Here is a 62955-nt window from a genome sequence, read left to right as displayed (position 1 = left end):
CATCCATTCATTCAGCAAATATTTGTTGACTGTCATCCTGCTGTCATCCAGTCTATATTGGCACTGAGGATATAGCAGTGAACAAAGAGAGTAAGGTCCCTGACTTCAACGAGCTTACATTCTAGTGGGAGTAGAGGGGAGGTGGAGGAGAGACAGCCAGCACAAATATCTTCCCACCAGAACAAGGAAAGCAGTGGATCAGAAAGAGTCTCTCCAAATAACGATCTTGAGGCCTCCAGCCTTATATTTCCACAGGGCACATTCAGAAAAGCATTTCCAAAAACTCTGCTAAGGGATATAGATAAAAACCATCAATGGAATTAAACCCGTGTGTTCTATATTCAACAAATTCAACAGACACCAACTGAGCACCAGCCACTGCCCTCACAATGACAAAGTAGAAACTGAGCCCAGGGAGACCCAAGCTCAGTCAGATAGCACGAAGTGGGGCCAGGGCTCTGATAGGATTTCCACTCTGCCACAGATGCCTAGGAAGGTTTACCAGGGGATGCTGAGCCCAGAAGCTAAGAGTCTAATAGGACCCGAACATCCTTGCCTTCCCTCTTTCTCCAAAGGCTTCCAGTCCCACATGCACAGCCTAGGATGCAACTCAGACCACTTATCTCCCTGAAACAAGGCAATCATTTTGCATCAGCGAGGTGGCCTTCACAGGCAGATACACAGACTCCAGAGCAAAGTTCCAGACAGATCGCTAAGCAGTCCCAGACCCACCTGAGCTTGAGTGTGTATTGTCCAATGTATAGATGACGCCAAGCCATGGAATGCAGAAACCTTGGCAGACGGCCTTTTCTGGTGCAAGAAGTGTGAGTTTCTTTTGTATAACAGAAAGTTTGACACAATGCCAGCTGTAGAATATGTGCTCAATAAAGTCTCATGGGTACGTTGACCACTGATCCTTTCTTCTTTTTCAGAGGGTGAGACAACCATGTAGACATTAGCGGCTGCACCTGAAGTTGGAAAGCAAGTTCCCCAGTCCATCAAGGTTAACTGCAGTCTCTAAGCCCCAGGGATCTTGTTCAGGCTGCTGATTGATGAGTACAATGGCTCCAGTTGCCACAATAGACTCAAACTCTGCCATTGAGAGTCTTGAGTCTTGTGCCAACACATCCGTTTTCTGTTGCTCCGAATGTTTAATAGGTTTTGAAATGCAGGCAGGAAATTTAACCAGGTCTGTCTAGAGAAATGTCATGTCAGGCCCAAGGAAGAGCAGAGCTTTGCCAAATGCTGCACGAGAATCTTACAGTTTCTTTTCTTCTTTCAGCTGCTGGACTCATGTTCTGTAGAACCTAGGACCTATGCTAGCCAGGACTCCTTCCTCCTAACCATCCTATAGGCCAGTGTGTCCTGAGCAGAGTTGTGTCTGAGGCTCTGCCATTTCCAAGGATCACAAGCAGCCTGATCCTTCATCATGATCCATTTGGAAAGCACAGATAATAGGGAGCCGTTGGAGGTTTTTAACTGAGGAACAATAGAATCAGAGTCATGCTCCCTTGAAATGTGGTTTTGGCAACAGTATGGAGACGTACTGGAGTTTGGAGAAAGGGGAGGTAGAGAAAGAGTCTTTCTAACAATAGTTACAGCAAGAATTAGCTAGGATTGAACCTAGAGTGGTGACCACAGATGACCCAAAGCCTCCTGAGTGTCGTTGTGTTCCATTCTGAAGGCATAGTATTTCTGTATTCTCAGAATCTGTCACATGGTCGTCATTCAAGAAATGTTTGTTGGATTAATGAAAAGTGAATGAATCTGGAGTAAGCCTCCTATTTTAAAGATGAGGAAAGCAGGATCAGATAGGTGAAATTACCTGCCACGTGTCATAGCTGGGCAAGGGCAGAGACGGGCCTAGAATGTAGCCTCCTGACTCCCTATTCCAGAGATTTTCAAACTTTACCATGCATCAGAATCATGACTCCCAGAGTTTCTGATTTGGTAGGTCCAAGACTTGGCCAGAGAATCTGCATTTCTACCAAGTTCCGAGGGGCGATGCTGATGCTGCTGGTGCCTGGATCACATGTGAGAACCCCTGTCTTATCCAGTTCTCCCTCTACAATACCTAGCTGTCTTTTTCAGAAAACAAGGCCTGGCCTGGCTCTTTCATCCCTCATTGCTTGGCTCTGAGCTTTTGGCAGAATAGGCATTTCAACCTGTACAGTGGTAACATAGCTTGGTGTTTGAGAGCCCAGACTCACAAGCCTGAGTTTGATCCTTCCTCCACCAACCCTGGCTAAGTTACTTATCTTCTCTGGGCACATATATTATAAAATTTTTGTAAGGATTGGATTAGTTATATGTAAAACACTAAACAGTGCCTGGCAAATAGTAAGCATCTAAAAGGAATAGCTGTTAGTATTACAATACATGGATGGGCTTGAGCCTGGGCCCAAGGGGAGTCCTGTGGTACTGCCTGGACCACAGAGAGGTGTGAGAACATGTAACAGAGTGATGATAGATTACATGATATAGTCACCTAGATTCATAAACATACATACCACTGAGTACAAAGACAGCTAGAAGAACAGAGAGATAGCCATGGACTGATGCTATCCAGATCTTCTCCAGGCCTCCTCCAAGTCCACTGTTATCACGGAGCTCTCCTGTTATTTCTCTGAGTTAAGGAACCAAGTTACTAAATTACAGTTTATAAATGACAATGAGTCACATAATCTAATCTAGACAGCCATTTGCTCCCATCTTTCAGAAGCCGTGCTGCCAGCTTGGACTGATTAGATCGACTTGAGCAAATGGCAGGCATCAAACATTTGAACATCTGCTCCTGTCCAGCCCTCCAAATGCCCTCAGGCCGCACCAGCAGCTGACTATGGATCTCAGTCCCCGTGGATGCCTGAGCAGTACATGCTAAACCCAGGCACTAGCTGAGTGTGGGTCCCTGGGATGCTGGCCATCCAGAGAACTGTACATTCTGTTAGCCCTGAATTTTGGATGCACCATCAGACTCTTAAGAGAACGTCTTCATTAGCCACTCCCATCTTTGGGGAACAGCTGGGCATAGGTTACAGAAAGAAGCCATGGGAGATGGCTCCCAAATTACTAAAGTAAAACCAGAGTATCTAAGGTCTAGCATGGGAAGGAAACGTTCTAGGAAGGAAGGATGACTGACCAAGTGACATGACTTGTCCCACAAATTCCACCTCACACGGTAACTCTGTCCTCCCAGGGAGCTCTGCCACCCCTTGAAAAGCTTCCTCCAAGCCTGAACTTGAACACTCCCCTTAGTAACACACAACACAGTCAAGACAGGCTAATACTTTCTAAAAGACTCCACAGCAAAAAGCAGGTAAGAATTTGATCTCTGGAATTAGATAGATCCTGGCTCTACTACGTAAAACTGTGTTATCTTGAGCAGCTCACTTAACGCTCTGTGTCTCAATTTCCACATCTGTAATATACAGATAACAATTTCTCTCCAGACTGTTGTAAGGATCAACTCAAATACTGCATGAAAAGGAGCACCACAATGCCAGCAAAAGGAAATGCCTGATAAATGTTGGCCATTACATTACTAAACCCTGAGCGAGACAGACCACATGGGAATCAGCCCAGAGAACATCAGGAGTGGTGAAGAAGGTAAGCCAACAAAGTCCAGCTTTCAGAACTTGCCATAACCAGCTCATTCTGACAGCTCACAGGTCCTGCCTTTTCCATACACGATGCTCAAATTCATGCAGAAGTGTGGCCCACCTCCACGGCCTCCTCATTTCTACTGTTTATCTCCACGTGGGCCCACCCTGACCCCCTCCTCAGACACTTGTGCCCAGCCCTATGCCCGGTTTGAGAGGCGGACCCTAGGTGACTGACACTAGGAATGGTGTGGTCTCACAACTACTCCCACCCACTAAGATATGGTCATACCTGTGTTGGCCCAACAATCTGAACACAGTGGAAGAGCTCTGGCACACTCATAAAATCATTCATCCCACGTATGTTGATGAGAGCCTATGAAGTGTCCTGTCCCCATCGGACTATTCCCCCTTAGAGGCTGTTTCATAAGATTTTAGTGATTCCCCCCTCCCTTACCCCAGCTTAGGGAATGTCTCCCAGAGAGTGAGGCTATAAGGTGACTAAGGGAGAAGGCTGAGCAACCTGAGCACAGTGGAGAATCCTTCCTGAAGCAGGAGGGCAGTCCTCAAGCACAACCAGGAAATAAGGAAGAAACTGGCCCGGCCACGTGGGCTGGGGCAGGCTTCCCAGCAACGGCTCCTGCCATCCTCAAGGTGCCCACAGGCTCCGCTGCAGGTGGGGTCAGGAGATGTGCCAGGGGAGCCTGGCTCCTGGTCTCCTGTGGCTTGCTGCCTGGACAAACACGCCCCCGCAGCCCCGGTGGACTGTCACCTCCGCTGGGCCCCTCAGGCAGCACTCACACTAGCCCATTGTTCTCTCGCCTGCTGGCAGCTCCCCGGCTCTTGCTCCCCATCTTTGCCCCCAGCAACGCCAGCAGAGCCTCGCCTGGTCTGGACACACTGAGCAGGTCCTGGGGCTCAGGGCTGCCACCTCAGTGGATGTCACAGAGTCGGGGTGCTCAACAAGTACCATCCCTATTTGGGGACATACCGTCAATCCTGGTAGCAGGGCCCAGAATAGCGTGTTGGGAAAAGGCCATTTGATTGACAAAGATTTTCAACTGATTTCTTTTCTTTTTTATTTATTTATTTTTTTAATTTTTTAAAGAGTGAGTAACAGAGTTTTGCCCCAGGCAGTCTGCTCCAATGTCCATGCTCTTTTTTCACAGCAGACCCAACAATCTTGTCCCAAATCCTTAAAAAGTTCCTCTATAAATCTTTAATGGCTTGTTCATTGTATAGTACCGAAAACTCTGAGTAGTCTGTATAGTTGGATGGTAAAACTTGTTTTAAAAATAGTTTTATTTTCTAACCTTCATGTTGTGTATAAAAATGCTGTCAAAAATAATTTGACAAAGTCTCTTAAAGAGGATTATAGGGGGCTGGAAATTGGTAGGGTAATTAAAATGTATTTTATGCAAACTAATTTTACAATTAGGCAAAGCAGAGTGGAGGAAGCAAGGAAGCGCAACAAGAAAGGTGATTCAGAGTGAAAACAACAATAACCAGCAGGGGTAATAATAATGACAGCAGTGACAGTGGGTTGAGAATTTAATGTGTGTCTAGCACTGTGTGAATACTTGTTTATATATTTAAATTCTCCCAACAACCCTTTGAGGTATTTTTCATCATTCTAATTTTACAGGTGAGGAAACAGAGATTCAGAGAGGTTACATCACGTGTCCCTGTGACCCAGCTGGTGGTAGCAGAGCCACGGTTTGGACCCAGGTCCAGTCTTCACATTTCCCCTCTTTCTATTCCTGGAAGCTCATAGAGCATCTCTGCCATGTGACACCTTATTCTCTGGTTCTGTTTTTGGTTTGAGTCATGAGAGAAGAAAATTCTGAAAATTTTTCCTGCTTGGATGAGTAGGTGAACCTCTAGTCCCCAAGTTAGTTAGCAAAGTTAAGGAGGCCTTTGGGGTCCTCTTAGCAAGAATTGCTTTTAGAAATCTCCCAAATGACTCAATCTCGAGTTTATAGTACCACCTTCATTTTGATTTTGACAGTCTGGTTCCTCAAAAGTGTCATCCAGCTCCATTAGTCACTTTATTCATGAGAGAGATATGGGTCTGGATACTGTTTGACCAATTTAGAAATCAAATATTGAGGATTCGCCATTGCAGAGGCATTTCAGGAGAAAATGGTCCACAGGCTCGAAGGGGTGTTCCAACACTCTCCTGGTCAAGGGTAGCCTCTCTGAAATAACGTTGGAACCTTCCAGGGTGACAATTTTGAAAGCAACATATTCAATTGAGTGTCTGATTCATTTGGTATCAACTGATTTCTATCATCAGAATCCTTTTTTTTTTTCCCCAAATGAATTATTAAGCAGATCCCCAAAATATAAAACCGATAGAAAATGACCAACTCCAGTGAAAAAAGGGTGGTGTCCATAAGCTATCTTTGGGGTCTCCCCCCTCTTTTGGCTTCCCAGCCCTCAGTCCAGGCAGCCCCACAAGCATCTCCAGAGAACACACATGGTTGGAAGTGTTCTGCCCCATGACATTGTCCTTTGAACTCACCTGGCAGGCTAATGTCTTCCGGCCAGACTATGCCTGTCTTCTCTGAGCCTGGCCCAGACCTGACTCTACTGTTGCAGGGTCCAGTCTCAGTTCCTCTGCCCTTTAACCTCCTCTCCACTCTTTGCCCGGGATGGTGGCAGGTGGCCATCAAGTGGCAACTTGTACCTGGGACTTGAGGACTATTCAGAGTCAAATCTGCCCTTCAGAACAGTTGAACTCCTGCACAAGAGCAGACTGTCTCAGTGCTAAGAGGCAAAGATTTGGGCTTCTGGTGGATGTGACTTTGAAATGGCCCCCTCTGTTATGTGTAACTTCTACACTGCCTTGGCACTAGGTAAGGTTCTGAAAAACAGAGCAGGCTGATTTTTGGGGTGACCAGTCAGAGTTATGGAAGGCCCACTGTGCTCTTCTGCGGCAGTACCTGGGCTCCCACTGCCCTTCTCAGTCAGCCTCACATGCCTTTCCAGCCAAGTCCACCCACACCCCCTGAGTCTGCCGCAGTTCCAACAGGAGCAGCAGAAAAGAGACCACTAATTAAGATGGGAACATTTACTACTTCCTTATTCTTTGCCAAAAGCTAGTGCGCTTTTCTATTACGTCTGAGGTGGACTTTTCCTGAAAATCAAGACAAGGAGAAACCACACATGTGGATCTAACCACAATGCCCACTGCTCAGACCACTCCCCCACCTGCATTGTCCTCTCCTTGCTTGTCCGTCTACCCACCTCCCAAGATCCTTCAAAGCCTTGCCCAAGACCTACATCTTCCATGAAACTACTTCCCTACTACTACTTTTAGAGTGTTCATGATTCCATCCTCACTTTTTGATAATTAATCACATACTGCTTGTATTCTCAATCAACATTTAAGTGTTTTTATTTATTTCCACAACTCAATTCTTAGTTTCTTGTGGGCAAGGACAAGGCCTTCTTGGAATTCCTCCATGGTGTCCAGCACTGTGTTTTATTTTGTGATTTGCAAATGGCTGCTGTTCAGGTAGCAGTAATTGACTTACTTGGGCCGCTGGCTAAGTAGTCCACACGTCGAATACACATCCACTCTTTGAAGATGGTTACCATAGATCTATTTCATTCCAAGAAACCAAACAAGGGCTGAAAAAGATCATAAGAGGAAACACACATTCTAATCTCGTAATTTTTCAGTTCATTTCATGTTTTTCCTAAGCAAACATTCTTAAGTTTAGTCTGTATAACACACCTCCTGTCTCCCAATATGCGTTCTTCACCCCCCAATCCACTTTCCAAAATGCAGCCAAGAGATTTATTTTTCATGCAAATATGTCATCTTGTTCCACTACTTAAACCCCTCAGTGTCTTCCAGTTGCCCTTAGGCCCTGGTCCAAATCCTTCATCTAACTTCCTAGGCCCTCGGGGATCCGGACTTGCTGCCTTTCTAACCTCATCTTCTATCACGTGCCCCTGTGCTCTCTCGGATCCCGCACATTCAGCTTGCAGTTCCTCAAACTTCCAGACCAGGCTTTCTCTCCACTCTAGGCCTCACACAAGCCCTTCTTCTGTCTAGACTGATCTTTTCCCCACTCCTTTCTTCCCTCCCCTGCATCTCCTCACCTGCCTGATTCAAGTTTCACCTTCAGTTTTCAAATTAAACATCACTTACCCAGAGAGGACTTACCTGAGCCCCAGAATTAAGATCAGAGAAAACTGCAAGATGCTCACACAGCATCCTTCCTATGTCTCCTCTCCATTAGCGGCCTTCTCACCTGTTTGTTTTCCCTCCTAGATCCTAAGGTTAGGGACAATGCCTCTCTTATTCATTGATATATCCCTTGTACCCAGAATAGTGCTGGTTGAATAGAATTGAAATGTTCCCATATTTCAGCCAAGTGTTCAGGACATCTTTCCCATGTACAATGCCTCAGGCCATGAAGATATTACTCTCCAAGTGAGTGCTTTGGGATCATAGTTTTTGAGATAAAGTCTATAATTAAAGAAGTTCTTACTGTACAGAAGAGTTCCATGGCCTCTAATTCAGTCCAATTCAGCTTAACGAATCAATCATTTACTTCCCCTACCACAACTTTATTCTCTGCCTCTGCTCTGTCCACCGGCCTCGCTTGTGGTCTGTGGCTTGTGGGGCATGAGAGGAAGGAAGGCGGGTAGTTGTGACCACCAACATAACCGCCACCAATTGATACTACTCCCCACTATGTTGTTGCCACTTTAAGTAAAACTCTCCTTCCTACTGGAAGAAAAGGTTCTAACACGCTGATGGTCTGGGAATCTGAAACAGCTTCATTGGATCAACAAGTAACCAGAGCTGGCTTTATGTGTACACAGGCTAGCCAATCATTTACAGAGTGTGGGTTCAGAGGGCACCCCTGCCCTCCATCCACATTTCCCCCACTCCTGACCAAAATATACCAGTAAGATCTTGGTCCTTTCGCTTAAAGCCCTGGTTCTCAAACTTCAGCGTGCATCAGAATCACCTGGAAGACTTAATAAAACACAGATTGCTGCCCGCCTCCCCCACAGTTTCTGATTCAGGAGGTCTGATTCGGGCCCCAAAATTTTCATTCCTAAGTTCCCAGGCAATGCTGATGCTGCTGGTCCAGGGACCACACACCTAGATCCTCTCACTTAAACCAGGAATGGTTTTCAGCTCTGCTTGTGCATGAGAATCACCTGCAGAGTTTTTTAATTTGAGTGGGGCTCAGGCTTCCATATTTATCAATGTACCACCAGTGATGCTGATGCATGGCCAAGGCTGAGAACTCCCCGTGTTTATCCCTGTTTAGAGGCGATGGTCCTTCAAAAGGGCTAACACTTTGAAGTGGAATCAGCGATTCACATGCTAGTATGAATGAGTTCCTGAGCTTTCCCAAGAAATTTTAACGAAGGGAAAGAGACTCAGTACTGAAGACCCTAGACCAAAGGGCACATGTGGATGAGGCACACGAAGCAGAGGGAAATTAAGGCAGCCAAAAACTGTCTTTACTCACTAAGAGGGACACCCCTCTTAGTGAAAGCCCTTTGCAGTAGGAGCCGTTGGTGCTACAATTTCAGCCACTTCCTTGGACACTCTCACTACCTTTGGCCACTTCTCAGGCTCACCAACTGTGGCCAAGGCTGTCAAAATGGGCAACGTAAAAAAGCCAGCTGCCCAGACACTCTCACTGAACCCCTGGATACCACTCAGTCTCTGTCCATGGGACAGCCCTGCCCCTGACCTCTCGTGCACTTCCTTGTCCGGGGAGACACCGGACAGCACTTCCATACGGATTTAGTCACTGGTACTCCCCTTGTGCGTAGGAGTGGGGCTTTAAGCTTTATTTCGTTTACTAGGAGAAATTGCACATCTCTTTAGCTGAGCATGTTCCGTCAGATGTTTACTTCATTGCCTTTAACCCCAGCTGAAGTGGGTGGTGGGGGGAAAGGGACAATATTTTTGTAGTTTCTTCTCCCAAATGCAAGCTTTGAGTTCTCGCTGCTTCTTGAGAAGGTAAGACCTATCAGTTTAGCCCTTTCGTGGCTTTAAGCTGCCTCAGTCATCTAAGGGAATTGCTCTCACTGTTCCTGGAACAGCAGCCTCTAAGAACATACTCCAAATTTAATAGAGTTTTCTCTTTCAAACTACAGCATCTCCAGAGAAGGGCAGAGCCTGGCTAAACCAGGAGTGAGGCTTCCAGCCCTCAGCCGAGGCTGGTGGAACTGGGGATGCAGAGAAGTGGCTGCAGGATGCGAAGTCCTCTCGCCCTCAGAGTTGGCAGATAGGAGCTGTGTGGGAGGGGGCTGTGAGGGTGTTTGCAAAATGTGCTTCCCTTAATCCTACGTGGCCCTAAGGACGGCCTGGATACAGGCCTTATTCCTGACCTGCAGGAAGGAACAGAAGGAATAGAGCTGGGATTGGGGAGGGGTGGGGGTGGGCTGCTACAGATTCCCTCAGTGGCTGGGGAGGTCAGACAGAGGCATTTACAGGACAAGAGCCCTGAGAAGCAGGAGGCCTAGGCTCCCTCTTACCAGCTGAGCAACCTCAAAAAAAGTGGTGCCTCCTTTCTGGGCCTCAATTTTCTCACCTGTAGATTGACGAAGCTGGACCAAATGACCCTTGTATCTTACCCAGGCCCAAGGTTCTGTGATACCAACAGCGATGTAAATTGAACTGTTACTGAGTCATTTACTTTAAAATACAATAAGCAGTTGCTAAAACTGCATTAAACTGAACAAAAAGTATTTCATCTGTAGTATTAGAGTTCATTTACAAGTGACAAGAACTTGAGAACCCTCCCATGAAAACACTCCCTCTCTCTCTCTGATAAAAGTTCATATTAAATGATGAGCGATTTTCTAAACAAAGTGTTGCACAAACAGATTAGATTTATGAACTTTAACATAACTTTAATATCACTTAAAGGGGAAATAATACTATGATCCTTAAAGCCCTTAATCCCAAAGACAGGACACATAAGTGAGGAAAACTCAAGAAGAAATGAAGCCTTCCTCCGGGTGGTAGAGTTGAATCCGCCTTCCCTTGAGTGCAGGCTTGGGGACTAGCTTCTAACATACGAAGTATATAAAGGAGAAAAATAACCACAGTGGAGAAACCTGCAGATACCACCTTAACCAAGAGACCAAGGTCAACATGACCAGTGAGAAGTCATGTTGATGTCATGTATCCCTGAAATGATGCTATGAGAAGGGCACCTCACATCCGTGACATTCTTCCCTCAAAATCCTCAAGCCCAGTCTAATCATGAGAAAACACCATCAAACAGTCTACAGGGACATTCTACAAAATACCTGACCAGTACTCTTCAAAACTGTCCAAGTCGTAAAAACAAGGAAAGACTGAGAAACTGTCACAGATCAGAGGAGACTGAGACATGATGGCTAAATGAGATAGGTGTCCTAGATTGGATCCTGGAACAAAAGAAAAGACATTAATGGAAAAACTGGTGAAATTTAAATCAAGTCTGTAATCTAGTTAATAGGATTATACCAAAGTTAATTTCTTAATTTCGATAAATGTACCACAGTTATGTAAGATCTTAGCATTAGGGGAAGGTGATGAAGGGTATCCAGGAATTCTCCGTACTTTATTTTTTATTTTTTATTTTTTTTGAGGACACGTTCCACATTTTATTTACATTTTAAGACTATCTTTAATCTCAAAATCACGTATTCATACATCTATTTCCTTTTTGTTGACTTCACTTACTCTTAAATGCATGGTTTGTCAAAGACTATAAACAAATATTTACCATGTCTGTTACATGTAACACACAGGAACAGATTTTAACAGAAATTCATCAACCTCCCCCATGACATTTTTTTAAATTATAAATACAGGTATCAAAATAATCCTGAACATATTTTTGATGCTACTAGTACTCAGCACCCACACCGCTTCAAAAATTAACACAATTTCTGACAATATTCATTGTACCTGCTATTTTAGACAATTTCAGCTGAAGCTCTTTCACTAATCAAGATGGATAAAGCATGCCATTTCTGTTTTTCCTTCTTGAGATTTTTACTTTTCAGAAACATACATACTTACACAGCCATCTGACACTTCTCACCATGCTTTCATCTTGTAAACCTGAATTCTATTTTGAGTACTCCAGGTTTATGCTTAAATGACAGTGCCTTAACAAGAGAAAAAAAATTGTGTTGCATTTTTCCTCTTGTTACCTAAAAACACAATGGGTGTACACATATTAAATATATTCTTACAAATGTCCAGGTCATGTTTACCAGCTGGAATTTTTTTTACTTAATGTTTGGGTATTCTGCATTGTGATGTTTAATCAAGACATTAACATGAGTAGAAGGTTGCGGATTTAAGACAAGTTTGAGATCCACTAAAATTAATTGTTGTCTATTTGTCCTTCTGGTGGCTGTGGAAGCTTCATATTTTCTTTGGACATCATTAGACGTCTTAGCTCTTGAAGTACAACTTTAATGCTATATGAATTTTGCCATTTTGCTAACACTGGTATGCTCCGTGCATCCACCATTCCACTGGAATTATTTATTCCACTCATATTAATTTTGGTTACAAATCAAACTGATGGAGGAGCTTCTGGGTATTTAGGTCTACATTCTACTTTCAGGCTATATATTCTGTTTTCATAATTTGTCCTTGGTGGCCAAATAATCATGCCTGTCCACCTTGTAATTGTCATGTCTTCATCATCTTCAAGGCCCCAGCTAACTGTACCATCACCTACTCCTTTTTGTCCTTCTTCAAGTTCTTCCAACAAGCAAAAATTACGAGGAACTTTAACTTCATTATGAAGTCATCCTCCAAGAATAATTCTGAATTTGTGTTGAATTTCTTTGCCTCCTTTTTATAAACAATTCAGTTAGGTGACCTTTATGAGCATCCAAAACTGTGGAGACCACCATTTTCTCCTGCAGCCCCTCTCTGTAATTTATTTTTGCAACTCTTCTGTAAAGCTAAAATTATTTCAAAATAAAAAAGACTAGACATGGGGTGGGCAAAGTCATTAATGCTGAAAATGTGTCAACTAGCAATGAATATGACATTACTCTTCAGATGTAGGATATATCGTTTCAAATGTAAGATTGAAAATTTGTACATCATTAAACCCAAATTAAATGTCAGAAAACCATGGCATTGCTATCTTTATCTCCATATTCACTAAATTACGCTATGATTTGTATGAGAAATTTTCTGTCTTGTTCTCACTATATCCACATCACCCAACTCAGAGTAGACACTCAGAAACTATGCGTTGAGTGAATGAATGAATGATGCTATTCTGGTCTTTGTACACAGATCATTAGAAAAAATCGACTCCTGAATTCTTGGAACATACAATCTAAGAAGATATATTTAAAATTTTTTATTTATATATAAATATATTTATATTTTTCTTGTGTATTATTTATATATAAAGCTGAGAAATCTAAAATTTATATATGAAATCTAAGATATATATGAAAAATACACACACATATACAGAATCAGAGAGAGCACAATAACAATATTAAGCCAATCTGAGGAAAAGTGAACTTATGTCAAAAGGGATTTTTGCCTATTTTTGTTCACTGCTGTATCCTTAGCACCTAGGATAGGTTTGGCATTAGCTAACTCTCAATGAATATTTGTTCAATGGATGAATGGATCAAGCCTCTCGTACAAGCCAAGGGGATGCCTTCGGTTCCGTTCAGGGGAGTGTGTAGGAAGAGCGGGGTTGCTGCAGAGAAGCTCTCAGTCTCTCAGCCTTGAGGCAAGTTGGCACGTGCTATGTTTGTGCTAAATGTTCCTCTGAGATGCCTTAGAGATCCTCCCACTCTGCCTTCCACAGCCTTTCAGAATCCACATTGTGCACAAAGGTCTGACTGTGTTTATATCCAAAGGTAAAAAAAAGAAACACCACATCGGAAATGTCTCCACACACTCATTTCCACATTGCAATTTGTGTTGACCTGGTGAAGAAATTAAGCGGAACTGAACACCCCTTTGCAGAGTGGAGCTTTACAGGAGAGCCCCCAAGCAAAAATTTCAGATGAGTCCCTTTATCCTTCTGAATTACCAAATAAACATCTCTCTGGAGAAGGGCTAGTCTTGTGGGATCCCCAAGTGGTATTTATGTCCATCTTCCTATGAGCTCTTGACTGGGCATGACTCTGGACACAGCATGGGAAATTTCTCTACTCCAGAAGCCCTCAAAGTATAGCAGCAGGTTACAAAGATGAAACACAATTATGTACATAGCAATCTGTCTGGAAAGCCAGAGGAAATTAACTCGGTGCTTTTTATGCCTCAGAATCTCAACCTCAAACATATTTGTGTTGTTCTTCTCCAGGCACTCCCATTATTAGGGACTAAAATTGAAATGAAGCATCACCACGACACTATAATTAATGGGGAAAAGGGAAATGAGTTTAGTGGGCTGATCTCCTTTACCTGTCATGGGAAAATGGAAAGAACTCAATGAAAGCGTTTATTTCTGGGACAGACCTAAGAGCTGCAGGGGGGTGATTTGAGGAGCACCCAAGAGTCCATCCGACCAAAATTAACTTCCTTTCTTTCCCACCACAGAGACTAAATTGTCAGCATTAATTCTCAACAAGTCACTGCCTTGTCTCTGAAAACTTGAATAAAGATATTATCTGAGTGGGATGACAAATTAAGCCATTGTCTCACTGGGAGAGCTTGGTATTTAGAAGATTAGCCAGCCAGTCATTTTACAAGGTCCTAAGGGAATGGGATATGGGGTGTACTGGTTAGATGATGATGGCGGTGGTGCTGATGATGGTGGTGGTGATGATGGTGTTGATAACAGTGGTGGCGGTCATGGTGGTAGTGATGATGATAATGGTATTGCTGATGATGATGGTGGTGATAGTGATGTGAGGGTATTGGTAATAGAGCTAATAATAACAGAAAAATAACATTTTAGAAAAATGTATTATGTACCAGTCACCATGATAAGCCCTGTATATTAACTATTTCAGTCCTCACATTCCCTCCTATATGTCCCTTTTATAGATTAGAAAAACTAAAGCTGAAAGAGATAAGCAACTTGCCCAAAGTCACCTAGCTAGGAGAGAAGGACTGAAGCCCATCAAAGACTTAAGATGGTGCCCTAGCTAAGCACCTAAGCTTCTAGGGTTAGGAAGCAATTTCAAGGTCCCTGGGGAGGTAAGTGCACACCATGAAAGGAATAGAAGACAAAGCATCTTCTGAATTAGCCCCTTGGCCTCAAGTCACCTCTGACCACATCACTATTATTACTCAGGATAACAGACCTCAAATTGACGTCTCTACTACCTCTGATGAAGAAATACATAGGAAAGGACAAAGACACGTCTTGGTGAACACAGCAGGAGCTCCTGGGTGAAGAATGTTCTTTTACATGGAATTTTCTGTACCACTGTACCATGCTGGTACAATGTCCCTAAGAAAACTTAGAACTTTGAGAAAAAGACCAGGAGATGAATGGGACACAATTAGTGACTTGTTACATTCATCTCCTGCAGTGTCATTGTCAATACTCAACAATTTCATGTGTCACCACATTATTGACTAATAGTATTATCTTGTTATCGTAATCTATTGTTTCAATCTATTTGATCCTTCCAAATAGACTACTAACTGCTTGTAGATGGAGACCAGAATCCTGCTTCTTTCATACACCACGCCCCCAGGTTCCTGCACTGTGCTGGGCATGGTGTATGTGCCTAATGAATTTTTGTGGTCTGATTTATTGAGGCACCTCCACTGCAGTCAGGGTCAGCTACTGGGGACTCTGATGGACACTGAGATGTCAGAACGATAAGAACCCAGAGAGTTTAGAGAGATTATCTGGCCTCCCTATAAGAACAAAGATAACCCTCTTGATATTTTTCTGCAAGTATCAGACAAGCTTTCCCAAGATCCCAGATCTTGGGAAGACTGAAGACACTTTTCCAAGAGGTAGATGCAGCTCACTGTGAAGAACAGCACAAGTTCCCCTCACCTAGGAGTTCCCCTGTTCAGGGAGCAGGAAAGATTATGTGAGGTGATGGATATAGGCATGCTTTATAAACGCACATGTTCACATTCATCTTAACCACATGGCAGTTAAGAGCACAGACTTGGAACCAGATTGCCTGCATTCGAATGCCAGCTGTGCTACTTACTAACTGCGTGACTTTGGACAATTTACTTAACCTCTCTGTGCCTCAGTTTTTCATCTTTAAAGTGGATATAATAATACTACTTATCTCATAAGACTGTTATGAGGATTAAATGTCTATAAAGCACTTAGAAAATTTCCTGACACATAGCAAGTCCTGTACATAGGTTAGATGTTATTGTTGCTATTATTTTTATTTTTACTTATTATTGTTATTAAAGCATTCTGCAGATAGGAGATATCTTTACCATTCTTCACAATGCGTGTTTCACTTTCTCCCAAAAAACTCATGAGACAGATTTTATTGTTATCCTCACTTTAGATAGAAGAAAAATTAAGATTAGAAGACTTAAGTGACATATTAACAATCCTATGTTCATTTCACTGCACCGTTCTTGTCTTTTGATGATGGTGCTACAGTGATCTTCAGATGACTGTCAGGTCCTGCTGTGCCCGGAGTGAGGCAGGGGCAGATGGCTCAGCAGGGCCCTGCTGGCCCAAATAGGCTGATACTGAGGATCATCTCTCTTTAGCGACTGACCACCATGTGATGAAGTTCCTGCTTGTGCCCAACATCTTACCTCTGCTCACTCCTCAAATACAGTCCCTCACTGCAAAACGAACCTCTATTTTTCTTATTCTAATTAGCTTGGTGGTCATTTTGTCCCATTATAGTATGCCTTGTGCTATACTCTAAGTGCTTTTCTCTGGGGGAAAAATATCTGCCATCTGCTGCCAGGCTCAGATATAGCCTAATTATTTGGGCCAGAAATGAGCAGGAGGCCAGACCTTTGGGCCCTGGGCACTGGGCTGCAGGCACCTGGGCACCAGGAAGCCAGCGTCTTGTCTCCCCGGGCTATTAGCTACTGATGGCATGTTTGCTGATGGCATCTGCTTTGTGCAGGCATTCGAAGACCATCACCAATCTGGAGCAAGGTGCAGGGGAGGTTACAGGATGAACCAGACACAAGCAGTGCACCATGAGACCACAGCCCCGGGATGGCTGCAAAGCCCACGTACGGTACATGCTAGTACCTGAGCAGGCCAGCCTCGTTTCAAATCCCGCTCTTCCTCTTACTCACCTCATATCCTTAGACAAGTTGCTTAACTTTTCTGTGGCTCAGTTTCTCATCTATAAAATTTGGATAACAATTATACCTACCTTGTCAGGATTCAGTGAGTTAATACATATAAAGCTCATAGAACAATGTCTGTCCACGGTAAGCATTTAATAAAAGTTAGTTATCATTATTACTATTACCATATTATATTATATATTTTATATACTATTAAATATATAGTATATGCACAGTGTATACTACATATAGTATACAATATATACACTATTATAGTTATACCATATTAGTATATAATATACATATACTATATAGAATATAGTCTATATATAACATATTATTATATATATTATTATTAAAATAACTATATTATTATTACAATGTTCAATAGCAACACCAAGGAAGGAGTGATTATTTCTGACAAGGTGGATCAGAGAAAGATATAGTTTTAAAGCAGCATAATAGTCACTATTTGTTGAGGGCTCAAAATACGCTAAGCCCTTCATAAGCATTATCTAATATAATCCTCACAAAACCCCATGAGTGGATAATATATGCCACATTTTGGATGAGAAAACTAATCCTCAGAGAGGGTAAGTAACTTGTACAACAGTCCATGGTGGGGCCAGGATATGCACCCGGGGCAGACTGCCTCCAGAGTACACGTTCTTACTCCTCAGAACACGTGACTTTTGATGCAGATCAGAAGGGCAAGAAACGTGTAGTGTGTGGGAATTAGGATGGGGAGAGGCATGGAGGCCCCTACAGCCAGGGAACAGCGCTGGGGCGAAGGGACTCAGTCGGGGCGAGTGGAAGAACGCTAAAGCCCCCTCCACACTGCAGTGTCTCACCTACATTGGCGCCAGGCTCATATAATACTTAGCCTTCCCCATCCCACATCCAACATCATGTTGTAGACCAGATGAGAGTCTCAGAGGACGAGTGGAAATGGTCACGCAGAGTCACCGGAGCTGAGAACCACACTTGGTTGATGCGGCGGCAGAGGCAGGAAGCCATCCCCTTTCTTCTCATCTATCTCTCCTACACTTTCCCACTTCCTCCTGTTTCTTAGTTCGTGAAATACCCATTACCATGACCCACTCAGAGTCCCATAAGCCTGACTCACTGCCCTGGGGAAAGATTCTTTGAGGGCAGAGGCTGCTGCAGCACCTCAGGGAAGGCTCCCAGCAGAAGTGAGAGAAGGAGCAGGCTCACTCCTGGGAGAACCAGGAGCTTGTAGTGATTAACCAGGCCAGGCCTGCCTCCTCCAGAAGCTGTCCTCGACGTCATCACCTCCACCATTCAAGAGAGGATTTCACACAAACAGGGCATCGGGGCACAGCTGGGGCACAGTCAAAACAGAGCAGCTCTGCTTTCATTCATTTCCACCTGAGGCTGAGGGGTGCAAAGAGAGCCTGGACAACCTGGAGACTCCTCTCACGGGGAAAATCAGACCCAAGAGAGATAATAAAACAGAAGCTAGTAAAGTCATCTTCAGGGCAACCCAAGTAAGCATCATGCACACACTCATTTATCAAAAAACATTTATTGAGAACATCCTATGTGCCGGGCACATAGGATAAATAGAATCCCTACATTCTAGTGAGGGAGGCTTTCGAGTACAAATATTGACGACAATGGGGTTCATGCTTGATAGAGGAGAGATGGGGTGCAGATGGGAGAACAGAAGAGGGGCACCCAATCAGCCGAGGAAGGGTGGATGGGGGGGGTGCAGTGACCTCTGAGTTGAGTTGTGAAGAGTAAGTGGGAATTCCGGTTAACAAAGAGAAGCAGCAGGATGACGCCGTTTCAGAAGGATAAAAGGTGGAGAGAAGGGTTTATGCAGATAACTACAGTTACAGGAAGTTGAAGAAATTCCCCCTCGACAGCCAATATTTTCTCTGAGAGTGATGAAAGAGGTGGTGGAAGAGAGAAAGGTTTAAAAATCACCCCTTTAGGAGATGAGGGGAACTGGAAAAGGAGCTGAGTAGATAGTGAGGTTCATGCAATTCTCCCACGTCAGTGTCCTCTTCCTAAGGCAGGACTCAGTTTGGATTCTGATTATTTCCTCTCTTTTGGATGGTTTTGGCATAAGAAACGCTGTATGTTATGGTAGGAAAAAAGCAGTTTTGTAAAACAATTTTGTGTAAATTATTTCGTTTGATCAACTGCATCTTACAAATGAAGAAGCTGAGGTGCACGGGAGATGTGACTTGCACAGTGTCATATGTCTGCAAAAATGGAGGCCTAAAGAAGGTAAGGGATTTGGCTAAGGGAAATGATGAGAGTCAAACACAGATCTTAAATTTTGCTCTGTGTATCAGGAGACTTAGCTCTGGTCTCAGGTCTGCTACTAACCTGCAGTGGGATCTTGAATTAGTCACTTAACTTCTCTCAGCCTCAATTTCCTTATTTGCAAATGAATCTATGAGTCTTTCTGAAACCCTTTCTTAATTTCAGTTTGCACAGAGCCCTCCAGCAGTGTCTTAGAAAGGAACTTGCTCCATCCCTCTCCCTTACCCTTAAATGTTCCTTGTCTAGGGCAGATATAATTCAAGATTCAAGAATTGCCATGTAGAAGCCAACCCAAGAGTCCTCTAATCCAGAAATGGGGCTTTGACAGGAAATAGCAGAGATGATTTCCCTACATTTCCACAACACCATAAGGTTTGATAATTCCCCTGAATAAACAAAGTTGACTTAATAATTCATTGGCCTAGAATCCATGCAAGAAAAGATGGTGTACAATGAGTAGAAAAGACAAAAAATAAGCTCTACAACCAACTAAACTGTGTGCCCTTGATCAAGGCCTTTCCACCTCACCTAGACTCATTTTGTTCATCTGTGAAATGACGTGGTTGGAATAGATGATCGCTCAAGTCCATCACATTTTAAACGTCTCCTGTAAACTTTAACTCATAGAAGCAACTGTCTCCTTGATATATCTACTTAATTTTCTAGTAAGCATTTCCCAACTTAACATGCTGCTGGCCCATGAACTATGCTTTGAGTAGCAAGAATGTAGAGTATAGAGCATGTATTAATTTGTTTCTTGTCTGTCTCCCCCAACTAAAATATAAGCTCCACAAGGGCCAGAACTTTGTCTGTTTTGTTACTTCCATATTCCCTAGCACTTAGATCAGAGATTGGCATAGAATAGACATGAAATAAATTTCATTGAATGAATGAATGAGGGAATCATGACAGTATGGAGCAGGCATGGCGAGAACCCCAGAGAGCCGTTTAATAAAATCCAGGAGCTGGAGGGAAAGAAATGTGACAAGCCAGAGGAGACTACAGGGTCAAATCAGTTCTGCTGAATCCATTCATTAGGTTTAATAAATGAGTTGGGCCAGCTGTGAGAGGCGAGGTCCAAGAGTCAGAGCTAGAATGGATCAGAAAGCTAGAACAACGGCAAAAGAGAAGTGAGCGGGTTCAAGAAATTTGCTTCAGTGGTGACTGCAATGCTCAAAGCCCACTTGACAATGTGGGGGTTATGCGGTTCCATCAGTGGACTGCTCTGGTTTAAAGGCACACAGTTGGGAAGGACAAATTCCATTTCATTTCAACCGAGCTTGGAATGACCTGATTTTAGAATACAAGAAACACGTACCCTAAAGTTTACTATTCACTGCATTTGATTTAATTTGTTCTCAATTTATTTCTTTCTAGCTTAAAAGTTGTCCCATAACTCAAGTATTCCAGTATAATATGACAATTTCATGGTATATTGTATACCACTTTAATGTCAACATGGTTTTTCTGCTGATGATGATGGTGAGGAAGATTAGACCCATCTCGTTTCTCAAAAGAATTTGAGATACTCTATAAAATAACAACAATAAATAACATTTATGTGGTGTTTACCATGTGCCAAGCTGTTCTCAGGACTTTACAAGTATTAACTCATTTAATCCTCACAATAATCTTATGAGATAGGTACCATTTTTATCCCCAATTTACAGGAGAGAAAACTGAATCCTGGGGAGGTTAAGTGACTTGTCCAAGATTACACAGCCAGCAAATGGCAACATACACAATAAATCAAAAAATAAAGTCATAAAAGAAAGGAAGGATGGCATGTAGGAAGAAACTAACTTTATCAGAAAACTTGGGGAGACACCACTGCTAAAACTCACCACAAACTTAACTATAAGCTTCCTAGCAGCCCAGGGGAAAAGGAAAATGGGATGGGTTTTAGCCAAAGGTGACATCTGGCAAGTTGAAAGAAAGCCTTGTGAGACTAAGTGAGAAACATTAAACAGGGGTAGTCAGTGAGAGCAATACCCCTGTAGAGAGCAGAGTCAAACAGAGAGAAGTGTAGAGTCAGAGGCCGGAGGGGAAAGTAGACTGAGGTGCCAAAAAAGGTCAGCAGTGGGGCAAAATAGAGACTAGAAGGGTGAGGCAGGAGGTTTCAAACACAGAGAAGGCAAAAGTCAGCATAAGCAGTAGACACACAGTAGGGTCGGCACTCAAGAAAATCCTGGAAATGCAGGCTTCTGATCATCAAGTCCTTTAATACCTTGCTATTCCAAGTGCAGTCCTTGGATCAGCAGCACCTGCATCACCTGGGAACTTACCAGAAATATAGAATTTCAGGCCCTGTCCAGTTCTACTAAATCAGAATCTGCAGGATCCTCAGGTGATCTGCATGCACGTGCAGGTTCAAGAAGCACTGCTTCAGCCCAGACTCTGGTGAATTTCCACACAGCAATAGACTCCTGGCACACACCAGGCGTTTCGCATTTATGATCCCTGTTGATCCTCATAATCGTTATACAATAAAGATATTCTTTTTGTACCCACTTCACAGGTGAGGAAATTGAGGCCCACGGTCACAGTCACACACCTAATGGGTAGCAGAGCAAGGATTTGTTCCCAAACCAATTTGCTTCAAATTCAATGCATTTCTATTGATAATTCAATAGAAATCCATCCTAAGGGCCTGGGAATAGAGTGACCCGGCCAAGGCAATAACAGAGAAGCTGCTGCTGGTGTGTATCAAAGGGTGTTACAATGAACCACGGAGGAAGGCTCCTGCAGTAGGGAAGGAAGGAAAGGGGGCTGACGTGAGCAGGTACCATTGATGTCCTATAGGAATACACAACCAGGGCCTTCTGAGAGCATGCAAATTTGGCCTTAATCCATTTCAGACAGTCTAACAGGGGGCACGTCGAGGTAACTCCAGCCATAAGGTGCTGCCCTACTGTGAGCACCCCCTCTTTTTGCCTCCCCCAGCTCAGCTAGCAGCAGCATGTTATCCTCTAGTTCAGCTCGTTCAGTGAAATGTCAGTGTGGGAGCAAACCGAGAGTGAACATGTCTTTCATTTGCCAATTAGTCATGTACCACTTGTAACCGCTCTTGTGTGTGATTTATGTGCATGTGTGTAGTGTTATTTAACTTTTTCTTTATTTGTGGTTGGTCTCCCCACTCGGTTTTTATCAAGTTCCACGTGGACCAAGACTGTCTTGTATTTAATTGGATTTCCCAGAGCACAAGGCAGACGCACAGTACGTATTAAGTAAGTTTTTGGTGATAGATTGCCTCTTCTAGAGAGCAAAAGCAGCCCAGTCTCTCCCAGGGTCCTTGAGCCCCCTCCAGGGAGAGAAGTTGGGGTGAAGGTGACAAGTCTTGATTGCTAAATGGGTCCATCCCCATGGGCTGCCCTGACGGTCCCTTCCTCCCTGGTTGAGCCTCCCCTTCTGGGGCTCAGGGAATCCCTGCCGTGCCTCACCCTCCACTTTCATCTTCATGGGAAACGGCAACTTCACCACACGTGGGTGTGTGGTGTGAAGACACTAGGTGGTGTTCTCGTCCGGGCAGCTGCTTTGCTGTGTTGTTTTCCTGCTCCTTCCTGAGGAGATAAGATCTGGTTCTTATGATAAGTTCTCTCCTACCTACACTTAAAGGCAATAAGTAAGCCAGGTTCCCATTTCTCAGGCACCTCCTCAGAATCACGCCCCATTTCAATGTCTGTAATGAGATCCGGGTCACTTGAAAGCAGCAACGAAGAAAAACGCAGCTTCCCAGAACACAGGGCAAGATCAATGCCTCTGAGCTTCCCTTTCTTTTCAGATCTCTGGGTAAAACTGATTTGCATGGGCTGCCAATCCAGTACCTTACAGACGGAGACTCGGAGCCTGAGGTTGCTGGAGATGCTGCCATCTTCCCCAGCCCTTGAGGGTGGGGGAACATGAATACTTAAAAAGAGAACTAACTGTGGGAGTCTTTGAAGGGCTTGGGGGAGAGGGGAGCAGACTGCTCTGGAAAAACAGACGGAGAACACAAAGTCATATATCCTTTGAGAGAGAAAAATAGCTAAAAAGAATAAATGGCGACGCACACAAACCCTGCTTGCTACCTGGCTCCAAATGGGATTCCAGTTGCAAGAGGCCCTAAGACGTGGACTAATTCCTCTGGAACCCAGATTGAAGCACCTCCCACGCCCAGAGTGGAGTGCAGAATTGGCCCCTCTCAGTAATACCTTGTGACTGGTTTGCTGATGCCCAGCGTGTTCTGCCAGCCCAAAAAGAGGGAAATCTAATTTTGGTCACTCTTTCTTCCTCCGAGCTTTCTCCTTCTCCTTCATTCCTCTTTAGACTGTCTTATTTTATAAGCTGGCAGCTGGTAACACCAGTCACTTTGACGCTAACGTTTACTAAGAAGTCAGAGAGAGTGGGGATAAAAGATAGCTCTGTGTAGAGGGCTTGAAAGGTTGGAGGGTAAAAGAATTAGAGATTTCTCCTTTAATTTAAAAAGAATCATGTCCTCCTGATCTTAGGCCCCAGAGGTTAGGCTGAGGAGAAAGAGAGAGAGAAAGATTGGGATTCCCTACGTATCTCCTGATGTATAAAAATGCAGGATGAGGAGATGGGTATGGTTTGTGGCCCCGTACGACCTAGGGATGCCCTCTCCGAATAGCCAGCCCAACAGCCTCCCAAGACACATCCACATTAAACAAATGAGAGAATCTGGCCTCCAGAATGGAAGTCCTCCTGGTCCCAGAGCTGGAAAGGGTGGATGTGGCAGTTCTGGGGGCTAGGGTTGGGGTTGGGGGTCATATAGAGGAGCCAGAGGCCTGGAGGTTAGAAATACAATGGAATATGACAGCTCCTTTGTTGGTAAGTTTCACGTTATTTTTCATTCCAGGCAACCTAAGATGTCTAGATGTTAAGACAGAAGAGCTTGGAGGGTGTGGGGAAGGGAAAGCTGGAGTATTACTGATAGGCTAGCCTGGGGAGATGGGGTTGTATAGACTGAGTCTATAGGACCTTTGTTCATTCCTTTCCCAGCCCCTAGATATAAACACCTGAGTCTCTCTCTCTCTGACCCTTCCTTGGTTATGTTATTGCATTTACTCCTAGGTAAGGTGTGCCTCTCACTTGGGGTCCCCATACATACACACTCCAGACCTCGGGGGATCTGGCTTCCTGAAGTCAGGTCAGAAGAACAGATTTGACGGGGCCGGCCCCGTGCCTTAGCGGTTAAGTGCGCGCGTTCCGCTACTGGCAGCCGGGGGGTCGGATCCCAGGCACGCACTGACGCACCGCTTCTACAGCCATGCTGAGGACACGTCCCACATACAGCAACTAGAAGGCTGTGCAACTATGACATACAACTATCTACTGGGGCTTTGGGGGGAAAAAAAAGGAGGAGGATTGGCAATAGATGTTGGCTCAGAGCCGGTCTTCCTCAGCAAAAAGAGAAGGATTAGCATGGATGTTAGCTCAGGGTTGATCTTCCTCACACAAACAAAAAAAAAAAAAGAAGAAGAACAGATTTGAGAAGCCATTTGTCACATCAATGGAATGGAACAATTTGGGGTACTTCAGGTAGATCCAGAACATGCCTTGGTTCTAGTTTAACATCTATGCCTTCTCCCACTACAGCCTGGAACCCCCAGAAGGTACAGAAGGTGTCTGCCCAGGGCCGGACAGTATGACCTTTAACAGCACAGGCTTTGGGGTCAGAACCCCTGAATGATACTGTGTATGCCTAGCAGAGCGCCTGAGCAGATTGAATGCTCAAGATATAATAGTCATCCTTATTATTTTTATTACTATTATCATTGTTTTTCCCCAGATCAGTAGCCTCACTGGGCCTGCAATGAATTCTCTTAGAGTAGATTTTTGAGGAAGCTGGTCCCCCAGCACTTCCCAAGTCCCAGGAAACTCTTGAGGATGTCAGTGTGCACACAGTCTGCCATATGCTAGTTTAACCTTGAGGCTCTCAGGGCCCAGTGCAACCTTAGGGTGGGCCCATATTTTGGAGAGAGTTTGGTGACTCCAACACCTCTCTGTCTTATGCCCCTGGGTCTGAACCAGCTTTTTTATAGATTGAGAGATTAGCTACAAGGACTTGCCCTTGTCAAAGTTTTATCAACTCTGATTGAAGGATTAAAAATGATGTTAACCAGCAATTCTGACTAGGTTTCTGCCAGTCACTGCTTCACATGGCTGCTTCTGCTTCTCTTCCTCTTCCTCTTCCTGCCCTCTCTTTGCTGATCTGGACTCGGCTTGGTATTCTTGTCACAAGGTCATCGCCCAGGTGAGCTCAGCTCAGCGTGAAACAAAACAGCTCATCTGAAGGCACCACGCCATGTGTACAGGGAGGGGGACGGCCCTCCGCCATCTCCCGTCCTCACACAAGGGTGCTCTGCCAGTTCCATCTTGCAAAAGCCAGGCAAAAAGTCTTTTAATCTAAGCTCTTGGAGCCCTCGGACAGGGAGCACCAGCTGCCCCTACTTCTTTGGGTGCTGGGTGGTCTGCACTCGCTCCCTCATAGCGCTGTCTGGGAATCCGCCACTCGGCTTAAAAAGATGTCTGAGCACAATTTGTTTTCAAAAGGCTAGTATGTTTGTTATTTTTTGAACTTTAGTTTTAGAACCGTTTGGGTGTTCTCCAGAGAAGAGCCACGCGGACTTGGCAATCAACCATTCTCTCTCCCACACTCTCCTCCCTGCTCCCATGCATCTTGAATCCCCGACGCACCAGATGCCAGTTTGTGCATCGGAGGCGTTTTCGTGTTCTTGGGCCGTGGGGTGTATTTTATAAACACCCGGTCAGTTTACACTGCCTGGGAACTTAGGGGCTTTCCTTTCTGTGGGAAACAGCTGTGAGGAGCTTGACCAAGCTTTGCTTTGTGGAGAGCGAGACGTCACCTCTGATCGTGCACGTGAGGCAGGTGCACTGGCTGGGTTCCTGTTGTTATGCCTGAGGATTCTCTCAGAAATGCTAAGAAGGGAAGCTCATTATGCTTTCCTCTCTTGTTCCCAGTTTAATTGCTCATAAATAACTTTGCACACTACAAAACCCTGTGTCTGTTCATCTTCACGCAGTCTGCCAGTAGCACTTTCCACCATCTGACTGCTGTGGGCCTCTGAGGTCCTAGAATCATGGAATCATAAAGCTGGAAAGGCCTTCAAGAGGATAATTTACCCAACAAACTAGATGAGCATTTACGATGTGAAAGCTACTATGTGTCAGATTCCATGGGGGAAGGAAGGTGAGCAAGACTAAGTTTCTGCCTTCATAGAAGCGACAGACTTCCAGCGCTGCCATCACCTCCGTGAAGCCTTCTGTGACCTCCTCGGGCAGGCTCAGGCTGTCTTCCTTTGTGGCCCCATATCCCTCTGCGGACCACTATTATTGCACCTACCACGCTGCAGTGAAATAATCTTCGTGACTTTCTTCCCCATAGAATATGAGCTTCCAGAAGGCTAGACCAGCCATGCTGGGTGACACTGAGATTCTGCAGCTCATATCATAAGGTTTTCATAAAGGGGACATAAGATAAGAGGAGAAATGTTTTATTTATTAGCCACCAATAACGTTAGTTATTTGGCTAACAACGAAGACAAGATGAGGTTGGTGGCTGCCTGAAGAAGACAGATCTGGAGAAACCAGAGGAATACCACCAATCTTGAGGGCCCAGGAAGAAGCTAGTCAAAATGGGATCATCTAATCTATCGCTCTCTTGGCCCTTCTGCAAACCTCCTCTGCTATGTCTGGAAGAAGTTATATTCATTTGCCAGGGCTGCCATTACAAAGTAGCATGGACTGAGTGGTTTAAACAACAGAAATTTATTTTCTCACACTTTTGAAGGCTGGAAGTCTAAGATCAAGGTGTCAGCAGGGTTAGTTTCTTCTGAGGTCCTCTCTCCTTGGCTTGCAGATGACTGCCTTCTCCTCTCTGTCTTCACTCTGTCTTTTCTCTCACCTCCTCTTCTTATAAGAACACCTGTCATATTGGATTAGCACCCACGTATATGACCTCATTTTACCTTAATTACCTTTGTTAAAATTCTATCTCCAAATACAGTCATATTCTGAGGTACTGAGGTTAAGGCTTCAACATATGAATTGGGGTGGGGGGCAGGCACAATTCAGCCCATGACAGAAGTCAACACTGATGCTCACAGAAGAGCCAGAAAGTTCTTGATAAAAGCCACAGCCAATAAATCCAGGATCCAAGAAACAGGGCTGTGACCACCTCCCTTCTTGGCTGACTTAAAGCCTGGAGATTCCAAGCTTCATCCAGCACTGGTGACCAAATATAATCCTATTTTGCCACCCCTACATCCTAAGTGTGCCCCCTCATTCATTCCCCTCCCCCCAGCATTGGTACTACCTGAGGTTTCTGTATTTGAGCCAGGAGCCAGAAAAGATGGCAATGTGGAAAAAGTAAAGAAACATGTCTCCCTTGGGCCTAGGATAGGAAACAACATGGAGGAAGGCAATTTCCAAGAGACCTAGGCTTGCTTCCCTAGCTCAAAAGCAGAACATAGAAAAAAGATCCAAATGCCCTAGCTAGATGGAGAAGAGCCAAGCCACCAATAAGCACCAGCAGTGGATTGCTGACTGCCAGCCAGAGCCATGTGCTGCTAGACAGGAACCAAGATGGAACAGACTGAGATGCCTGGCAACAGCATGGCCTTCCCCTCAACACAGCCCTTGCTGCTGGCTTGTGTAGGGTCATGAGTCCTCAGCAGCCTCAGTTGCCAGGGCTGTTTGTTCTTCACTGTTGGGTGTCAGTTGGCTAAATGTCATATTGGAAAAAAGTACAGGATGTGAGGTTCCAGATGAACCGACTCATTGTAACCAGACTTGGCTTAGCTTGGCTGCACAGTGCCAAGACAGCAGGGGAGGGGTGTTGCTGACTCAGCACAGGGGAGCCCAAGGACAGGCAGGTGAGGGAGTGGCTGAGGAGTGGAACCTGCCCACCACAGACAACTGGAGTGGCCTAGAGATGCTCAGAGCTCAGCCAGCAAGCTGCAGTTCAGTTCTCTAGGACAAGGGAAATTCACAGACAGGCTTCTCAGCTGCCCCTGAGCCAGGTCTCAAGGTGCAGCATCATGGAGGACTTGCAGAAACCAGATGCTGACTTCTCCAGGAGATATTAAAGCTTCTTCCCAAACCATCCCAAGCAGTCCAGATGACCTGCTCCTCAACCTCATCCTGAAATTGCTTCTATGGCAGTGTAGGCCAAACTAAGAAGCCTAGCTCTGGAGCCGTAACTCAGGGGATAATAGCCAACAACCTTCCCTGGACCAGGTAGCATTCTGGGCTTTGCCTGAAGAAAGTCACATTTTTCGCACAAAGACCAGAAGGCTAAGAATCGGGAGAAAGAAGGCAGTGGGCATGGTAGGAAATGGACCATACCTTAACAGAGACTCTCTCGGGGAGATAAAACAGGAGGAGACTAGTGATCATCTCACAAGAGCTAAGCCTCAAAAATCACAAGATCTACATGTAGAACTACCGTGGTTCTCTCCTTCAATGAGTAGGAACATAAAATATCATCCACACAATCCAGAGTCTGCCTGCCAGAAGGTTGGAGAGGTTCCACTGGCAACCTGGTGACCCCATTCATTCTTTCATTCAGCACACATTTGTTGAGCATCTAATTTGTGCCAAGCGCTGTGCTGGGTGGTGAACAAGATAAACTCATAGGCCCTACCCTCATGAAGCTTACATTCTAGCAGAAAGAAGAGAAAATAACCAATTACACAATTCAAAGTATTTATAATTGTGGCAAATGCTACCAAGGGCTTTCAGAGAATATGATAGGACCTAGTGTGGGAGGTCCGGGAATGCTTCCTTGAAAGTGACAGCTAAGCTGGGCTCTGAAGGATGAATGAGTGGGAATTACCTAGATGAAAGGATGGGAGGGGAGAGGGGAGAACATGGTAGGAAAAAGGAGCAACATATGCAAAGGCCTTGAGGTTGGAAAGAGCCTGACAGAATTAAGAAACTAAGAGATCCCGAGTGGCTGGAGCCCAGAGAATAATGTGAGATGGATCGGAAGAGCACCTTTCTCAGGGAGGTCATATCACGTGGGGCCTTGTACTTTCTAAAGGGTTTTGATCTTTATTCACGAGCAGTAGGGAGTCATAAAAGGGCTTGAGGGAGGAAGAGATGACATAATTAGGTATGCCAACCTGCATACTCAGGTGTCCCCTTTTACCTAGTGTTGTCTAGATGCAGATGGGGAGACTTGATCTTGTGTCTGGGTCCATCATGATCTGACAACCCTAAACTGGACAATTCAAGAGGGTTATTTTGTTTCTAGTGAGCAGAGCTAGCCAACTGATTTGCAAAGACAAAGTTTCGGTTTGCACTTGTATGTGCAGAAGAACAGGACATCCCTGTGGGCTCCTGCCTGGGCCACACATTAAATGGTATCTGCACTGTAGAGGGTCTAGACCACCCAGGTTGAGGGAAAGAGAAAGTGAGGCTGGCTTCATCAGCAATGCTACACACTGAGGTCTACAAAAGGTGGGAGGTATGGCCGGTTACAGAGATTTTTCATCCTATCATTGAGACCGAGTTCATGGGACTTAGAGAGCACAGAAGCTGCTGATGGGGAGTCAGCCTCTCTCTGTCTCTGAAACCCTGTGATTCGCTGTAGATTTCATCACAAAAGGAAGGCGGTCCCTTCTCCATTCACCCAAAGGGAATCTCTAATCTCTCAGTCTGTTAGGATTCTCTTAAACTGCTCTAAGCCAGACAGTCTCTTCTCTGACCCCAAAGAGGAAGGATGCAGAGAGGGTCCTTATGCTCCCAGAGACCTTCAGAAAAGAGCTCCAGCAAATCCCTCCTCCATCTCTGAGCCAGCCACCCTCCCTGGCACACTAGTCTCAATCTCAGTTTCAATGTCCAAGGCACAAAGATTTGTCCCACAAGTCGCCAGTAAGAGTAGAGTGGTTCTGGACAAGACCACACAGCCCCACTTCTGCTGGACTTCTTCCCCACCTGCCCATGAGAAATGGGTCGCAGGCTCCACCTCTCATACTGACCCCCTCCTGCTCCAAAGCCTGGACTCACACCACACAGTCTCATCTCATGCATATGCAGGACTGATGACAAACCTAATATCCTGTCCTGAGGCTTCCCAGGGCCTCATCTAGCATGAAACAGAGACGCAAGAGAAGCGATTCTGTGGCCTCCTGAGAGAGGGAAAAGGCAAATCCCATCTGAGCCGAAGACCTTCTGCAGGAGATGCATATTCATGCTGCTTACCCCACCCCATCACCATGAGAGTCCTGGGGACACACATGCACACACACATCTGTCCCCACAAGTGTTCATAGGGCCACCACAAGCACTGGAACGAAAGGATGTCTCCCTTTGTCTTATCCTCATCTCCTCCCAGTCTGAGGCTGGGAGTTGGGTGCATGCGAAGACAGTCAATCTGAGTCAAGAAAGACCTATTACCACTTGGAAACATCTCATTTAGAACCTTTCTGCCTAGATCGGCCAGGGTCAGGGTAGGGCATCTCTCCGAGTGCTGCTCAGTGAGCATGGACACGTTGCCCTCCCACAGGCACACTCAGCAACTCCAGGCTCCAGGTTGGGCCCCCAGTGTAGCCAGTCCCCGGGGGCAGCCCTGTGCAAGGGAGGGAGGGCAATTTTAGTAGGTAGATTCTTTGGCAGCTTTGGTCTTGGTGAGGCCACACCCCTCCATCCCTTCTTTTGCCCCCACCCCGGTAACTAAGCATCCTAAGTCAGGACATTCGTGCATTTTCTTTGTGTGCTTAACCTGAGCACCCTTCCAACCCCTGAGCACTGGGCACAGTGGATTTCCACTTCTTTTCTAGCTGAGGCTCCTGCAGCCTGTGGCTCTTGGCCTGGCTACTCCTCAGCACACACCTATAGAAGAGATTCCCTGTTGGCCACTCATCAAGCCCCTCCTCTGGCCCCTAGGCAGACCCTCACCCCAGCTGCAGCAAGATGCACCACAGTGACAGAGCTCCCCCTACTGACAGCTCACAGTGGTGATGGGCTCAGCAAGGACAGTAGGATGAGTTCTGTGAAATTAAGTTCCAGGAATACCTTCCAGCTCCCCCTCAATCCACCGCTCACGAATAAGGGCAGCTTTATCTGGGAGATCTTGTGAAGCAAAGGACTTTATGTCAGTGCCAGGGCTCCCCAGACAACACAGAACTTCAAGCAGAACTCGAAATGACACCCAGGACAGGCCCTTAACCCAACAGTGGGCCAGATGGATAGGATGTGTTCCAGGGTCCTCACTGCACCAAGCTCAAAGAATCATGTGTGCCAAGCGATTCCATTAAGTGCCTATGCTGACTGCCACCCAGAGAGCTGGCCTACCCCTCTCAAAGGGGGGCCTACCCCTTCCCAAACGAATTCTTAGACACTTTTCCCACTTCTCACGCCAAAGGCAGCTAAACACAAGCCTACAACTTCTAAGGGACTTGTCAATGTCCATGAAATGAGTAATAATATAAGACACTTGGTTTTCAAAATACCATGACATTCATTATCTCATATAATCCTCAACAACACCACTACAACCCCTCATAAAACAGATGTCACCATTGGATGAGGAAACTGAGGCATAGAGAGAGGAGGTAACGTGCTGAGATGAAAGCTCAGCTCCTCCTACATTACGTCACTTTTCTGAAGAGCTGAGAACCCTAAGGAGGAGGAACCCTGGGGACCAGGAAGCCTCTGAGGCCTGAGCTCCTCTCAGGATTCTGCCAGAAGAAGAGAGAGCCAGACTCTCCCTCTCCAGGTGCTGAGTTCACCATAGGGACCATCCTCAGATCTTCACAGCCTTAGAACCACCAACAGGAGTGGGTCAAAGGCTCAATAGAGAAGGAAAATAGGCCAAGGGAATTAACACAGTCTCATAGACTTGATGGGCCTCTCCTGTCCTAACCATCACTATGAAATGCATCTTCCGAAGGATCCAGGAGAGCAGTCAGCTAGGGGAATGCTGGAGGTCCTTACGGGTTAAACTTCAGGGCTTCTCCCATCCACAGCCGAGGCTGGTACAATCCAGCACCTTCACAACTTGGCATGGGATTCACCTTGATGTAATTTTTGCTGTAAGACAACAAATGCTAATTTGTTCACATTTATTAGTGTTGATTAATCAACTCAGCAGCAGTGGCATAAATGAATGCTAATTGGCCTCAGAGTCATTCATCATCATTAAAACTGTAAGATTGCATAGTTGCTAATCAACCAGGCTTGCAGGTAAGAGTAAAAGATTTACCAGTCACTTGGGTATTTATTTATTGACTCAATAAATTTTACCTAGCACCTTCCAGAGGAAGACACTGTATTAGGTGCTTGAAAAGATGAATAAAAAAGATCTCTGCCCTCAAGTAGCTCAAACCTTAGTACAGCAAGACATGAGAAGTCCTCAAATAAAGGCAAACCATGCCAAGTGTCATGGGAGAGTACGAACTGCTGTGACAGTCCAGAGAGGGGATGATCATGTCCCTCTACGGAATCACAGAGGGCTTCATGAAGGACATGAGATGTGGGCAGGACCTTGAAAAATGGGTAAGAGTAGAACAGACAGAGATGGTGTGGCATGCATTCCAGGGAGAACATGTGCAGTGGCGGAGGCAGGAAAAATGAAGGGCACGTTTTGGAAACAATGAGGTTTCCTGGTAGACAGTAGCAGCGTTTGTGTGTAGGGAAGTAGTTCACAAGCACTGCTCAGGCCCTGCTGCATGCCAGGCACCATGTGCTGTATGCATGCTCTACGCTGATCCCAGGTCACACCAGTAAACAAAACACACGAGGTCCTGACCTCACGGAGCTTACAGTCCCCCTAAGGATAAGGCCAAAAATGAAGACTGGAGAAACTCTAATTCTGCCTTTCTAAGTAGTTTTGAGATTTTCAGGTTGGCACCGAGGAGTTAGTGAAAGTTTTTAATACTGAAAGTTTATGATCAGAGCTTTTAGGAAAATTACTCTGGCCCTAGAGTATAAGGCAAATTTAAGAAGAAAGAGGAAAAAATTGAAAGTCCAGATAGGAAGCTATCACAGTAACCTAGATGAGAGATTATGACCCAAACCAGGGCAATAGGTAGGAAGGAAAATAAAGGTATGAATGGAAGAGATACTACGCAGGTAGACTATATTTAATATGAGAACTAGCCACATGTAGAAGGCAGAGCAAGGAAAGAGTCAAACTGATCTGGTCTCTGGAGGCTGGGTGACTCAGAGAAGGTTGGTGCCATTATCCAAAACCAGGGAGTCAAGAGAAATACACTGGGATGGGAAAGGAGATGATGAGTTAAGGTGGGGTATACCCAGAGTGTTGTCCACCAAGGAGACAGAGGATGTTCCATCCAAAGAGAGCTGGGAATAGCGAAGAAATCATGAGGAGAGGGCCAGTAGGAAAGGAAGGTAAATGAAAAAAGTGGTAAAGGAGGGCTAGATAGTGAGCGGTTACATCTTCTCAAGACCCTAGCACCTTCTATTCTCTCTTGATGTCTCCAAAGCTCTTTAGAAAGACACTTTCTCTTCCAAAATAGCTTTTCCCCCAGGAGGCCACATAATGGAGAATACAGTAGAAATATGTGTGATAAGTGTGGTGGGGATATTGAAGGGGATTTAGATTCTAGTGGTGGTGGGTGGACAAGGGGTCTCCATCTCCAATGTCCCGTGTAGCTCTTTATCTTGGTTTCTCCTCTGACAGTGTATCCCTCCATACTCCAGAGACCCTGACTCCTGGTCTAGAGATCCTGACTCGTCAGTTGTCCCATTACCCTCCGAGCCCAGGCTGGCCCGGATTCCAGATGATGATCACTACTGGCATCAGAAAGACCAGAAGTCACCCTCTTGGCCAGCCCCCAGGGCCTCTTATCTACTCCCCTCTGTATCATGCTACATCACAGGCAGGCAGGCCCAGGCAGGTCTGGCACAGCAGATCCCAGGCTGGGGTGGGAAAGTTGACATCTCAGAGTTGACTCAGAGTGCATGTGCCCTAACGGAGCATGTCCTCTGGGACATCACAGGGACTCTGGGTAGCAAGATCAGGACATTTCTCATGCTTGCAGCAGCCAAATGAAACATCTTCAATTTGTAATCCCGTCACCCAAGTCTCAAAAACTGAATGAAAATCAATTTCCCACAAAGGAGTTGATTTCCTTGGAGATGTAGAATTCCTTCAGCGGCAGAGTTTCTTTATAAATGGGTAAGAAAAACCACTACTGCTTCCATTTTTCTATCAGATCATCTCTTTTCTCTCATAATGCTATTACACAAACCGCAGCAAAGTGGAGCTACTAAATTGAAAAATAATTATCAAATGATCGTTTCTCTACTCATCTTCAGCCCTGGAGATTAGAGGAAAAATGAAGTCCATTCACGAAAAGATTCTCCTCTTTCTGGAGAAAGCCAGCCACATTACAGACCTCCCTGAGCTGTGAAATTGAGCAAGATCCTCCAGGAGAGGTCGAGAGAGAGATGGTCCACGGCTGGCGAGAGGAATCATCACCGCTCACCGGGCCTTGCCGATAATCCAGATATCTGACCTCGGTGTACAGCTCCCAAAGGCTGTTCTTATCTCACCAAGGTGATACAGGGCTAACTCCACATAAAAGGACAGAAGAATAAAAAGGGATTTTTTTTCCTAATAAATATTCTTTTGCAGCTAATCCACCCTTTGTAACTGTCAGGCTTCATGGGGCTGGCAGCAAGCCCATCAGATAACAATGCAGCTGTGACCTGAGAAACGTGAGAAGAGGAGTAGATTAATGAAGATGAAAAACATGTTTGGTAACTGTGTTTGAGGGGAGGTCCAAGGGGAGTCCTCAGAGGGATACCCTGGCAGCTCAGGGACCCCAAAAGCTATGCCCCCCAGAAGCTGCGGCTACTCCGTGGGGCTCAGATGTGTGGGCCTTGAAAGCAGGCAGCTGGATTCTCTAGCTTTTTGCAGACATTTGCTCCCTGAGCCTTCCTAGTCAGCTTAATGGAAAATGGCAACAGAATGACAGAGGTGTCACATCACAAGGCACAAGCTTTTGGAGTCCCCCACCCCCAGCATTAGGCTGAGGACACACGCAATGCTGCAGGGGGGAGCCCAAGGCAGTAGCATGCTCCCCTCCTGCCCTGGACAAACCCCCAGCAAGCAGCCTCATCTGAAGATGAAGCTATAAGGAGAGGGATTTGACGAAGGGCCATATTTTCCTAATCAAGAGTTAGGACAATTGGCCTGACAAGTATGGGTAAGACAGAGCTACCAGGACAGAAAACATCCGAGTTAGGGCTTTCCTGGAAACTCTGGGTTTTGTATGAATGACAGAGGATTCAATGGAAATACTAGTCTTCTAGGCTAAGTCATATAATATAACATAGACGGAAGAGGAAGAAGAAATTGAGTTCCTTGTTTACACTTCTACACCTTCTCCAGTTTCCCTCCCTCCATCATCATCTATGATTATACTTCCTAAAGGAAGATCTCCCTCAAACCAGCCCACACTACCACATGGTTCTTGCTGCTTTTCCTTGCATCCCTGGGAGCCAACGCAGGCCTTGCTGACCATCAGAGCTTCGCAGAGCCTCCAACCAGAGAGCCCCCTTCTTTCCCCAGAAGCAACTGGGGACTGTGGGCTTTGACTCTATGTTCACCACACCAAGGATAGAAGACCAGTGGGGAGACCTGGGAGAACAGTCATGCATCATCAGTGCTGTTCATTATCCAGTTAAACTTTGGCTGAGAGGCCCAGAGCCCTAGGACACAAAGCCCAATATTAAATCCTTTCTTTTGACTTCCTTCTGCTATCCAGCCATTTTCGTCTATGTGGAGTTATTCCTACCACAAGGAGAGACAGGAAGAGTTCCACAGCAGCCAGGCTCTGACAACGAGGAAGACAGTGCAAAGGTCATGTTAGCACAAGGTAGAGTAGGTCCAGTGATAGACCACTGAATAATTAAGGAAATGATAATCACTGTAAAAGACTATTCACTATGTTCCAAGCACTGTTCTAAACTTTGTTCATTCATAAATTTATCCCTTCTTCACAATAACCTACTTTTTTTTTATTGAGATAAAAGTCATGTAACAAAGTTCACTATTTTAATCATTTTAAAGTGTACAATTAAGTGACTTCCAGTACATTCACAATGTTGTGCAAGCAACACCCTATCTAATTCCAGAATATTTTTATCATCCCTCAAAAGAAACCTGTACCCTTTAAGCCATTACTCACAAGAACCTACTTTTGAGGTAGTGCCCTCTACTGACAAAGCTTAACATCATGCTCACTGGAGAGAGAAATGCTAGAGTCCAGCCAGCAAGGGATGTTAAGTAACTTGGTCCAAGTCACACAGTAACTGGTAAAGTCAGGCTGTCTGACTCCTTCTGTCTGGGGCAAACACTTCTGTGTGGAAGATAAAGCTAAGAAAGATGCTCCATATTTTCTCAGTGATAAACCATACAGATAAGGTTCCTATGGGCTTGCTAAACAAATCTGAAGATAGTAGGAAAAGGGAATATTTATGGAGATTTGAACCAGGCAGTTTTATGAAATTGAATGGAATCACTGTGAAATTCATTAGCTATAAGAGACCCAGGCCCACCTAAATAGGCCAAGAATTTCAGTAGCAAATAATAAGCATTTGCTGAGTGAAGTACTAGGCGAGGCATCATGGAGAACACCAAGAAGCAGCTCCCCAACATCAACTCTCCTTCAGCTGGTCCGACTTAATTTCTCATCTCTCCCCAGATGATGATCTCTACTCAAGAGCTGATATACATCCCACCGTCCTTAAACATTCCTTAAGTGCCATTGTTGTTTTGTTTTCCATTTTCCCCTCCTCTTCATTTATCTAAATCCTATCTCTTCTGATCAGCATAGGCCTTAATGAGCTTTTTTTCTAATGCAGAAAGCACATGATAATAACAGTAGTTAACACTTGGGGAGCCCTCGCTGTGTGTCATGCACCACGCTGAACACTTTTCAGCACATGACCTCATTGAATCCTCATAAAAGAACCCAGATGAGGAAACTGAGACCTAGGGAGGTTGAAGAACTTACTCAAATTCACACAAGAACTAAGTGGCAGAACCAAGATTAGAATCCTGGTCTTTGTGATTCCAGAACCTAATCTCCTAACCACCATATTAAAGTGCCTCTCAACTGAGTTTGTACGTCACAACGCAGCCCTTCATCATATGGAGCTAATGTTGTTTCCTAATTATTCCACACAGGCTGGCCTTTCCTTCTTTCCAGATTACAAGCATTTCAAGGGCAGGCGCCACGATGTAAAAGCAGCTCAGCACAGTGCCTCACACGGGCAGACTAGTTTCCTTCTTCTCTTCTCCGCCCCAATATCCATGTCAGTGAGGAAATGGGGCCACATCCAGAAGCAGAAATTAACGGACTTATCTGAAGGGACAACTGATCTTGTACCTTGACCCAGAGAACAGCGGACTATAGTTTCAGTCATCTGTCAGTTGTCATCCTGTGGCGGCTGCATGTTGTTGTGATACTAAAAGCAAATGCCACTGCGATTTCACATACCAGCAGGGTCACCCATGGTGGACAGCTTTCAGGGGATCTTCCAGACTAGACAGACTAGGAAGAAGGATCTGGTCACCCACTTCCAAAAAAAACTGGCCATGAAAACCCTGTGAATAGCAGTGGAGCACTGTCTGATACAGTGCCAGAAGGTGAGAGGATGGCACAAAAAGACTGGGCAGGATTTCACTCTGCTGTACATAGGGCAGCTAGGAGTCAGAATTGACTGGATGGCACTAACAAAAATGGTTTCAGTATTGTATCGAGAGGTAAACTGGGGTTGGGGAAGTGCATGGCAAGAGCTACAAATTGCTTTGTGGCCCCGCTCCTGTATTAATGTCAGCCTAATAATAACAATAATAACTGCCATTTTTAGAGCCCCTGATATGTCAGGCAATGTCCTAAGCACTGAATTTACAGTATCTCATGAATCCACATACCAAGACTACAAGGTAGGTATTGCCCCTATCACTGCTTTATAGACGAGGAACTCAAGCTCAGAGAATTAGCTTTCCTGAAGGTTCATAGGTGCTAAGTGGTAGAGTTGGAATTTGAACCCAGGGTTTTCTGGTTCCAAAACCAGAGGGGAGGGGAGGAACCCAAAAACCTATTTAGGGGAGAGCACCTCTCGCCTAAATTCACATATTCAAATTTTTCATATTATCAAATATTCACTATTTATAAACAGATGCTAATTGATTCACATAAGATATGGCCCATGCTGTCAAGAGGCTTAGAATTTAGACAAGAGGACAGATGAAGGGAAAGAAGCAGGTTGCAGGACAACCACTGGGGCTGGATGGCAACGATATGGGCTGCCTTGTGATGGGAGTTGAGTGAAAGCATGGAAGTTTAGGGATGGGATCTAATTAGATGACTTCCAAGTCTCCTTCCAACACTGATATTCCATGATTCTATTAACTGGCTGACAGTCAACGAGAGACATGAAAACTTAACTCTAACAAAGTTCAGAGCTGAAGATGCATACTTTAAAGCCATCAGCACGAAAGTAGTAGATGCCGTCGCAAAGAGTGGGTGGGATTCCCAGTGGAGGACACAGAGAGGGATCGGAGCAGAAGCCAGAGAACTGAGTATCAAGGAACACTAAAAGCTAGAGCCAGGGAGACTCTGTCAGAGAGGTAAGAAGAAGGAGGATATAACACCAAGTTAGAGGGCGGCAGCAAGAGAGAGAATGGCTCAGTGCAAATCAGTAAGCACGCATGAGGACCTACTCTTCATGCCTCTGGCATTCTATTTATTCAACAAATATACATTGATATTCCTGTGTGCCAGGCACTGTGCCTGGAGCTGGAGAGAGGGCAGTGAACACACAGGTAAAGCCCGGCTCTCAGGGCACTCACACTCTTGGAGAATGCTTATGAGCAAGACATTCCTTTGTGGGGCAACATGAAAGAAGGTAGTTCATGGTCCCTATACCCAAATCACTCAGAGCTGGGCCATGGATACTAAACAAACACATGGAGAGCTGAATTGCAATCCATTATTTAAGTAAGATGTAAAGAGAATAACAGACACGAGAGAAACTAGCAAGTCAAAGTTTTGTCCTTCCAGGTAGAAGAGATATGATCATGTTTGGAGGCAGGAAAGAGTGCTAGCCAAATTTAATTATATATCACTTTACATTGTTTAAAAAATTAAACTTTTGTATTCCTCAAAAACTGAATCTTATTACCACTACTTCCCAAGTGATATATCTGTCCCTCCTAGAAAGTAGTTCTAGAAGTTCTTATCATCTCAGCTGGGCCAAGCCCGGTAGACTCGGGCCAGAAGGGGAGGCAGGAAAGAGATGGTGCCCAGAATTCATTCATAAACCAGAATTTATTGTTTGCAATGGGCCAGGGAAATAAAATGGTCATAAAATGTACATCAAAGAGAGAAGGGACCTTGAAGATCATCCAGTCTGATTTCCTTATTTTATAAATGAAGAAACTGAGGCATGGGAACATGAAATGGTGTGTCCATGGTGAATTAGTAGCATCAGCAGACTCAAATACAAGTTTCCTAGCCAACGCATTTCCTCCAGATAGAAAAAGAGCCATGCATTGAGGAGGCAGTGTGGAGGCAAGGATTCTCTGAGGTTCTCCCCAGCCCAAGCCCTGGACAATATCTTTATCCCGCCCTCCTCACCTGTCACTCTCCCTGCCTGACTCTTATTCCATCAGCCATTTCAACTCTGGCTGTAGAATAAAAGGATCTCACCTGGCAGGTCTCTAAAGTTCAGACCTCACCTGGTCCTGGGGCTCTCCAGCGAGATGCAACTCAGAAAGGCTGGTGCAGGCTTCCCCAGGGCTACCTAGTTCTCACCAGAACTCTGAAGTGTAGCAAGCCCTGGAGGATCCAAAACCGGTCTCAGGTTCTCAAAGCAAACAGAGACGAGGACACCAGGCCACAGGCAATGGCAAAAGACCTCTTCAGTGGTTCTCTTTGCTGGAATGCACCAGCACTAGCACCAGCACCACCTAGGGCTGGAACGGAAACCCAGCAACCCAGCCCACGTCTCCACTGGGCCAGGGGAAGCTCCAAGCCCTACTCTGCTCTCAAGGACCCAGACCTGGGATGAGGAAAATATTCAAGGGTGTGTTGGAGAATCCAGGGCCTCTTGGGTGGGTGGAGGGGTGGACTAGAGAAGGCCCACCACCACCACCATGAATAGGAAGAGGAAAAAGGTGTCCTGTTTTCCTAGAGGCTGCACCCTGCCCTAGAGAAAGCAGCTCCCTAGAAACAACATTTAAGGACCTGGCTTGGGGCCACGAGAGCATATAGCTCAGGGTTTTATTTCCCCTTTATAAATGGAGGCAGGCGAGGAAAGGAATTCTTTGGCTGAGTAACACAATACTTCTGGGTCCAGCCCACCAGGCTTGGCCCTGGGAAGAGCAAACAAGCTGTCTGCCCTGTCCCAACAGGTTTGTGGACACTGGCCGCCAGCTGCCACTCACAGCACTGAGGTGTGGATGTGGGGGAAGGGGAGGGAAGCTGATGCCCGGGAGATCAGGGATGTTGGGGAAGATCCTTAGTCCAGCCTTAACCCCTGGCAAGGCCAGGGCCCAACACTTAATGCCACCAAGGCATCAGATGTAACTCTGTACCCTCCACTGCACCCCATGCCATCTCAGTTCCCACCCTCCTCGCTGACCCAGGCCGGAACCCAGCTGTAAGTTGAGGGTTTCTTCCCCATAAGCCCTATAAGCTGAGAGACTTCCCAAATGCCACTTGTCCAGGCTGGGGGCCTCTTCTACTGATGTATATGTGTTCTGCATGTCACAAGCCAGGAGCAAGGACCTGTGATCCAAATGGCCAGCCACAGAAGTTAAATGTTATAATAACAAGCATTCGTGCAGTATTCTGCAGTTTACAAAGTACTTTTTACAGATATTATTTCCATCCTCCTAACAACCTTCTATGTTAGGGATTATCATCTCCCCATTTTGCAGATACAGAAGCAGGAGGCTCAGAGAGGTATTCCACTGGAGGGGCAAAATCAGGTCTTGAACCCAAGCTACTTGACTCTACGTCTCATACTCATCCGTCGCTACAAACCCAGCAGCCTGGTCATCCGTCATGGTGATCAGGAGAATCGGTTATGACCAATTCCAGCTTTGCAACCCCTGGCGTTTCAAACCTGGCAGGTGAATGAACGAGAGGCTCTCACCTGGCAGCCTGAGGTGGGGCAGGCAGACGTGGCTACAGACTTCGCCTGACCCCTGCGCTCTCAGGCAGCAGCCCAGGCCACAGAGCACAGCAGGTCCCCGCCCCGCCCAGGCAGGTGCCCACTCACCTCTCCCGCCTGGCCCTCCCTGCCACACACTCCAGGCGGGCACCCTCCGCGCGCTGTTTGTTTTGCTGAGAGTTTCCGTTGGATCTCTTGTGGGTGTTTGTTGTATTTCTCCTGCAGATGGCAGACAGCGTGCCCTCCCCACCATCACCCCACCCCAAGGGCTGTGTGGAAAGCAGAAGCGGCAGGGCAGAACAAAAGCCCAGCAGGTGAACAGCCCCGTCTGCCGGCAGCTTTTATCCAACTGGAGTCCAGACAATATCTTTACAAAATTCCTTTCCACTCCCCCATCATCTGGGACTCCTTCTGCCTGGCTCCCATCCGACTGGAGCCCCCAACCCTTCCCCTACCCTCACAGAAACATTTGCTCCTTGGATGGGGCAAAGGACACATAGTTCCGAAGAGCAATTAGGTTTGTTTGTTGGGGTTTTTTCTTTTGTTTTTTGGTTTCTATCCATTACGCCCACTCAGAACCGAGACCCATGCTCACAGAAACTTCCGGCAAAAGGAGGGGAATATATTCATTGTGGAAAGTAGAAGATAATTGTTATCCTCTGTGCTCAGAACTCCCCTCAGCAGAAGGGCCCAGTGACCTTCAGCTTTTTACGGCCCCTGAGAGGCCCCTTGATGAGACCAGGTGCTCCCAAGGGGACTAGAGTGGAGGAGTGCTGGAAAAGGATGGACTTGCTCTGTTTTTAAAGCAAATGTATCTCATTCCCAAATCTCAGTGCTCCTATCTGATCACAAGAGCTGTGCTCTACTTGAGGACTGGTGCCTCTCCCGCTGGGCCAATGTTGGTGAACTGGCGACTGTGGGGTATAGGAGCTGGCAAGCATCTGAGTGTCCTTGCTGCCCATGCCTGAGACTAGAGCTCCGATGGCGAGTGCCGGCAGCCATCCCCTGCTCCCCCACCACTGCCCAGTGATCAGGAAACCAGGCTAGACTCCCCGGTTTTCATCCTATGGTCTCTTACCTGCTTCTACCACCCTGCCCAGTTTCTCAGATTGATGGCTTGGCTACCCAGCCTTCCCGGGTTTTCTTTTCAGCTCTGATCGTGTCTTTGGTGATCTCCATCAATAACACGTCTTAAAGACCAAGGGTCCATCTCATTTGACCTTTGTGGTCAGCTCAGACCCACAGGACCCTAGCCAGGCCCATAGCCTCCCGGGAGGGGGAGCCGATGGCTATCACTCCTGACTCCTGTTGGGCAACATCTTATGCCCACCTGGAAGTAGGGCCTTGGCAGAGCTCCTATCATCAAGGACCTAGAAGCAGCTGAAGATGCTGCTCAGGGAAAAAGCAAAAGAGCATGCCAGGGCACCCACAGAGCCATCAGCAGCCAGACACAGAAGTCTCCGGGGCCACCCCCGGCAATTCAGCAGTTCTGCTGATGCTGATACAGGGTCCCAGCGTCCGTAGATCAGACTCCCTAGCTCTTGGGTTGGACTGCTGACTCCAATTTGTGCAGGCCAAATTCTAGCACAAAAAGAGAACTTGAGCCCTGGCATGGAGAAGCTGCTTTGCCCAGTCCCTTGAGACACAATGTGACCCAGTGCACATTGCTGGTCTGCACCCTCTGCTTTCCAGCATGAATCCCTTGGCTCACGCAGACCCAACCCCCTTGCCTGCCCTGGCCTCCAGACCTTTGAGGCCTGGCTCTGAGAAGCCTTCCCTGACCCCTTCCTAATTGAAGCCATGTACTCTCTGAAGACATTTCTTCCAGCACTTACCAAATTCCACCAGGTATTTTAGTTATCTGGGTACACATCTTATCTGTAATCTCCTGAACAACAGAGATATCTTATTCATCTCTGTTCTCACTGACTGCCCACCACTCCCTACCCCCAGCACCTAGCGCTGTACCTTGCACAGAGAAGACATTAAACATTTTCTGGATCAATAAATCCAGGATAATGCCTCCCACTAAGTCCTTCTGATTGGTCACTAGGGAGCCTGGCTAATAGTTGAGGGGGAAAAAAATCAAGAAAACCAAAACATATCCCCATCTCCTTGGCAACCACATATATTACTCTTAAGCTTCAAAAGAAAGAATGCTAGAGAGCGCCCTAGGCGATATGGTCAGAGGTCCCTGGATATAAGAACCTCCCCCATCCTCACTGGACATGGCCCTGAATTTCCAGTTTTACTTTCTGGTAGCACTTCTGTCCCTACACTCCTATCCATCCATCAGAAACCTCTGGTTGACATGTTCAACACTTTTGTCAAAACCCCAATTTCCTGAACTTGAGAAAAAACAGGCTTCCCCTTCCCGGGGTGATGGGTGCTGCCTGGCTGGTGCGTGCGGCTGCCCCCTCTCCAGAACACACACCCTGGGCCGGCAGCTAAGCCTCTGTGGTCAGACCCCAGGGAGGCCTCTGGGTGATTTGCATATAATCACATACAATGCCAGGACAACAAAGCCACTCCACACAGCAGAGCCTTCTCAGCTGAGTTTAAGGTTTAATCTCCTTAATACAAAAGTTTCTGCTTTGCTTTGGATGGGCTCTGGGTCTCTTGCTAATGATGCTAAACAAATAATCGCCCTTTATGCCCCTCTGAAGGCTTTGCCCTGTGCATTGTGGCCAGACAGGCCCCAGTTGTTGTGGTTTACGGGCCAGGCCTGCACCTGCACAGTGTGTATGAGATCACCGGGTGCCTGGGAGAGCTCTTTAAAGAGAGCCAAGCACAGCCAGGGAGAAGGCACCAGCCCAGGCGCTGCAGGAACCCCTCAGCCGGACACCAGTTCTAGGCTTCCCAGACTCCCACGGACCCCTGTTCTTCTCATCTGGAAGCACTCACCCCCAAACCCTCCTCCCCAAATCCAGCCCCTTCTGTACTAGTCTTCCAAGCTGATCCTCTTCCAGACAGTGTTCAGCACCCTCGTGTTTCCCCTCCCAGAATGGCTCAGCCCCTTCCTTTATACACTCTTTGCCCCACCATCTGGGAGTCATTGCGGACGTCAGTGTTCCTATTTACTTCAGCACTACACGCCTAGGACTCAGGCACTTTGCCCAAGCAAAGAGATTCTAGGATACTATTTTGAAGAGATGCCTTCTACCTTTAGTCTTGGCTCCAGCCCTCCGCCAGTTCATTTCGAGAATGAACCATGATCCTCTGTCTCTTATATTGATGCAGGATTTGGAAGCTGATAATCAGACAGGTGGCCTGGCTGTCTCAGTCATCTATTGCCGTGTAACAAACAACCTCAAAACTTAGCAGCATGAAGTGACAATCATTTTATTCTATCTCACAGTGTTGTTGTAGTTCAGAAATTTGTTCAGGCCTCAGCTGGGCAATTCGTCTGCTCTCTGTGGCATTCGTGGGGGTTACTTTGTGGTATTCAGCTGGTGGATGGGCTGATCTGGGGAGCTAAGATGGTTTCACTTGCAGGTCTTGTGCCTTGGTAGGTATGCCTAGAAGGCTTGGCTGAGCTATAACTGTTGACAAAAGGGCCGACATGTGGTCTCTTCTAAATGGCAGTCTCAGGATAATGAGATTCCTTACATCTCAGATCAAGGATCCCTGAGAGAATGTTCCAAAAGAAGTGAGTAGAAGCTACAAGGCTTCAGATGGCCTGGGCTCAGAAATCCCAGAATCTCACTTCTGCCACATTCTATTGGTCAAGCAGATTCAAGAGGAGGGAATTTGTAGACATCTTTCGTCTACCACACCAGCTAAAAAAGTCTGCTCAGGAGCCACCAGCCTCGATAACAAGTACAAGAGCAATGTCCTGGGCCCAGAGGCGGAATAACCTCACCTTGCAAATAGAACATCACAGTTACCAGCCGGCATACACTAGGTGCTGGCATCACTCTCATTGTTTCCCCCAGAGACTCAAACAAACATCCTACCCCGGGCCTAGTGTGGCATCCCCAGTTGACCCACTGCTTGGCCTGCATCTCACCTGCCTTGGCTGCTGGCGGGACGTCTGGTTTTCCTCGGCTGCTGCCAGAACTAGAGCTGCCATTTTCAGGTTTTTGTTTACAGATGGCTTCAGATGGGAGATAAGGAAGTTTGAGTTCATTTTTGCAGAGGCAGAGACGCTGCCATAAGATAGCGGGGTTAATGCTCCAGACTTCAAGTCTCATCCCAGCCCTTGCAGAATGACTCCAGCAGCAAGTCCCTGCTGAGGGAAGGAGTTGTCAGCTGCTCTAAGCCTTTCTGGGAGTCAGAGGTGAGCCTTGAGGATGAGGGGGGCAAGGAGGATGGGGGGTAGGTTTCTATCTGCCACACCACTTAGGTGTTGTGCCACATCAACACTAAGCAATGCCTGGTCAGACAGGCTCTGGCAGACCCATCTGGCCCAAACCAGCTGCACTGTCCCTGGCTCCAGGCTGGGAGTGACAGGCATCTGGCAGGGCAGCCTTTGCTTCAGGAGCAAGGGTGCAAGGTTATGTAGGCCACAGCCACACACAGGTCTTTTTTCATTTTCTTCATTACTATGTTTCAAATTTTATTATGAAATATCTAAGCCACACCAAAAGGAAGGACAAATACAAAAAAAAACCACTTAGGCACCCACCCCATAATGTAAGAAACAAAATGTTACCAATGCTGTTGAAGTTCCCCATGCCGCATGTATTTTCAGGGCTCTGGAGAGCTGGGGAGAGATGGGGGTCTGCTCATTTCCACCCGGGATGGGGAGAAGCATTGATGGGGAAGAGGGAAGCTAATATCAGCATTAACAATTGCTGCTCCATCCAAAGATGGTCCACTTATCATGTCCCCAGTTAAGGGAGATTTTAGAAGAGTTTGGGGCTAGACTATAGCAAATGTAGAACATTGCTTCCTTCAACTCCCAGTTCAGAGTCTTCCCAGATCCCATGGTCTGAATTCATCACTAGTTCCTTAGGGATTGACTTTTACATCTCTATGTCCATCTATCTCCCACACTTGACTGTAGACTCCAAGACTGTGCATTACTCATTTTTCATCTCTCACAAAGTTCTTGAGCAGAGTCAGGACTCTTTGCTATTGACTTGAATGTGTGATTAATTCTTGGGAAACCCTCATGGTCAGTGGGCAGGGGACAGGAAACTTAACAGAAAGAGAAAGGAAAGTGAGTTGAAAAATAAGAGACCAGAACACACTTAGCACCCAGATCTTGGTTTCTAATACCATTCTCTCATAAAAGGAACTGGGACTCCTTGGAGAAATGGCTCATTCTAAGATTGGGGCAGGAATATACAAGATGAGCCTCGGGCATCTTACAATGCCAGAAAGTAAGGAAATGTTAAAAAAAAAATACTTTCAACCCAAAGTATGAAATCAATAACTATGAGTCCATACTGATATAAATAAATAACCGAATAAATGAATAAATAGGAGAGAAGCGACAAATATCCCAATCAGAAGAATTCTGTATACTTCATGTAGGCGCTCCACCCTCAGGGAGGTAGAACATAGCTCTCCCCTTCTTAGGTGTGGGCTGTATGTACTGACTTCCTCCCAAACAGTACTGTATGAAAAGGAGAAAAATAAAAGAGTAACTTTACAGCGGAGAAAACCTAACACACACGACCTCAGCCAGGAGGTCAAGGTCAAAAACAGCAGTGACACGTCCTGGTGATAGTACACACCCTGGATGTGAAGTAATGAAAACAACACTTTGCTTCTGGGGTCTTCTTCCCCAAAACCCATAGCTCCAGTCTAATCACTGGAAAATACCAGACAGATCCCAATGGAGGGACATCCTACAATGAACCTCACCAGTCCTCCTCAAAACTGTCAGGATCATCAAAAACAAGGCAAGTCTGAGAAACTGTCACAACTGAGAGGAGCCTAAGGAGACATGACAACTAAATGTAATGTGGGATCCTGGAACAGAAGAAGACATTAAGCGGGCTGGCCTGGTGGCGTAGGGGTTAAGTTCGCGCACTCGCCTCCAGCGGCCCGGGGTTCACAGGTTCGGATCCCGGTCGCGGACTGATGCACCACTTATCAAGCCATGCTGTGGTGGTGTCCCATATAAAGTAGAGGAAGATGGACATGGATGTTAGCCCAGGGCCAATCTTCCTCAGCAAAAAAGAGGAGGATTGGCAACAGATGTTAGCTCATGGCTAACACACACACAAAAAAAATTTAGGTAAAAACTAAGGAAATCTGAACAAAATATGGACTTCAGTTAATAATGTATTGGTTCTTTAATTATAACAAATGTATCATGTTGACGTAAGATGTTAAAATAGGGGAAACTGGGTGTGAGTTATATGGGAAGTCTCTGTACTATCTTTGCAATGTCTCTGTAAATCTAAAACTCTTCTAAAAAAGCTTTATCCAAAATAAAAAATCAGCATATTCCAGGAAAAACTTAAACAGAACTATAAACAGAGGAAAAAAATAAGAGACTGAGAAGACTTTAGAATCACAGAAGTTAAGAAGTCCCCAACCTGTCAGACCCCGTGAAGAGTCACTTAAAATCAGAACCAAAACGTCTAGACCAGCCAGGGGGCACTGCCAGGGGCCCTGGAGAGGGCAGGGTTAGGAGTTGGAGAATATGGAAGTCAGAGAGCGAGGGCAGACAGTACAAGGACCTGGAAGCAACAAATGGAGACAGATTATCAGAAAGTGTGGTCTTTAGGGATAGACAGACAGAAGGCATGAAGCACTAGGTCTCAGAAGCCTCAAACTAGATAGACACTTAGCAACACAAGTGAGTCTTTAAAACAGCTGAGGTGGGAAAGTAAAAACCAGGACGTGACTGCACAATAGCCTCTACATACATTTAAAAAGTGCATGTGCACAAGTAATACTCATTTTGCAAGAACACACACATATACCTGTTAAATTTATTAGAGTCTTTGTCTACGGGGAGATCAAAATGAGAATAAATGGGGAAAAATAAATGAATGAAATTGGAGAGGGTTCCTGCCCAGAACAGCAATGAAAATCTGCCGTGAACTGAGTATGAGTAACTGAAACCTCTACATCTGAGGGACGTGTGTGTGTGTGTGTGTGTGTGTGTGTGTGTGTGAAAGAGAGAGAGAGAGAGGGAAGGAAAAAGGAAAACAGGAGAGCCAGAAGTGGTAATGGAATTAGATTTTCTTCAGAACTGGAGGAAAGGCAGAAGAGAAGGGAATAATGGAAAGGGAGAGGATGGCGATGCCAGAGAAGGAAGGCAGGGGAGCACAGTATCTAAAGCCTTTCTGTGGGAGGGAGGGAGGGAAGGCCATATCAAAACAAACTGTCAACCAAGGAAGTTTGTTTTTGAAAGCGACAACCTTCCTTGTCAAGTAGGACATTCCTGTATAAGCTTTAAGGAACAGAAAAAAAGAAACATTGGGAGGGGAAAGGAGAAGCCATGGCAAAGAGAGACCAGCAGCTCAAAGGAAAATCGAAGGTTTGATCGTGGTGTTGTGAAAAAACCACTGATGGGGGTTTGGGCACCCGCACTCATTCTGCCATCAACCCGTTATGTGATCTTGTGAAAATGCCCTAACCTCTCTGAGCCTCAGTTTACTCATCTTTAAAACGAAGGGTTGAAAATAATGTCTAAGCTCCCTTCTCTGATTCCACCAGTTAATGCAATTTGTGAGTTAACGCAGGAAGGAAGACTGGTAGCACTACCTGATGGTGGCTGCTTTCGTGTTGTGCTCTTCATTTACTCTCCCGCTTCCATTGCTTATCATCCCAATGAAGTCCAGGGAATGTTCTCTCTCTGTGCCCCTTCAGCATGCATAGTCATTCACACAACTTAGCACCTGATTCTACATCTTTTATTGTGCCCTCATTTGTCATATATACGGCCTGTGAGGGCAGAGTCCATTCACATCTTGTGCTTCTTTTGTATTCCCACAGGACTGGGCCTAGGAAAGGTGTTCATTAAATACTTTGCCACATTCTAGGCCCAAAATATCCCCAATGGCTAAAGACTCTGAGGGTAGGCATCTCAGTAGAAAACAATGAGAATCAGATTTTTTATTCAAACTTTGATCTGAGGAGCAATCTGAACTTTTTTTTTCTCTTTTCCAGTTTATGATTCCTAGAAATCTGATCCAGTGACCTGACCTTATGGGAATTTTTTATTGACCCTAAACAAGCCACTTCCCTTCTCTGGGCATCAGTTTCCTCATCTGCAAAATAAGGAGGTTGAAGAACATAACCCCTAGGGTCCCTTCCAGCTTGAATACTCTCCACCCGCTGGAGTAAGCTGATTCTATTTAGGCCCCCAGGACCCTCTTAGCAGTGAAGTCCCAACTCACTGTCCCATTCACTGGGTAGAAAGTAACTGTCAGGACTGATTTCACAGCAGGAAGGGGAACGAGGAGAGCTGCCAGCCATGACTGTAATAGATACAGGATGAAGATGGTCCAGAAGGTTATAGAACTTCCCATAAGATCTCAGAGCAGGAAGAAGCTCACCTATCTTCTCACAGAAGAAGGGGTGATGAGATGAAGCCACATTCTGCCGCCTGTGAAATTTATGTAATTGATATGGAAAGAACATGCTTGGGAGCCAGAATACCTGGGTTCTTCCCCTGACCTCACTTCCTATTAATGCTATGATCTTAGGCAAGTGACTTAACTGCTTTGAGCCTTCACTTCTTACATGATAAGATGGAGTTTATTGTAACGTCTATGGCACAAGATTGTTGTGAGTATCAAATAGGATGGTGTGTGAAAGTTCCTTACAAAACTTCGCTATTTGAAGCATGGTGACCACAGCCTTATCTGAGAGCTTGTTAGACATGCAGAATCTTGGGCCTCACCCCAGATCACCTACAGTACTGAATCACAATCTCCCTTTTAGGAACTCAAACACTTAATAGCAAGAAAACAAATAACCCAATTTAAAAATGAGCAAGGACCTGAATAGACATTTCTCAAAAGAAGACATACAAATGGCCAACAGATAGATGAAAAGATGCTCAACATCACTAATCAGCAGGGAAATGCAAATTGAAACCACAATGAGATATCACCTCACACCTGTTAGAATGACTATTATCAAAAAAACAAAAGATAAGTGTTGACAAGGATGTGGAGAAAATGGAACCCTTGTGCACTGTTGGTGGGAATGTAAATTGGCACAGGCATTATGAAAAACAGTATGGAGGTTCCTCAAAAAATTAAAAATAGAACTACCATAGGATTCAGCAATCTTGCTTCTAGGTACATATCCAAAGGAAATGAAATCAGTATGTTGAAGAGATATCTGCACTCCCATTTTCACTGCAGCATTATTCACAAAGCCAAAATATGGAAACAACCCAAGTGTCCCTCAACAAATGAATGGATAAAAAAAATGGGGTATATATATAATGGAATATTATTCAGCCATGAGAAAGAAGGAAATCCTGTCATTTGTGACAACATGGATGAACCTGGAAGGCATTAGGCATTATGTTAAGTGAAATAAGCCAGATGGAGAAAGACAAATACTATATGATCTCATTTATATGTGGAATCTAAAAAAAGAAAAAAGTCAAACTCACAGCAGCAGAGAGTAAAATGGTAGTTACCAGGGGCTGGGAGCCTGGGGGAAAAGGGGAGATGTTTGTCAAAGGGTTCAAAGTTGCGCTTTTGTAGGATGACTAAGTCTAGAGATCAAATGTACAGCATGATGACTATACTTAATAATACGGTCTTGAGCACTGGAAATATGCTAAGAGAGTAGACTTCAGGTGCTGTCATCACATAAAAAAATGGTAACTATGTGAGGAAATGATATGTTAATTCCTTTGACTATGGTAATCATTTTGCTACATATATGTGTATCAAATCACCATGTTGTATACCTTAAATATATACAATTTTTATTTTTAAAAATATATAAATAAAAGAGGAAAAATTAAATTAAATTTAAATTAGAAATGTATTAAAAGATCCCCAGGTGATTGGTAGGATTGGTAGGGATAGTAAGTTTTAGGAGAATTGTTATAAAATATTCCACAGATGTTAGTCTTAATTTTCACTAAAATAATTAAGGTAATGATACTAATTTACACACACATACACACACACACACACACACACACACGCACATATATCTTTCCTTACAACTACATTTCCTCTTCTCCCTCCATCAGACCCCACCACCACCACCACCATTTCTTACAAGCTCACAGTGCCACCTTCTGGAAAGACCAAGGCAGGAAGACTAAGCCACTCAGGAAAACAAAGCAGATGACAGATGCGATGTTCAAAGCAGGGGAGCACTCACAGGCCTAGAGGACCCTGAGGAGAAGTGACTTTGCCGGAAGATGATACCCTGTGCTGTGCAACATTGTAATCACTAGCCACATAGGGCTATTCAGCACTTGAAACGTGGATAGTCTGAATTGAGATGTGCTGTAAGTATAAAATGGATCTCAAAGATGTAGTACAAAAAGAATGTAAAATATCATATTATTAGTTTTTATATTGATCATATGTTGAGGTAATATTTTATATATATTGGGTTAAATAAAATATATTATTAAAATTAATTTCACCTGTTTCTTTTTACCTTTATAATGTAGCTATTAGAAAATTTTAAATTACATATGTGATTCACATTATATTTCTATTGAACAGCTTTGATATCAGCTATGTTTGTTCAGAATATAGATTCCCATGGATCTTAATTTCTTCCTTCCCCCTCAAATATGTCTCCACTAGGAGCCTTTACTTCTGCACCTCAGTAATTCTCCTTCCAGCCTCAGCTCCACAAACAGCATCCAGCAATCCTTCAGGCTTGCAGCACATTCTTGTAGGAATCACCAGCCCCAGAAGAGAGTCTGGTACATAGTAAGTGCACAATAAATATCTGTGGAATGAATGAATGAGCGAGTGAAGTGCCCTCAAGTAGAGGGACACATTGTCCTGGATGAGTGGATCTCTTTTTAGAAGCAAACAAGTCGTAAGTCATTCAGAGGGAAATCTGGTGAATTACATGGGACAAATCAAATCAGATAAACCATTTATTATTTTCAAAACCAAAGCCTGATTACAAAGTCATGTAACAAGTTTTCTTAAGGCTCTCCCAACCCAGTACTATTCAAACTTGGAGTCAGAGGTCTCATTTGCAAGTTGTAAGTTGTGCTTACAAGCTGAGTGGCCTTGAAAGTTCCAGAGCTTCAGTTCCCTGTCCCACGCAGCCAGACCTCATCCACTAGCACTCACTTCTGTTAGCGCTTTATGAATTTCCAAGCACTTCCTTACCTGTTTGATTTTCACAACTGCTATGAAGAAAGCCAAGTAGTGAATGAAAGACCTGAAACCATAAAACTCCTAGAGGAAAACATAGGCAGTACACTCTTTGACATCAGTCTTAGCAGTATCTTCTTGAATATGTCTCCTCAGGCAAGGGAAACAAAAGAAAAAATAAACACATGGAATTACATCAAACTAAAAAGCTTCTGCATGGGAAAAAAAATCAAGGAAATGAAAAGACAACTTACCATTTGGGAGAGGATATTTGCAAGTCATATATCGGATAAGCAGTTAATATCCAAAATATATAAAGAACTCATACAACTCAACAACAATAAAAAAAAAAACCAACCCCATCAAAAAACGGGCGGAGGATCTGAACAGACATTTTTCCCAAGAAGATATACAGATGGCCGACAGGCACATGAAAAGATGTTTGACATCACTAATTATTAGGGAAATGCAAATCAAAACTACAATGAGATATCACCTCATGCCCCTCAGAATGGTTATTATTGAAGACAAGAAATAACAAGTGTTGGAGAAGATGTGGAGAAAAGGGAATCTTCGTACACTGCTGGTGGGAATGCAAACTGGTGCAGGCATTATGGAAAATAGTATGGAGATTTCTCAAAAAATTAAAAATAGAACTACCATATAATCCAGCTATTCCACTTCTGGGTATTTAGCCAAAGAACACAAAAACACTAATTTGAAAAGATGTATGCACCCTTATGTTCACTGAAGCATTATTCACAATAGCCAAGACTTGGAAGCAACCTAAGTGCCCATCAATGGATGAATAGATAAAGAAGATGTGATATACATATACAATGGAATACTACTCAGCTATAAAAAAAGATAAAATCTTGCCATTTGTGACAACATGGATAGACCTTAAGGGTATTATGCTAAATGAAATAGCTCAGACAGAGAAAAACAGTGTATGATTTCACTTATATGTGGAAGATAAACGGACATATAGATATGATATGGAGACCAGATTGGCACTTACCAGAGGAGAAGGGAGTGGGGGGAAAGCAAAAGGGGTAAAAGAGCACATATATATGGTGACAGATGGCAACTAGACTTTTGATGGTGAACACGATGTAGTCCATACAGAAGTCAAAATATAGTGATGTAAACCTGAAATTTATATGATGTTATAAACCAATGTTACCTCAATTAAAAAAAGAAAGCCAAGTAGTATAATTTATTATCACTGTTTTATAAATGATAAGTCAACTGATTATCCAATTTCCAAAGGTAATTAACAAGGCCAAGACTACACCCTTTCTCTCCACCACCTGCTGCGTGCTTTATCCACTGCATTACGTGGTTAATTTCAAGGGTTCATTGGCTGTTTTACAGTTTTCAGGTATTTCATATATGCATATTCTTTAAGAGCATTTGACTGGTTTTATGAATTTGTTAAAACTTTCCATCTTTCTGGCCTCAGTCTTCTCATCTGTAAATTGGGAGGATAGAAATAAATGATCTCTTAGGTTCTTTCTGATGCTAAAATCCTATGGATCTCTGAAACTTGACTGAAGGTGCACCAAAGGCAGAAGCCTTATGTTTAATTCCCTTCACACCTCGCCTGCAGGATTTTGCACACGCAGAGTTCTTAAACAAGGTTGACTGGCTTTGCCTTGCATAAGAAGGGAGCTGGAATGTCCCTTGCTCTCACTGAGCCCAGTTCTACACACACACACACACACACACACACATGCGGACACACATACACACACACACACACACACACCACCAGCTGCTCTAGGAAGGAAAAGGAGTATGGCGAGAGGAAAAAGAGGGTGGCACTATTTAAGTTGTCTAGACCAAAGCCGCCCAGAGGATCCATATCTCAGATTTCATCCTCATGAAATATTCAGTGAGTGCTTCCTGGGGCTCCCATGAGTGTCGGAGGCTGTCCTTCCTGGCATTCTCTTTGCACACAGATCCCTGGGCCCAGACCTCTCTGTGCCTCTCTCATCCTGATCTCATCCTCCCCTTGTGCTGCTGTCACTGTGTCTTTGCCTTTGTCTCCTCTCTCTCCCCATCTGCGTCCCCAAAGGTCTTTCTCGGTGTCTGCCCCCCACCCCCACCTGCATGTCTGCCTCTCTCCCTGCCACTGTCGCCCCTGCCCAGAAGGTGAGGATTCTCCCCTTTGGGGGCCTCCCCAGGACATGAGCCTGGGTAGCTCTCCTCTGCTTTGCCCTCCAGAGCGCCACGTGCCTGAGCATGGAGAATCTTCAGGACTGTGGAGATGAGACGCCCTGTGGAGAAGAAGAGCCGGACCAACCAGGGTGCCCAGAGGGTAGGGGATGGGGCTGAATGTGCACCAAAAGAGTTGAGGGTAAAGTTGAGGAGTGGGGAAAGAAAAACAGCTCTGAGGGGAGGAGCTGGCTTCATCAGACACCTGGGCTGGGCTGGGGGCCAGAAGCCCCTAAGTGGGAAAGAGAGTAGTCAGGGGTCCACCTAGGGCCCCTAGGGGAATCAGCTGGGACCCACAGCCCCTGGAAGTAAGTCTTTGCCCTAATTAATGTGCACCCATCACCCCACAGGCAGGCTCTGCCCTGGCTCACCAGCTGCTCCCTGTCCCCCTGGAACTTTCCTCTGGGGAGCTGGTCCCCACAACACCCCCTTCTGTCACCCCTGCCCTCAGGGATTCTTCAACACCTGGCCTGGCCAGGATGCCTGTTTCCCATGTGGCTCAGAGGCCACCCAACCAGAAGAGGGCAAGGACACGTGCGTCTGCCCAGGGCCTGGGCGAGTGTTCCAGGTATGTCCTCTGGCAGTGGGACCCAAGGACAGGCTGCGTTTCCAGGGCTGTTTTGGTCTCAAGTCAAGTTCAGCTCAAGTGTAACCTGACCAGGGTTAGCTCAGGTTTCCAAGCGACTTGGGGATAGGGTTGCCAGATAAAATACAGGGTGCCCAGTTGAACTTGAATTTCAGATAAATTATGGATAATTGTTTGGTATAAGTATGTCTCAAATATTAAATGGGACATACCTATACTAAAAAAGAATTCATTGTTTATTTGAAATTCAAACGTAACTGGGCACTCTGCATTTTTATTTGCTAACTCTGGCAACTCTACCAGGAGGACAGGGCCGGCTGTTGTTCTCCACCATGACCTCTCTGAAAACACACCCTGGCCCAAGCCCTGCCAACTTGAACTTTCCATTTAAGCCAAAAAATATGCATGTGAATTCTTCCTTTCCTGAAATTCCCAGGTCTGTTTGACGGAAATGGTAGCACCAGCTGGACCCTAACCAGCACGTGGCTGTAACCTTCCCTCTGATCTGACTCCTCTCCAGCTCTGTTGATCCCTCACTTCCTCTCCCCTGCCCTTATCTTCTGGTCCATCTCAGGCAGGGTCACAACAGAAGCGTTGTGTGTGGTTCACCACAACCAAGTACTAACCAGCCAAGCGGAAACTGCATTCCCTCCCTCCCCAACCCCCAGTCCAGTGATGGGCAGTGCCCCTGCCTCCCAGGCTACCAAGATATTGGAGAGCCAAGGGGCTGTGTCCAGCGAGAACACAAGAACTGCAAGGATGGGGCCACCTGGAACCAGGAGTGGCTATGTCTGACCAAGGATCAGTGGAGTGACCACTGTGCCCACGAGGTAGGAGGCTGCCATATATTGTACCTCTTGCACTCCTGGCCTTCTGTCCAACGATTCACATGCCTAACCTGCTAACTGCTGGATTCATTCCACTAATCTCTCTCTAAAAATATGGAGACTTGTGCCCTATACTCTGAAGCTGGGGAGAATTGGGGAAAACCTCCCCCGGGAAGGTGTCCCCAAGAAGCTTGAGTCTTTGTGCAGGTGTGTGTTACGCCGGGAGATGCCCATGCCTATGACCCAGGCCTGGGGCTCTGTCTGTGCTGGGAACAACATTCAAGTGGAATGTGTGGCCCCCTGTGCCCAGAGACACAGAGACACGCCCTGCAGCTCAGCTGCTCTGAGAGCATCCCACAGATTTCCGTCACTGAAGGCACGGGGAGCAAGGTACAGTGCCCTGAGGTTCAACCCTATGCTGAGCTGGGGCAACTGCAGAGAGTGCAGATCCAGCACCTGCGGCCTCTGCCTCCTGACAGCGTGTGTCACACGCTTGTGCATGGGGCCCAGGGCCCCGCTCACTGACCCACAGCGCTGGCACAACCTCTGGTACCAGAGAAAAGGACTCATTCTTGATTTAATTTCATCCTGTAAAACTCCTTGAAGTCATTGTGTTCATTAAAGAGGGAGAAACTGTCATGGAAATCTTCCCGTGTGAGCAAGGGACAGTACCCAGAGTTACGACTCCAGCTTGCCCCTGCTCGCACAGAGCTCTTAGACCCATTCCCACCCCCACCTCCCCTCCAACCCTGTCAGGACACTCAGACAGGGCTCAAGGAAGGCCCTGTGCTCTCCTCATCTCCCTGCCGGACCAGTGTGCTACTCACAGTGTCTTAAGGGAAGACCTGACACTGGGTCTCCCCTTCCCAGGAATTTTACCTTCTGGACAGGCCTTCCTCACCACATGCTGTGGGCCATCCCTGCCCACCTGGACCAAGGGCAGAAGCCTGTCCCTCTGTATGTGGTCAGGATGGACGGTAAGAGAGCTGGACAGAGGGAGGCCCCAGGGAGGCCTGCAGCTCAGGACCACACATGGGCAAGGCTTGCCCTTACCTGGCATAAGTGTTGCCCTTGCAAGCAGAAGCTGGGGGGTGATGGGCAACATCTCCCCTAGGGAGGGCTCCCCAAGAAGTGCATGTGAATTCTGACCCCTCAGTTTTTTAGAAAGTTGAATCCTGCCGTGTGCAAGTCAGGGATGGACAGCTTCTGTTGTATCTATGCACTAGGAAAAACTCTCTCCCCAGGTCTGCAGGTTCAGGGAGATTCTGTCTTGTTCTAGGGACGGGCTTCCTGGGCCTGACCAGACCAGGTCATGAACTTCTGCACTCCCTCAGCCTGCCCCTCAGGGATCCCGGGCTCCCAGGCCAGGATGCAGGTGAGCATCACTGCTGACACCTGTTGCCTCTCTTCTACCTCCTCCACTCTTCCCAGATCCCAGCACGAATCCATCTGAAGAGTGGCTGCTCTTTCTCATGTTCTGAATCTTCCCAGAAAAGTCAAGGGAAGGACATCTGAGCTCTCCTTGGTTGCTGAGCCTCAACTCCACATGCCTTGGAGATCCGTTGCCCCCAGAACCGGGCATCCAAAACCCCACAGTCTGCCTCCAGACCAATCATACACTGGCCTTTCTGGTGACCTGTGAGCATTCCCCTGAGTACGACCTGTGAGTGTCCAGAGAACAACACCCTGCCACCACCAAGGCCCTGGAGAGGAAATGCTCCTGTGCCTGCAGCCACCTCCAAGAGACAACACACTCCCTCTTTTTCTATCCCCAGAGGCCACTTCTATAACACACTGGAGGAATTTGACTGGGGGCGCTTCCGGGCCCTGGCTGAGGAGTCCCAGCGCCAAGATCAAAGCCCCTACCTCTTTCTGCAGCAGTTCCAGCAGCCTGGGGTCTTTGTCTTTCGTCTGAGCAGCAATCGGCATCAGAAGATGGTTTGTCTATGATGGTTTGCCTCATTTAATACATTATCCCACCATTTCCCCTCACTTTAAAAAATATTGCCTCCTAACCACCCCAGACAGATCTCCAAGGAAGGAGATGCCCTGGATGCTTCTATCAAGGTTTCAGTATCAATCCTAGCAGATAATTCTGGGGACGCCAAAGGTTCACTCCATAGCAGCCCAACACATGATGTGTAAGGAGGGGAGGACTGTGAGGATGACAATACAGTGCGTATCTAAGGACATCGGAATGTCTGGCCATCTCTCAGGGCCCTCCACTTCATAGCCCCTCCCCTTCTTTCGTCCTGAAGGCACATATCCTAAGCCATCTACACAGGCTTTTACACATGTGATCTGCACATAATGCCACCACTGATCCAAGTGCACTGTCTTGGTCACACACAGGGTCTAGTATCTTGATCCATCAGCACAACTTCTAAGAGGTTGTGCTGACCCAGCCCTGGAACATACAGACAGCTCCTCAGACACTTATCTGATGTGAATTCATTTCCCAGGGAAAACCCAGATTCTGGTTCCCCCAGGTATGCGCAAAGATCTGGACCATTCGGTTAGTGTAGACAGGCCTGGGTCCCCACTCTGTCCCCTGGCCAGTCTCTGGCAGACAGTGAGACAAAGGCTGAACAAACTTCTCTCCACCCAGCACATCCGCACCCTCCCACCAGGGGGCCAGTGCTTTGCGGAAGGGCCCTTTGTCTCCACAACTCCCAGGTATCTGATCCAAACGGGCATCGCCAAGATTCCCAGGCCCCCGAACAGGTCTGACTGGCCAGGAGTCCTCTGGGAGACTGTCCTGCTCCTGGGGCTCTGCCTGCTTCTGTTGGTGAGTAAAGCTGGACAAGTGACATCTTGACCGCTGTGGGTGTCCCAGTCCCCATTTGTAGTAGGCATTATAATAGTTGCTAAGATGCAAAAGGGACAAAGGTGCAGCCTCAGGCCTCCCGTGGTCAACGTTTAGAAGGAAGAATGTAGACAAGGAAACAAATAAATGTCAGCCAGTGTTAACGGAGTATGTCCACATAAAATGTGTCCAGGGTGCCCTGGCTGCACAAAGGACAGATTGACTGTTCTCCCTAGGGGGGTCAGGACAGACTTTTACAAAGTCTGTGATCCCTAAAAGAGGTTTGAGATATGAGATGTATAAGAATGTGGTTCCTGTGCTAACAAAGGGGTTGGCGAGCTGGGGTGAGGGGAGGGTAACGCATTTGGGAAGAGTGGTGAGGATGAGAAAGGGAGTATTATGGGCAAAGGCACAGAGGTGTGAAATGACATTCACCTGCTCAGGGAACCAAATGTGGTCCTCTGTGACTGCAGTTTAGGGCGCAAGGACAGGAATGAGCTTGGAACTGAGAGAAAGGCCAAATTGTGGGTTATCTCATGGGCCCTGCTAAAAACCTTGGACTTTATACTCTAGGCAGTGGCAATTCATTAGGAATTTTGAGCAGGGGAGAAACCCTGGTAAGACTTTTACTTTTACTCTAGCAATAGGGTAGAAGACAGAGATGGATTAGAGAGGAGAAAGCTACAAAGAGATAAGCTGTTAGAATGGTCCAAACGAGAGAAGATGAGGTGCTCCCTAACCATGGCTAAGCAGAGATCTTCCTTCTCTCAGAGTCTTCAAACAGGATGCTTCTCACTCGGTTTCTCCTTTCGTTCACACCACTGCATTGTGTACCTTGTAGATTCAGTGTCACAGCCTGAGCTGGGCCCGGAAGGCTGCTCCTCACCCCACCTTTCAGAAGCATCAGCAAGGATACCACCTGGATGCCTACACTTTCCCAAGAACTGGGATAACCTCAGTGAGGAGAGGCCGATCACACCAAGACTCTGAAACCCCCAGAGTTGAGGGAGGTCACGGTGAGTGACAGACTTGGGCTAGAATCCCAGAGGGGCCCCCAAATCCACCTGGCCAGCTCCTGCTTCCTTTGTTCATCTTCCTAGATTACTCATTGTTCCATTCCTCTCCATTCATTCATTCGTTTGCTCAGTAAATATTTACTGAGTGGCCACTGTATGCCAGACACTGCCAGGTTCTAGGAGCACACAGTGTAGAGAGGGGTAGAGACATCGAAATACAAACTTTCCAAAAGAAAGGCACAATAACCATGTACAAAGCTAGGAAATGACGAGTACTACCTAGAGGAGCGAACTGCAGAAGGCATTATGTGTCCTGCGGAGGTGTTTCACCTTCTACTCAAAGTATGGTCCTCAGAGAACAGCGCTGGAGTTTGTTTGTTCTTCTCAAACTTCAACGTGATTATGAATTACCTGGGGATCTGCTGCTGCAACGGGTCTGGGATGGGGCTTGGAATTCTGCGTTTCTACTACGTTGCTCAGCAAAGTTAATGCTGCTCATCCAAAGACCACACATTTAGCAGCAAGACTGCGCCTAGATGGTTGAAGATCTGTAGGAAGAAGGTACATTGAAGATCAGTAGGGAAGCTCATATTTGCATTTCAGGAGGATAATCCTGCTTCCATTCCTCTGTAGGTGGGAGCTGGGAGGCCGAGGCGCAGGTAGACCTGGAGTGGTTTGACACAGAAACCTTCTTTGGGATCCTACATAGGCAGTCTCTGTCAGTGATGACCAAAATCAACCAGACCAAGGAGGAGGTAAGCAGAGAAGCTGCAGAAGCAAGTGGAGCCAGAGAGAGGTTTGTCTCTGGGAGAGCTGGTTATGGGCCACAGACCATGAAGAAATCCTCAGTCTACCCATAATCAATCAGAAAAAAAGGGAGAGCATATGAGGAGGGGAGAGAAAAGATTAAATTCTGGACTGATATTATGAGACGTAGGGCCTCAGATCAACGGTAGGGAATCCACGAAGGCCACCTCTGGAGTCTCTTAGATCCCCATTCCCGGTCCTTAGCCCAACTGGGTGAGAAATTCAGGCCAGTAGGTGACAAGTCTTATGAGCAAAAAGAACACACTAGAAGTCCAAGTATCAAAACTTTGCCAGGCGTTCCCCAGGCAGAATGCGTGAGCTAGGACTTGCCGGGATCTGCCTGGGCTGGTCTTCACCCATTCCTTCCAACCGTTCAGGCCTTTTGTCCTCTGGCGTTCTTCCAAAAACTGGCAGCAGGGGGCGCTGCAGTCACAGCAGCGAAAGAGGCTGAGTGGCTCACAGAACTAAGCTCACAGGCAAACACGCTCCCTCACAGCTCAAACTCCTCTGCCTCAAACTTGTGAGCGAAGCCCGTTCTCCCCGGCAGCTGTGGGGTGCTGAGCGTCGCATCCCAGCCTCCGCTGACCAGTTTCGAGGGAGCCCCCAGAGGGAGCAGCAACAGGTTGGACTGTGTTCACACCTTCCCATCTGGTCCCTTGTGCCCAAAGGCAACTCTCCCCCCTCACTGCGGCCCGGGCTCCCCTGTTAGCGCCTCTCCCACCTGTTCCATCTCCCAGGCTCCAGAGTTTTTAGCCCCACCCCCACCCCTGAGGATTTCTCACCCCCTTTGCCGCTGCTGCCGCGCCCACCCAGAATGCTCTGGAGTTCCCCGGGAAAGCTGGTGTCCAGTGCCCGAGGCTGCTGTCCCTGGAGGCTGTAGCCCCTGCAGGTGAGCAGGCAGAGTTGTCTCTGACCCCAGGCTGCTGAGGCCGCTGCCAGGGCTGCAGAGGAGGCGGCCAGGCAGAGGGGGCACCTGGCAGGCGAGTACACAGCAAGCCTTAGTCACCAACTGAAGCTCCTTTGCCAAGACCTCCGTGCCAGGCAGGAGCAGTGGGGCTCCTTCTGCTCAGCGCTGATGGTGGCTCAGTGGCTGCTGAAGGCACAGACAGGCCCCCGGCCCGCGAAGTCCTCCCAGGCTGGGGAGAACCCAGAAGGGTGTGTACCTGGTGAATCTGAGAGAAGCTTGGTGACATCTGCGCTAGGGGAGGAGCAAATGTGGCTTTGTGGGGTCCCGGAACTGGCCACACCAAAGTGTCCTTTTCCCACTCCTAATTGCCCCTCCCCCATGCCCCTTACAGGAAAGTCCCCCAGCTGGACGCTGCCCTGGGCCGCCTGTCCCAGGCTGTGCTGCAGGAGGGCCACCGCCTGAAGGCGTCCTGGGGACCGGCACTGAGGCGGAACTGCTGCGGCCAGGTGAGCAAGCCTCAGCCAGGGCCCCCAGGAAACCTGGCCCTGCATTCAGGGCAACAGGCCCTGCAGAAACTCGAGTCCCACCCTTAAGAAACCCTGCAGGGGAGGAAGGGAGGAGGAGGCATAAACACAGTGGAAACCCCCGAGGCTGGGAGGGGCTTCCTGTGCAGCGCCCTGGGCAAACGTCTGTGTTACAGAAGAAGGAGCCTCCGAAATGGGAAGAGCAGAGGAGGAAACAAACAACACCATCACAATAATATCTTTACATATAAGGTAGCACTTCCTGAGAGCAAAAGCCTGACAGATGAATGCACAGGGCCAGGTTTGGAAAATACTGGACTTGTCTGGCAGGAAGAGTGGGAGAAGGATCCCCTCAGGGACCTCGTAGGCATGCTGAGTTCTAGGAGTCTCCCAACCCCATCTGGTCACCCCATAGGCTGTCACAACCATTTCCCAAGGCCCTCAAAATCACTGCTGGCCTGCAATATGATGATGTCACAGAGTCATATCCCAAATGTGGAGTCCCAACCTGGACTCAGCAAAAGATAAGGTCCCTTTCCTTGGGACGCATGTGCACCTCGGTGCTGGGGTGAGGTTGGGGTGGGGTTCTCCCAACTCCTTCCAGTCACCAGCAAAGGGAGCCCGTAGTTACCCTGCTGGCCTCAGACCCAGGGCTGAGGAGGCCTTTGCTTTTCAGCAGCCTCAGCAGGCCCTCAAGGGGGTGCCGATGACATCACTGTGAACC

At 46.3% G+C, this 62955-nt stretch overlaps 1 pseudogene; it reads right to left on the bottom strand.

Annotated features, from left to right (window-relative positions):
- Positions 1 to 11794: 11794 nt before the first annotated feature.
- On the bottom strand, positions 11795 to 41200 carry LOC131408206 (ubiquitin-conjugating enzyme E2 variant 2-like; annotated as a pseudogene).
- Between the last annotated feature and the right edge of the window lie 21755 nt (positions 41201 to 62955).

This window comes from Diceros bicornis, chromosome 7 (genome assembly GCF_020826845.1).
Source record: "Diceros bicornis minor isolate mBicDic1 chromosome 7, mDicBic1.mat.cur, whole genome shotgun sequence".
Classification (NCBI taxonomy): Eukaryota; Metazoa; Chordata; class Mammalia; order Perissodactyla; family Rhinocerotidae; genus Diceros; species Diceros bicornis.
This window is presented reverse-complemented; position numbering and strand designations above follow the sequence as displayed.